At 38.9% G+C, this 72089-nt stretch overlaps 2 protein-coding genes across 2 annotated transcripts; one reads left to right on the top strand and one right to left on the bottom strand.

Moving 5' to 3' along the window:
* Positions 1–16437: 16437 nt before the first annotated feature.
* On the bottom strand, positions 16438–34959 carry TGDS (TDP-glucose 4,6-dehydratase). Its single transcript, XM_079779111.1, has 12 exons — positions 34857–34959; positions 32449–32515; positions 31133–31201; positions 29299–29389; positions 27448–27590; positions 26242–26340; positions 25202–25261; positions 23149–23192; positions 22304–22469; positions 20516–20574; positions 19571–19668; positions 16438–18201 (listed from the first exon to the last, which is right to left on the bottom strand). The coding sequence occupies exons 1-12, from the start codon at positions 34940–34942 to the stop codon at positions 18116–18118; spliced, it is 1068 nt and encodes a 355-aa protein (XP_079635237.1). The 5' UTR covers positions 34943–34959; the 3' UTR covers positions 16438–18115.
* A 3093-nt stretch (positions 34960–38052) lies between these two features.
* GPR180 (G protein-coupled receptor 180) lies at positions 38053–70439 on the top strand. The gene is made up of 9 exons (XM_079779465.1): positions 38053–38264; positions 41141–41299; positions 48019–48219; positions 57992–58172; positions 58315–58364; positions 62074–62231; positions 64206–64397; positions 66730–66807; positions 67862–70439. The coding sequence occupies exons 1-9, from the start codon at positions 38120–38122 to the stop codon at positions 68018–68020; spliced, it is 1323 nt and encodes a 440-aa protein (XP_079635591.1). The 5' UTR covers positions 38053–38119; the 3' UTR covers positions 68021–70439.
* Positions 70440–72089: the final 1650 nt, after the last annotated feature.

The following is a 72089-nucleotide window of genomic DNA, read 5'->3' as shown; positions in this document are numbered from 1 at the left end:
GAAGCTCAGATAGTAGTGGGGAAAAGTTTTCTTCTGCCCCTACATACCAAAGTTGGCTAAACACAGTCAAATCTATTCAACAGTAATTCTCTAGATTACCCAATTTGTCCAGCTGCTTTTTTAAATCACAAATCTAGATAAAATATTTTATTATAATTTGTCTCTTTAACTAACAGAAATCTCTCACACCTTCATCTAAACCCATTTCTTCTTGTGGCATTTTCCTAAAAATTACATAATATTGAGAAACAATAATTTGAAGACAGTAATCAAGTTACCCTTAACTTTCTTTTATCTTAGGAAGTCTATTTCATATCTTTTTTGTTATTTTATAAAATAATTCTCCTCTTCCTTAATCATGTTTTTGTTCCTTGTTAACCCTTTCCTCTTAAGTTGAGTTAATTAAAACTGAACAAAGTGCTCTAACATGGATCTCACTAACAACATATAAAAGAACTGCTACTTTATTTTTATGACTAATGCTCCATTTTAATACATCTCAGAATTATGCTGGCTTTTTACAACAGCACACCTATGTAACATTTTTTAATTTATATTCATCTATGCCTCCTACCTCAAAGGGTTATTAACAGGTCTGATGGGGAAAGTACTCATTAGACTGCCTGGCACACAGACAACACCCCATACATGGCGACTCTGGTTAGTCTTGATACTTTATACTAGAGTCAATGAGGTACAGAGGGGAAAGGGTTGCTCAAAGTGCACTGTAGAACATATTTAGCTAGTGAATAGTCAAATATTTGTGCACCCTGCTTTAAAACAACTCATTATGTGAAAATTGGAACTTATGGAACTGGCATGTGACTCAGAAGTCTGTTATGAAGAACTCCCTTGCCTTTGCTCCAACTGTCCTCTTTGCTTCCCTGGGTGTCTGCTGGCCCTCTCCCAAACATTACCTCCAGCAGCTGGACTACAATCAATCCTTCATGATTTTCAGTTAGATATGTGAACTACATTTAAACAAGGTAATCCACATATGAAAGATGATAGAGCAGGATCCATATATTTCTGGAATCTAAGGCAAATCCAAACAGGAGTTGTTCTAGTATTTTTGACCAAGGCACAACATTAGATAAATCAAAGATATCAATGATACAAATAATATAACATGAAACTAAGCAACTATAAAGCACTATGCATTTAAAAGAGTAGAAGTATGATCCAAGACTAATAAAATGGGCATTAATGTGTATACACATCGATTACACAAGAGGCCCCAATGAGTTATTAAATGCTCATCTAGTTTTATTGTATATAACAATTATAACAGCATCACTGTATCATAAACCTGGCCTAAAATGAAAATAGTATCCAGAATAATTAAGAAGTAAGCCTTCATTTAGCAGCATGCTTGCCAATCACCTTAGAAATTTGTCAGATGAGCCAGATGTCCCAGGTTTCTTTCTAAAATCATGTAGGGTTATTGCATCATCCCCACAGGGTAGTCAGCCCTCAGATTGTCTGAAATGACTCTCATTTCCAACATCTACACCATTCCCCTTCCATTTAAACACATGGGTAGCTGGTTGTTCCTGTTTAGTCTTTCCCCGCTCAAAAAACCTCCCTCTGAAGGCCCAATCAAGACCTACTTCCCCATAGAGCAGCGGTTCTCAACCTGTGGATCGCGACCCTTTGGGGGTCTAACGACCCTTTCACAGGGGTCGCCTAAGACCATCGGAAAACACACATTTCCAATGGTCTTAGGAACCGAGACACGGCTCCTCGGTGTAGCAAAATGTAGCAATGTAGTTCACTGTTGTTATATTAAGACTGTTACCCATGCTACACCATGCTTCAAGACAAAATTTCATTTATTTGTAATTAGAAATAAATATTTCACAATATATAATTACATATTGTTTTTGTGATTAATCACTATGCTTTAATTATGTTCAATTTGTAACAATGAAAATACATCCTGCATATCAGATATTGACATTACGATTCATTAACAGTAGCAAAATTACAGTTATGAAGTAGCAACGAAAATAATTTTATGGTTGGGGGTCACCACAACATGAGGAACTGTATTAGAGGGTCATGGCATTAGGAAGGTAGAGAACCACTGCCATAGAGCCTTTTCAGATTAACCAGCAAAAACTTTTACTTTCCTCCAATTATCTCCACTTTTATGCATACATCTTAACCAAACATTCCAACACATACTGTATTCATGTACAGTGACATTTAGGAGGTGATAGATGCTAGATGGCTGACATATTTAGTCCTTGCAATCCTATAAGAACTGTTACATGTTATGTACTTCATAAGGTAGGTATGAAGATCAAATAATACCTGACACATAGTGGGAGGTCAATTAATTAATGTATAATTGATGAATAAATTAACAATGTGAGAGCACATAGTACTTCATAAATATGAGTTGCCTTCCCCTCTCAGACCAATAGAAGCAAAAGATACACAAGACCAAATGTATAAATCCAACAGGTGACTCTTTCACCTGAAGGCCAGCAGCTCAGCACCCCACTAAACTGTATATCCCATTTTCTAGTGACGCCAATAGATTAAGATTTCTTCCTCCTGTAATTCAGATCTACATCCCTGAACCTTCAACCCTGGAGTCCTGGCTCAGCTAAAGGAGCCATACAATCTATATAATAAAAGCCTAAGTGACTGCTATGGTGGAATGACCAGAAGTTGACTGGTGGCTATGATGCACACTGACCACCAGGGGCAGACGCTCAATGCAGGAGCTGCCCCATGGTGGTCAGTGCATTCCCACAGGGGGAGCGTCGCTCAGCCAGAAGCCGGGCTCACAGCTGGCGAGCGCAGCAGCAGTGATGGGAGCCTCTCCTGCCTCCGCAGCAGTGCTAAGGAGCAGCGAGCAGGCAGGCGGTAAGGAGCAAAGGGTCCTGGACTGCAAGAGGGCGCAGGCGGGGCTGAGGAACATCCCCCGCCAGTGCATGAATTTCTATTATACAACTAGAGGCCCGGTGCACAAAATTCGTGCAGGGGGTGGGGGGGATCCCCTGGGCCCAGCCTGCACCCTCTCTAATCTGGGACATCTCTCTCACAATCCGGGACTGCTGGCTCCTAACCGCTCACATGCCTGCCTGATTGCCCCTAACCGCTTCTGCCTGCCAGCCTGATCGCCCTCTAACTGCTCCCCTGCCGGCCTGATTGACACCTAACTGCTCCCCTGTGGGCCTGATCGTCCCCAACTGCCCTCCCCTGCAGGCCTGGTCACCCCCAACTGCCCTCCCCTGCCAGCCATCTTGTGGTGGCCATCTTGTGACGACGTGAGGGTGGCCATCTTGTGGAGGCCATCTCGTGGCGGCTATCTTGTGATGATGTCACGCGAGGACTTTGTGCCACCTAGGCTTTTATGATATAGGATTAGATGCCTGGGGCCTCTTCCTAACTTAGCCTTGGGGTGGACCCCCACATAGCTAGGAAAGGGGATGCCCCTGCACATTCCACCCCCAACACACACTCTCATTGTGAAAGAAAAAATAATTTCTAGCAGATGTCGAAATTTTATTTCAGACTTGCAGAACAAAAGACAGCAAACAGGAAAAGTGTGTTCCCAAAATGTCTTGGTAAAGGGCTCTTTTAGAAATAGAAAGGAATAGCTAAATAAATGGAGGTCAAACTTTAGTTTCTTCAGAACCTCACTTGGAGGGCTTGTTAAAACAGTGTTGGGAACAAGAGTTTCTGATTCGTTAGGTGTGCGGCGGGGCCCAAAATATGCATTTCTAACTAGTTCCAGGTGAACATGCGGATGCTGGGCCGGCGACCACACTTTGAAAACCCCTGGTCTAGATTCCAAATAAAATTGTTTAGCTGCAAGACCGGTTAATTTTACGGAGCTGTAAAGCTGCCTCGCCTCTATCCACTGGGCCACGCGAGCCACGCTGCCTGCGCCTCTAACCAGAAATACCGAGCCGCCCGGTTCCATTCACCGGCAAGGCCAGATGGGAGCCATTTGATTCAACAGTTGCGTTTTGCCTTTCAAATTGGGATGCTTTGGGGAATGAAATTTGGGATGAAGTTTTCTCGTCCCCGGAGACAGAACCACTCCTTTCTCGCCGGACTCCCTACGCTGCGCCCTAAACAAGGACAGCACCGGAGACCCGAACGGAACCAGGGCAGCGAGGCCCCTGCCCGCAGGCTCCCACCGCGCACGCGCAACAGCGCCTCCCACTGCAGCGGAGGCCTCTGTCCCAGGCTCCCACCGCGCACGCGCAGCAGCGCCTTCCACTAGACTCAGGAATGGCCGCGCCGAGTGGCTGCTCCTCTAGGAGGGACTGGGGACGGACACTTTCATTCCCCTTAGCCTCCAAGTCCCAGTTCTTAGCTGCGCTGGCATCAGTGCGTCAGGTCACTCTTCGGAGAGGATCCTACGAAATTTGAGTCCCTTCGCATTAAAAAGAAAACGGAAGGCGGTCCTGCCGAAACCCGGGATCGAACCAGGGACCTTTAGATCTTCAGTCTAACGCTCTCCCAACTGAGCTATTTCGGCTCCTCTCCCGCTCGCCTTGCAGCGAGATATTACTGAATTCTTCGCGTCTTCCCGCCCCGTCTCTTCTTTGTCTCCGTTAATTGCAGCGTTTCTCCTTTGTCTCGTTAAATTGTCACATCAGAATTCTTTTCTCTCGCTTTTTACAAGCCACGATTAGCTGCCCTGCACCCGTAACGTACTTTCTTCCACAGGACCCGAATCTCTGACTTCCTTTTCAACCGGGATCGTGAACGACGAGCCCGGGTGCGGCTGCCGGCTTCGGCGGTCGGTGGGCCCGGGCGCCCGCCCCGGGGAGAGCGGGGTCGCGGGTGGCGTTGGCCGCCGCGCAGCGGGGAGGCCGCCCCCTAGGGCTCCTCGGAGCTGGGCTGCTCCCCAGAACCCCGCACGGCGGTCCCTTCAGCCAACCCCCGACCCTTCCCTCCATCCCTCCCCTGGGGTCAGGGCGTGGACAAGGTCTGGGAGGCAGGACTGGGTCCTCGAGATGCCCCTTCCACTTGCCGCGGCTTTGTGCGGAGCGGCCTGGCACAAGGCGGGCGCTCGGAAAGCCTGGCGTGCGCACTGGGGCCATTATCCATTGGCCATCCTGCTTCCTGCGCCAGTGGATATGTTTCTGAAACATCCTCTACGTGCCAGGCAGACATTCTGCAATGCCTAAACATCCTATTGTTCCCCCTTCTCCAATTAAATTGTAATTCGCTGAAGGCAGGGATGATTATGGTACCGCACTTTTAGCCGGCTTCTTAGAGCATTGCATTAAAGCGGGCTTCACAGCCAACATTTAGGGGTGGATGGATGCATGCATGCATGCATTCCAATGGTGGGGGGAAGGGGAGGGAATATTTGGATTTGTTTGCAAACGCTAAGGTGGAGAGTCGCTTTCTGAGCTCCTTTCTTGTGTCAAATCCAAATAACAGAAGAGCTTGAGATTTAAAAGAAGGTATTGGCTAAGGTGGGGAAGGAGACCAGAGAACTTGGGGACGGATAGTGATCTGTGAAGGCTTTGGTGGGCTTGGAGTGAAAGAAGGAGAAATTTGAAGCATCTGCCTTGTGCGCCTCATACGTAAAGAAAGAGATAAGAAAAGATGACTTTTACAGGCCTTCTTGTGCGGCAGGAATGTAGCTACCTTTCACATTATCTTCAAAACAGTGCAGGAAAGACTTGAACCTGGGTGACTAGGCAGTTGCCCGGTACGTTTTGAAGGGATTGGGGGTGTGGGTAGGGGGGTAAGAAAAGGTCCATGGTCTGAGGGGAAAGGGAGGAAAAAGGATCGGAGAGGTAAGAAAAGGAAGAACACAACCAATAAACTTCATATTTTACACTTTAATGTGGTAGCATCCTTTGGCCAATAACAAGATAATAGAAAGTAGATTGTAATAGTGATCACTGGTAGAGTAAAGGTGGATTTCAGAATGTAAGTGTTGTGATGTATGTCATGGATTAACTGGTTGGCCACACGACTGGTTTGCCCTGAACAGTCCTTGTTTACATCTGTTGTCTCTGAATCTCGGTAGGTACTCTTGAACATATCCCAGAATGACTGGAAAATAACGATGTGATCACCCAACTTACAAACTGTGAAAAAGAGCCACAGCTTGTTTACATAATGAATTCTACTGTGTCACCGTTAGTGAAAAGATCTTTAACATCAGCGCAATATTTGTTGCTGTTTTATAAAGGAGATTATTCCCGGGCGTGGTGTCATCATTCCCAAATTGTGCAGCCAGGTGCCATGGGGTGCTGCAGTGCTGCATGGGTACATTTTTGAGGGAAGCACAGTGATATTGGACATCTGTGGGACGCTGCACAACCTACTAGGTAGCTCATGGTTTCAGCCGTAGATAACGCTACATTTCTGTCAGTGACATTATCTCTTTGGGAAGCTAGGTGTTCAGCCGTTATGATAAAAAGCAATTGCCTGTGAAAATAAATGTGTAAAGGAAATAAGAGTGGCGGTGTCTAGTCTGCTTCCATGGCTGGAGAAATTGTGCATGAGCTACACAGGGTGCACACATCCCATTGGTAAATAATGATGTTTATAAATAAAATAAAACTTTTCTTTCCATTTATGTGTATAATTTTTTCCAAACAGTTACAAAATTGTTGGACATAAATACTTGAGTTGTTTGAGCCTGAGCACTTAATAAAAGGAACTGTTTGTGCCCTGGCCAATGTGGCTCAGGAGGTTGGAGTGTCTCCCCATACCTGGGTTGCGGGTTCAATCCCCGGTCAAGGCATGTACCGATTGATGTGGATGCTTCTCCCTTCCCCTCTTTCTAAAATCAATAAGCATAAAAAATAAAATAAAATAAATAAGCATAAAAAATAAAATAAAATCAATAAGCATGTCCTGGAGTGAGGATTTAAAATTTTTTTTTAAATAAATATGAAAGGAAGTTTGGTATTTCTTTTGGCGTGGGGCATTAGAAAAGATTATTGAGACACTGAGCATTGGAACAGAGAAAGTTTGAAAACCTCTAGCTTAGTGCCTTAGTGTTGATAGTAAGAATGAAAATCATTACTGAGCTTGGGAGAAAATCTGGCTTTGCTCAGTAAGACTGCAGAGGCAAGAAGAGCCATCAGAACCTCCACGAGACCATGTGCCAAGGGCTCCAGTAAAGTGAAAACCCGCACATACGTCACAGAGAGAGACAGATGAGAAAGAAGTTGGCACTCAGATGAGAAGGACGTTGAAGAAGACTCCATGTTGAAAGCAGTTTTACATAGGCCGCAAATTAGCCCATGGATTTCAGCCAACTCCAGTCTAATTACCTATGATGACTATGAAAACTAATTATGAGAAGACCTGAGACTAAAACCACTAAAGAGAATATGTTGTATATAGTTATAACATCTAATACATTTTTGAGTTGCTGTCAACTGATAATTTGTCCTTAACTTTGCCTCCAGGACCCCACAGCACACAAAAATAGCACTTACTTTGATTTGCCTCTGATTTTAATCAGTATTTCTCAAGTATTTTTTTAAAAATATGGGAATATATAAAAATGCATAGGAGCCAGTTTGAAGGGAATCCCAGTGGCCAAATTTAGGACAACCTGAGCAACAAAATAAATAAGGCAAGTAATAGATTTTACCTATTGAGTAAAACAAATATCCTAGGAGCACAATAACAGAGGGAGAGGGACACTGAGAATTCTGGCTTATGGGTGAATGACTTGCATCTACGGATAAATGTGAAGGGTGTAGTGGCATTGGAAATCATCATTTTCCAAGCATCATAGTAAAGACTGGTTCAGTCAAGAATCATCAATGGATGCAAAGTCTGAGGGGAAAGTTACATGATGAGCAGGATCATTGCATGGTCTCAAAGTGTTTCTCCACATATTGCTTCATAGTTGCATGGGGAAGTAGAACCTATACAGTGGAGAAACTGGACAATGCCTTGATCTGGTCATCAAGATTAACATAACCAATGAAGGACATGCAGATATCATGTGCCTCCTAATGTGATTACCTGGAGAGGACACAACTTTGTCACTTATGTAACGGTCCAGCCAGGGATGCGTAACCTGAATTTAATCTGGAGGCAACACAAACAATCCAAAATAAAGGGCATTTTGGTAAATGACTGGCTTGTATTAAGCTGTTAAATTCATAAAAGCAAAGAGCTGAGAAAAGCAAAGAACTGTTTCAGATCAAAAGAGGCTAAAAAGACATAATCACTAAATGCAATATGTGATCCATTGTGGGAAGGGGTAAATGCCTTAAAGAATATTATTGGGGCAATTGAAGAAATTGGAATATGGACTGTAGATTACATAAAAGTTTCATGTCTGTGTTAAATTTCCTAAAACTGGCAACCATCGTTAGGTAAGAAAATATTCTTGTTTTTAGGAAATACATACTGAAGTATTCAGGAACAGAGAGATATCAAATCTGCCATCTACTCTCAAGTGGTTCAGAAGAATAAAATAGTATGCGTACAAATACACACACAGAAAAAGAAAAGAAGAGAATATGAGAAAGTAAATGGGGGGAAATATTACAAGTTGCTGAATCTGGAAAAAGAAAGATGGAACTTCTTTGTACCATTTTGTAATTTTTATAAAAATTGGAAAGTCACAATTTAAAAACAAAACAAAACACTTAACTGATGTCTTCTGGAGCCAGACAATTTCAGTTTAAATCAAAGTAATGCTAGAGACAGAGAAGAACTTAGGGTTTATTTAGTCTGACCCACAACTTTTTTTTTCCATTTCTTTATTGATTAAGGTGTTACATATGTGTCCTTATTCCCACATTACCCCCTCATCCCCTCCACTCATGTCCTTACCCCCCTGTTGCCTGTGTCCATTCTGACCCACAACTTTTACATACCAGGAAACTGAGGCCCAGAGATGCTATAAACAACTTGATTACGGTTATTGTCTTGCTTAAGATTGGCTTGGGCTGCCATAGCAAACCACCATAAACATTTGGGAGAGAGGAGGACAGTGCTTAACGAACAGAAATTTGTTTTCTCACAGTTCGAGGTCTGGGAAGTCCAAGATCAACGTGCCTGCCAATTAGGTTCCTTGTGAGAGACCTTTTCCTGTCTTGCAGGTGGCTACCTTCTCACTGTGTGCTCACAGGGACCTTTCCCTGATGCATGTGCATGGAGAGAGAGATTAGAACCCTGTCCTTATGAGCTCCTTAACCTTAATCACCTGCTAAAGGCCCTATCTCCAAATACAATCACTTTGGGGGTTAGGGCTTTGACATATGAATTGGGGGGAGGAGGTGTCACAATTCCAACCATAGTAGTTTCACAATTCGTTTAGTGCAGAACTGACTGCTGACCTATAGAACATTCTTTAGCTTGCACCAAATGCTCCTAATATGTGTGGTTTTTTTTTAAAGAAAGACCTTATTTCAATTAAAAATTGGCTTGAGAGTCTAAATCCTCAACTGGAATCTGGTATGGAGGGCTCAGCTTTTATATGGGCATGTCTACACATTTGAAATTCTCTGTGTACAAAAAATAATACCTTTGCTTGATGGATATAAAGTGATTTCTTCAAAGTTATATGTTAATGTTGTAACTTAGGGGGAGAAGTATAGAAAAGTTAATAGATTGCAAAATCATCAGTGTACTGAATTGATCCAAAAGAAGTTCATTTATTTAAAGCCATTAAATCACAAGTCAACAAAGACCTTATTGTTTTTTGTTTTCGTTGAATCACATACATCGATAGAAAGCCTCTAGGTATACTTACCAGGCCAGAAACAATTAAGTAAATTATACTCAAGAACAACCTACCGAGTTTTTCATATGTCCTAATCCAATCCTCCCACATCCATCAAGCAAACGCCTAACTAATCATGTGGACCCCGCACAATGGCCTCAAGGCCCAAACACTTGGATTCCAGAGCTTGAGTTTCAGCAGCTTGCACACTCTTTAAGTACTCGTCAACCTAATTGCTTGTCTCTCTTTTTTAATGAAGTGGGCCAGCCTCCCAACTGCATCCCTGCCCAACTCCCTACCCCACCCCTCTCCAGCAATGAAAGGATAAGGCCTGATTATTCACCCAAAGAAATAAGACAAAATAAATGTAATGCAGGAGCTTCCTAAACCCTCGATAATTTTTTTAAATGCCAGAAACAAGAAATAATTAGTCTCTTTTTTTTTCCTCAGTGAAGATGCACAAGGTAGTGTTAAATGACCGGAGGCTCAGAAAAGGAAGCCAGGACAGAGAGCGCCTGTGCTATTTGGCCCTGAGTCCCCTCCAACCTCCCAGGAACCTCATATTCATGACAGTCACTGCTTTCATCCACTTCTCTAGTCCTGTTCTTTCATCCCTTGCCACACCTTCATGTCCCACCATTGGCCAATTCCTGATCCACGTCATACTTACCCAGGAGTCTTCACAACTGTCAGCTCTTCTCTAGCATTCTTCCCTGTCTTCCTAGCACACCCGGCCAGGGTTTTTCTGGAGGACTTCAGTAAATGGGTGGGATGGGGTGAGAATAAAAGAGTAGAGCTTTGCTGCTTCCTGTGGTCAGGAAATGACTGCCAGCTTTCTTATGTATGAAAATGGCATTATAATTATGTAGGAGAATACTGTGGATTTTAGGCTACCTATGCTGAAGTGTTTGGTGCTGAAGTGTCATGGTGTCTATAGCTTACTTTTAAATGTCTCAAACATAAACACACACACACTTACGAATAAAATTAATACAGCAACATGTTAACAATTGTTCAATCTAGGTGGAGAAATGTACCTTTTAATTTTTCTGTTTTAATTTTTTATGACATTTGAGAAAAGATAAATATGAGCCTTATGTTACAGATCCAAGGAATTTCTGAATTGTAATGCTATTTTTCACTACATAGTGAAAACCCTTGTTTCTTATTGGTGGGTTTTTAGGCATCAGAATGTGAATAGGAATATATTTTGTGAGAATAGAGAGGTTCTTCACCAAATCCACAATCAGCCCAAATAGCCCATTTGTCCATCTGTTGCTAAGTTTGTCCTGTATGTACCAGGACCATATTTTTGGAATCACCAAATCAGGACATGAGGTCTGACAAAGGATTTTTTCCCTTACTTCTGTTCTTACTCACATGAAAGCCTTACAGAGGTATAACATCAAAATATGCATAAATATGATTTTTTGTTTAATATATCATGTAGCACCTTTACTGAAAAATAACACAATTAAATGAAATGATGCTGTTTCAAAGACTGGGACATAATTTTCCAGAAAGTATGTTCAAGGAAGAAAGTATGTTTTATGTGGTCTGTGGTGTGTGAAGTGGTTGTAGTCAACTCCAATGTGATTTACAGAAAAACCTTTCTTTAACTTTACAAGGTCAACTCAATCTATCATGACATATGTTCAGGATAGAAATGTCTTCCTTTGTCTTTTATTCTTAACTTTTAATTTCCTTCTTGAATCAGGCTTTCAGTTTTGACCTTCACAATTACTAAGGAAAATCAGATTGCAGTAATTAGAATATTGCAGAAACACCCTATAAAACTATGGTTTGATTAGTCCATTAACTTAAGCAACCACACTTTTAACTCCTGAGAATTTTAAACTGATTTGATGTTCAGCTATTTTTTTTTTTTATGATAGCTGAAATATTTGCAGAGTAAGTCAGAGGTAGCATACTTCTTTAGAATGTTACGAGGGCAAAAGGAAAGCCTGCAGAGTAGCAGATGAATCTTAGGGAAATGAGTGTTTTCTAAATATTAACACATGGAATCTGCACTTGATATGTAACATCCCAATAAGCTATAATGTACATTTTACTGTGGAGGCTTTTCCTGAGCAAAGAAAAATTGCTTTATATTTTCACCTAAGTTTATTCGATTAAAAAATGTGAAGGGCAGAACTGCAGAACCATTCATCAAAGTTTTTAAATTTGCTAGAAATAGAAAGATGTTTCTCAAGGGCTTATTTGGCCTATTTCATGTAATATTTCTCATCTCTGTGATTTTTATGTAGCATTTTAACCTGAAAATGTGCTTTCCCTCCTCTCTTACCCGTATCACTGTTTCTCACCGTGATCATCACTAAGTGTTTCAAGTCAAGTCAGTATTAAGGGATTAAGCAAAGCACAGAACTGTTATTAGAACAGACTTTTCATTGCAAGATTTTCCAGCAGTTTAAAGCCAAGAGAGGGAAACTGTGAATTAAAATTGCTTTTTTGCTTCTTAAAATTGACCTAATTAAGTCAAAATGATAAAAAGGGGCTTCCTACTTTCTGTTTTTTTTTTTATTGAATTACATTGGTTAATAAAATTATATAGATTTCAGGTGTACAATTCTATAATACATCATCTGTATATTATATTGTGTTCACCACCCCATGTCTCATTCCATCACCATTAAGCCCCCTTTTCCCACTTTACTCTCTCCTGCCTTCCCCCCACCCCCATCTACTTTCCCAATGTAGGATAGAAAGATTACATTGGTAAAAGAGAATATTTTCCACCATTGGGTAAAACTTGTCTAAGAGTGTGTCAATTAAAGCATGGTGAGTTTATAGATCCAGAGACAGAGAAACATCAATCAGAACGTCAAACCTCAGGGAAGGTAGGGGATAGTGGGGGTAAGGGGAAGAGATCAACCAAAGGACTTATATGCATGCATATAAGCCTAATCAATGGACACAGACAACAGGGGGGTGGGGGCATGAATGGGAGGTGGGGGGTAATGGGGGAATAAGGACACATATGTAATACCTTAATCAATAAAGAAATTTTTTTAAAAAGTTAAATAAATAAAGCATGGTGAGTTTAGCTATAAACACAATATTAGAAACACTGACTATTAAAGCTAAGCAAAGATCAAAGAACAACTATTCAAAGAAGTTTCCACAAAAGAAGCACCAAAGTGAGGATTAAAGATCAGTCCTTCTAAACAACAAAACATAAGTGAAATCAGTAGCAAGCATAAGACTTGTGAAACTGGTTTACCTCTTTCTTAAAGTGTGAAGTTCAAGGAAGAAAGTATGTTTTATGTGGTCAGTGGTGTGTGAAGAAGCGTGGGGTTCTGCCTGGGGTGGGGTGGAAAGCAGATGTGTTTGTGTGGAAAGAGGGGGAGAGAGAAACTGAGAGAGACAAAAAGACAGTGACAGATAATCTGCTCCTTTAAAACCCCACAAGTGAATAGAGATGCTGAGTGTCTGGGCCCTGGGATACAGAGATGATTATACTCCCAGGAGCAACAAGTCTAGTGGGGCACACAAACCTATAAACAGATGAATCTCCGAGTAAAATCTAATGGTAATATAGAGGGCAGAATGTCAACAGCTGCAGGTGAGCCCAACTTTGGTGAGTAGGTGACATTTGGGTTGGGTTTTGAAGATTGACAAAGAGGAAGGTGCATTTCTGAATGGACAGATAGCTGTGCAGAGGAATAGGGCCTTCAAATGGCTTGGAAGAGCCCAGCATCCTGAGGAGGCCAGGGTGCTCATGTGTGAGGGCAGCTGAGGATGGAGCTGGAAGGAAGCAGGGAGCCCGGGTATGGTAACCCTTTAGAGTTTGAAGCATTAGGCAAAAGGGAACCAAAATGTATTTTCAATGTCAGGGAGTGGTTTGATTTATAAAAATACAAGTTTGGGTGGGCTAGAAAAGGTCAATGGCAGGGAGAGGAGGGGAGAGAGGGACATATGTAATACTTTCAACAATAAAAGATTAAAAATTAAAAAATAAATACAAGTCTGGGGAAGTATAAAGGAAAGGTCTGACTGGAGAGGGTCTGGAGGCAGGGAACCAGCTGGAGGGTGTCACAGTTAAGTACTAAGGCAGTGGCAGTGAGTGAGAGCTGAAGAGGAGACACCAGAATTCAGAGATAGTTAAGGAGGAATTGTAGGATTTATAATTAAACATGAGCAGGGAAAGAAAGGAGAGTCAAGGATGGCCTCAAAGCTACTGGCTTTGGAAAGGGGGGAAAGTTGCTCTGAGTGTAGAATACAGGAAGAAAATGTAGGTGCTAGGAAAACGAAGTGTGGGCATCATGGTCATCAGGAGGATGAGGATTGAGGATATCCAGAGAGAGCATGTGAGTGAGGAGGTTCAGAAAGGAATGCTGGGAACATCATCACACAGGACAATGATTCTTAACAAGGGAGGCAGCACAGAGGAAAGAAAGGAAGGTCCCCTGACTGTCTCAGGGGCTGGCTCTGCTTGGCTGCTTTTATTAAGCTGGGGACAAGGTGGGTTTTTGTGAAAGGGCATACTTTTTAGGAAAGGCAGGCTTGTGGAATTTTCCTTTTCCATCTGCATTGCCTGGTAACTATGTTTGCGCCTTTGCTGTGGGGACAAGATGGCAGATGGTTCATTACTGCCACCCTAGAAATGTGTTCCTGTCAAACCTTGATCAATTGTGCAGGCAGGCCAGTGGCTTCAACACTCGCAGTTAGAAGGAGATAAAATCAGCTATCTCTGTGTTTCTGAGTAGAGAGTGGAGGGGTGGTGACATTCTTGAGGTCAGCCTATCTGGCATTCCTTCTGGCCATGTGGTCTTAACTTGGCTTTCTGGTCACCTGGTGTTTTCTATTCCCTGCCCCAAATTACTATGCTGTCTCATAATCACTACTCAATTTTTATTATCTAGATGCTCTCCTCTCCTACACTCCAATAAATGGACTCTAGATATTTTGCCTGTGTTGCCAAAAGGAACAGATGTTTTTTGCCTTTATCTTACTAAACTTCAGCTGGCCACCTACTTGTTACTGAATGTCTATCCCTTTGGCTTCTGTGGTATTATTTCCTCCTGTTCTCTGCTGCTCCTCTATTTTAATTTTATTTTTTTTAACCATTCCTTCTTAATCTCTCTGGCTTCTCTGCCTGAAACTTATACCTTGGTGTTTCTCATGGTTTGTTTGTGAATCATGACACTCATCATCATTTGTGTGACCTCCTTGGAAAGATTTTAATCCATTCTCAGGGTTTTAATAGCCATTTAATGCCTAAATACAGTTGTTTGAATGGAAAAAGACTTGCAGTTTATGATTATTATAATAGCTTTAACTCAAAAGAATGTCACAACTATAAACCTACTTTGGCCTACACGGTTTGGATCTGTAGATCTCGAGACCTGCCCACCAATTTGAGCTTCAGAGTCATGTCTGATTGTTTGTTAGATGTCTCCCACAGATCTCTAAAGATCTGCTAAATGTAATAGACCATTCTCCACTCTTAACAGTGCAACACTTAAAAATCTTAAAGTACCACACAAGTCAAGTTCACCTCCCACATATAATCAGTTAAGTTTTTTAACCTCAAGTGTTCTCACATCTGTCCTCCATACTACCCCTTTCTTACAGTGCTGTGCTTTAGGCCTTCTCATTGCTAGCCTGATTTACTGCAATGGCTTCATAACTTGAATCTCTGCAGGAGCTCAATATTGCTTTCCTTAAACTCATCTTCCATACTGCTACCAGAATAAGCTATCAAAAATGTAATTCTGCCTGACGCCTGTGGCTCAGTGGTTGAGCGTCGACCTGTGAACCAGGAGGTCACGGTTTGATTCCTGGTCAAGGCACATGCCCAGGTTGTGGGCTTGATCCCCAGTGGGGGACATGCAGGAGGCAGCCAATCAATGATTCTCATCATTGATGTTTCTATTCCTCTTTCCCTCTCCCTTCCTCTCTCTGAAATCAATATTTTTTTTAAAGAAATGTAGTTCTGCTATCAATAAAAATGGCAAAAGATCTCATAACATGTAAAAACACTCATGATATATTCTAAGCTAAAAAAAGGCAGACTCTAAAACAGTATATCCATTATAACCCCATATTTGGTTTTTAGAAATATACATATATATGTTTATATTTCAATAAATGAAATGAAGACCAGCCACTGGGGTTATCTTCTAGTGGGAGATCATGGGTGATTTTTTTATTATTATTTAGTTTTCCAAGCTTTCTGCAATGAACAGATATTCTTTTTGAAATCAGGAAATCGATAAATCCCACAAATCTAACAATTTCAATTTCTATTTTAAAATGTTGAGTTAGCTCTCTGCTGGCAGAATAAAGTCCAAGAATGTTTTCACGGCAGACAAGGCCCTCCATGAGCTGGCCACCAGTCCTCTCTAGCCTGATTTCCCCATAATGCAATGGTTCTCAAACGTTAGGGTGCATCAGGATCAGTAGGCCCCACTCACAGAGTTTCTGATTCCAATCAAGTTTGAGATGAGGCCCAGGAATTTGCATTTCTAGCAACTGATTCTAATACAGTTGGTCTGGGGACACATATTTTTTAAATTATTGTGATAAAATATACATAACAAAAATTATATCTTAACTATTTTTAAGTGTATAATTCAATGGCATTAGCAATTTACAATGCTGTGCAATTATCACCATTATCACTTTTAGAACTTTTTCATCTTCCCAAATAAACTCTGCACCCATTAAACAATAACTCCCTCTTCCCCTCTCCACCTAGCCCCCAGCCCTTGGTTAACCTTTACTCTACCTTCTATGTCCCTGAATTTGCCTACTCTATATACCTCATATAAGTGGAATCATTTGTCAGCATCTGCTGGTGTCAGTGTTCCAGATTTTGGGTTAATAGGTGTGCAGTGATATCTCACTGTTATGTTAATTTGCATTTCCCTTGTGACATGGAGCATTAATTTTTTAACACTTCGTTACATTAAAAACAAACAAACTGGTTTTTCATGCTATGTTCCTAATGTCTGTCAAGGTCATCTTCTGAGATTAGACAAACAATAAAGTGAGTCTATTAAAATTGAAAACAAAAGTATACACAAAAATATATATAAGAACAAATGATACAGCAAGTGTTTTATTTTGTCATCTGCCCTCAATGACCAACTCCACCACAAACAATTGCTCAGTTGGTCCCATTTGTGCCTGTAACTTCCTAGCCTCCCTGAACTTTCACCTCAACCTCCCTTACACCTGGCTCCTGATCTCCATTTTCTACAGGCTACCTCAAAGAGGCATTTCTTCCCTACACAACCAAGACCTGTGGAGCATCATTTCAGTTAATCTCACTCCCTAGTCCTTCCGCCCGACCCGATTCATACTATTCCCAATTCTGGCTCAATCTAACTATTTTTACATATTTCAGAATTTTGAAGTTACAAGTGTTCAACTTCAGTTTGTGTTTGATTTCTGTTTGGTAAATCCTCTTACTAATTTTGGATATGCTTACTCTTTCCCCAGTCTCCACATTCTCAAGGTCCTCACTCAATTTCTCTCCCCCTCCCTCCCCACCTCTGGGTTAATGACCTTGCTTTCTACTTCACAGAGAAAACAACCATCAATCATGCACCAAAGCCAGAAAGCTGGGCACACTCTTGGACTCTTTTTATCTTTCTCAACACAATGTCCAATCGGTTACATTTTCAAATAATCTTAAAGTCTTCAGGGGAGAAAGGAATTAAAAATACATAATTTAGTATTTAAAAATTCTTCTATAGGAAAATAAAAACATTCATTACTAAAAAAACATGTTCTATATTAAATACATTAAAATATAGATCATTTGATAAATAAAATCATTTTAAACATGATAAAATTTGTGATACAAAGTTACTTATACATAGTTCAATGACTGACTTTGAAAATATAAAAATTATGTCCTTTTAAAAAAGATTTAACTTCATGTTACAAAATTATCAAAAGTTAAAAAGTGCTTCCATTTTGTTCCATTTTTAAAGCAATTGTAGCACAATACCATACCTTTAAAAAAAAGATGAGTTAGGGCCTAAGTCTCATCCTACTTGCCTAAAAATGAGAACTTCAGAGACTTTCTAGGCAGGAAAAGGCTGGGAGGCTGACTGAGTTCAGTGCCAGCAAAGCTGTCATCGGCCGAGCTAATACTGTCCTTGTTCTCAGAACCGGGCAATGCCTCCTTCTGCTCATTCCTATGAAGGAGTCTTTCTATGCCTACTGGTTCCTAATTCAGAAAAGTTTCCAGAAAGAATCTTGGTATTTAAATCCTATGCCAATACTGAAACTCTTCTAAAGATTGAGGAATTTTGCATTTGGATTTTATACAAAAAGTCATGAATCTAATTCCAAATGAAAAAAAAAAAAAAAAGACACTTCATTTGGTCGCTTGATTTCATATCTTGTCGAGGTAGGATAACTTTCTTCTTTTTCCAAAAACTGTCCTGACTACACAAACGGTGGCTGTATTGGGAAGGGTTCTAATGCCTTGTCCGCATTCTTCCAGTTGTCAAAATTTTCTTTGTACCACTCAACTGATAGGGAAAAAAAAAGACAAAAATAAAAATTAAAAAAACTAAGCATCAGTTAACAAAAATATACTGAGTTCTGCTAAGTAAGAAAAGTCTTGCCCAACAGCTTATGAGCAGGCAAGGACTGCCTAATGACAATTTGATTTTGAACTGACATTAATCAGAAGACATTTCATCAACAAAAATTCAGATTTAAAAATCAACTATTTTTTTTTTCTTTTTAACTTCAATAGTGCTTCAATGTTTAATTTGCTGGTGAAAGTGTTTAAGACATTCTGATTTTAAGAAATTCAGGGGGAAATTAGATAAATCATTTGCATTAGTTTTAAAGTTACAGAAAATAGGTGTAGTATTTTATTCATGTAAATGTAGAATACATTACAGGCATAGAGAAATGATGTGAATTTCCTTCTGTTACTAAGTGAAATTATCTTATGTTGCTATACTATCAGTAAAGCTTTTTAATTAAAAAAAGATAAATTATCTTTGAATTTGCTTTTTAAAATTTAACACAAGTATTTTGTATTTTAAGCTCTGAATCAAGAATTTATGTTTGGACATATTTTTTCTCATTAGTACATTTCTAAATAGAACTTTAAGATATATACACAAACTTTACATATACCTATTTTAATAGATATTTCTATACATATTCAATTTGCTTCCTATTTGTTTGTTTCAATATAAAAAGACTCAAGACACTTGCCCTAGCTGGTTTGACTCAGTGGATAGAGCATCAGCCTGAGGACCTAAAGGTCCCAGGTTCGATTCCAGTCAAGGGCACATGCCCAGGTTGTGGGCTCGTTCCCCAGTAGGGGCATGCAGGAGGCAGCCAATCAATGATTCTCTCTCATCATTGATGTTTCTATCTCTCTCTCTCCCTCTCTCTTCCTTTCTGAAATCAATAAAAACATACTTATAAAAATAAAAAGACTCAAGACACTTGAAGACTGTAAGTATCTATATTTCATCAAATCTAAGATGATACTTATCTTAAGATGGACCGTTATTTTACATGCCACTAAGAAAGAAAAACGTTGCAATGATAATTTCAAGATGCTAGTGATTGTAAAAACACATACCTTTCAAGGATATGAAAAAAAGTAAAAAATTGTGTACCTGAGAAACAATGAAATAAGTAGCTGATAAATGCTAAAAAGATATAGGAAGACTGATCAGAAGTTAGTCTATGAAACTCAAGATGCTTAGGAAATATAGTACTATTGCTAGAAATATATTAAATGTAACAATTTGAAAAGTAAAAATGATTCATCACAATATTCTACTGAATTTGTAGTGTTCCAAAAATAAACCACTTTTTCTTTAAATTTTTCTCAACCCTCATCCCTCAAATGACCAATTCATAACTTACTTGTTTTCTTTATTCCTTCTTTCCAAGGCACTTTAGGTCTCCATCCTAAGCCATGTATTTTTTCTGATTTCATTGGATATCTCATGTCATTGATCGGTCTTAGGAAACAAAACAGATTTAAAATGACACTGTGGAAATACATTTACAAATCTAAATACTAAGAGAAATAATGGGTGTCCATGCATCTTCACCATAATTCAAATTTAAAAAAAAATTATCCCTGATGACATGACCATAGAAAATTTATAAAATAAAGTGTATATATATTTTAAATCATCTATAATCCCAGATACCTAACACTGTGGCTTATCTTCTCACTTCAGCACAATCTAAGTATGCATGCAGTGGGTCATACCTAAATGTTTGATGAATAAATAAATGCATATAAACTTACTAGGACTCTTGTGTTCCATATCCTGGGTTGGGTACTTTATATTATAATTGAAGCTTAAAATACTTTCTGAAAAGCAAGGTAAGCCCTAGCTGGTTTGGCTCAGTGGATAGAGCATTGGTCTGTGGACTGAAGGGTCCTGGGTTCGATTCTGATCAAGGGCACATGCCTGGGTTGCAGGTTCAATCCCCAGTAGGGGGCATGCAGGAGGCAGCCAATCAATGATTCTCTCTCATCACTGATGTTTCTATCTCCCTCTCCCTTCCTTTTTGAAATCAATAAAAATATTTTTTTAAAAAAGTAAGATAATATTTTCTCTATTTCACACTCAAGGAAACCTCAGTCTTGGAAAAAGTCAGTAACTTTCTTTAAATCACACAGTTAGTTAATAATAAGGCTACACTTTATTCTTATGACATTTACAATTAGGAAAAAATATTTTGGTAGAAAACTCAAAATGGACAAACTAGTTTCTGGTTAATTCCATATATTTTATAATTTTATGAGTACCTAAGATGCCAAATCTTTCCCCAACGTTTTAACTTGTTACTCACCTATCATTAACATAATCAACCCAGTTTTCCATTTCAGACTCTGAATTGGTCTCTTTGATCTGTCAAAATGGAAAGGGCTTTTAAGTCAAATTATAAAATGAGACCAGAGAATAACAATGGTTTTTCAATAGGATTCAAAAGATAAGGAAAACAACTTCCTCAAAGCAGGAGAGACAACTAAGATGAACAGCATTTTAGTAACTTTCTGTACTTTATAACCCAAACTCTACCTGAAGCTCAGAAAGAACACATATTGTATACTATGGCAGAAAATAAAAATTTTTGGCTTTTGGTTATTACTCATTGTGATTTATAATAAGAAATATATGTTTGGTAGTCGACCCTGTTCCTGTCATGGGGCTCCTGAAACCCTTGGAATTTCCTAAATGATGAGAGATAAAGGTGTATTTTGCTATTTATAATAAACCCCTTTCAATTGCACCAGAGTTCATGCTAGTAACTGGTCTTGGGGAAGCCCCTAAGGGTGGGGGCTGGCTGCCAGGAGAACCAACCAGGTGATTAGAGGGATAGAACTCAGCCCCGCTCCCCACACACCTGGGAGAGGAAGAAGTGCTTGAGGTTGAAATAATCACCAATGGCCAACGTGTTAATCAATCATGCCTAGTTAATGAAGCCTCCATAAGAAAAAAATAAAAAAAGACAAGGTTTGGAGAGTTTCTAGCCTGCTAAACACAGGGAGGTGCTAGGAGAGGGCATGCCCGGAGAGCATGGATACTCCACGCCCCTTCCCTCACACCTTGCCCTATGTGTCTCCTCCGCTGGCTGTTCCTGAGTTACAGCCTGTGTAAAAGACCAGTGATCTAGAAAGTAAATTGCTTCCCGAGTTCTGTGAGCCACTCTAGCAAATCACCTCCAACTTATAGCTGGTTGGTCAGAAGCACAGGTGACAGCCAAGTCTTACAAATGGCATCTGAACTGAGGACAGTCTTGTGGGACTGACTTGTTAATCTGTTGGATCTGATACTATCTCCAGATAGATACCATCAGAATTAAGTTAAACTGTAGAACACCCAGACCGTAATGACAATTGTTTGGTGGAGGAAACCCACACATAAGGAGTACAGAGAATTCTGAGAATAGTGCAGAGGAAAACAACAGTTTTTCAATATATTCAGTCCTCCTTTCTACTGAATTCTGAGATTTATCATTGATGTTTACAAATACATACACTCATAATCATAATTATTTACATATCATTGTTCCTTTATTCTAAGACTTACAGCTTTATATTTCTAAAATTGAGGTATATCTTTTATTGGGTAGGTACATTTAATATATTAGGACTTTTCCCCCCTGAAAAACTGTTACTAAGTGAGTGATATAATTTTAAATGACATATCTTAGTGTATAGATAGCATACATCAGTAATTGTCAACCTTTTACATCTCATGGCACATAAACTAATTACTAAAATCTATTGCACACCAAAAAATGTATTTCTTGCTGATCTGACAAAAAAATAGATATTATTCTTATTCATTCACACCAGATGGCCATTGTTGTGTTGGCTGTTGTCTTTTTTTTTTTTTAACAATCTAATGCTCTGAAAAGAGGTCAGTGCCCCTGACTAAATAGTTAGGTATTATTACATGTTTTAAAAATTCTTGCAGCACACTGGTCAAAAATTGCTGGTATATATAATTATAAATTTTATTTATTATTTATTAACCTTTCAATTGAATAAACTGTAAATTGTTGATTTTGACTAAATTACTCATTGCTATCACTAAATTTTGAAAACACTACTCTTTCACAACATATACGTACCAGTTGTATTAGTTCTTTGGCAAGCTGGAGAACTGACATTTCAAAATTGGTTCCAATGTTATAAATTTCACCTGGTTTCCCCTTTTTGAGGACAGTGAGAAATGCTTCTACTACATCAGTAGCATAAAGAAAATTTCTTGTTTGGAGCCCTGATCCATGAATGCAGCTAAAAAGATTAAATAAAAGGAAATCATAAAATTTTAAAAAGTAAGCTCTCCCAAGCCAGAGTAAGGCAACAAATGGGCACAACTCCAGAAAAGCCAATTCCCAAAGCGATCCTAGAAATCTTTTAGTGAAAACAAAAAAATTCACAACTTTTCTAAATTTTAAACAGTTTTTAAATGATCTTCAAACCTCCTGAGAGTACTCAGTAGGAAAGTGGCAAATATATGTGACCTTCTGAGAAATATTTATTCATCAATTGTATACCATAAATTTATTTTGAAGAACTATCTACAGTTTAATGAATTAAATAAATCCTTTCAAAAAGTAAAATTATATAAAGATAGATGTCAAATTTTATGCGATAACTGGAAGTTCCAGGATAAATCATTTAAGAACTAAATTTTTTTCTCTCTGTCATCATTTATCCCCCTTACCCCCTTTCTACCTCCCCACAACCCTCTTTCCCTCGAGTAATAACCATACTGTTGTGTGTGTATGAGTTGTTTTTTTGTTTTTGTATTTTGCTTATCCCTTCACTTAAGAACTGAAATGATCTTAGTAAATAAATTATAAAGATGAATTACAAATTATAGTTATTTTTTAAAAACTATTGACTAAATGTAGAAGAAATTCCACAACATTTCAGAAAAACATGGGTACAAAGGTAAATAATAACATACCATTTCCTGTTGTGTTGTAGTAAAGAAATAAATTTTGGAATAACCTAAAAGAATATTTAAATATCACTTTAGACTTTGGAAATTTACTCATTAATATGAATCTAAGCTCATTATAAAATTAAAACATTATTATTGTTAAGAAATATACATACATCAGAGTTCAAGAAAAACCTATTACAATTTCGATAAGTAAAAGAACTCTAAGACAGCTTCCTATTTCACAAAAACAAGTTATCTCTTAGAAAAATATGAAAATAAGATAATATTATAAAGTGGAAAATTTCAGAAAGTCTTCATGAACAATTTGCTTTTTCATCACAAAACTCACTACTCTGTTGACTGTGTAAGATACTCTAAAACTTAAGCAAAGTAGATATTAATACCAGCAGATCATGATAAGGGCCCTTTCCTTTGGACAAACGGATTAATGCAACCAGCTGGGAAGTGAAAAACTCACTCTAAATTTAGGATGAGAGGGAGCATAGTTACTTAAAAGTGGGCTTAATGATACAGAACCAATCACACAGGCATTAACTATGTTTGACTAGATTTCTTTTTTAAACATCAACTTGTTGTTCCATTTATTTATGCATTCATTGGTTGACTCTTGTATGTGTCCTGACTGGGGATTGAACCTGAAACCCCTAATGTATCAGGATGATCCTCTAACCAATTGAGCTACCCAGGTAGGGTCGACTACATTTCCTTTTATATATTTTTTTTCTTTACTGATTTCAGAGAGAAAGGAAGAGTGAGAGAGAGATAGAAACATCAATGATGAGAGAGAATTGGCTACCTCCTGCACGTGCCCTACCGGGGATCAAACCCACAACCGGATATGTGCCCTGTCTGAGAATTAAACCTTGATCTCCTGGTTCATAGGTCAACGCTCACCCACTGAGCCACACCAGCAGGGTCTGACTACATTTCTTTATTCACTACTTGTACTACTTTCTGGAAGACATTCAGGCCTGCAATAATAAAGAGGAGTTGCAGAACAGTTAACCAGATGAATTTATTTTTCCCCCTTTTGTTTATTTTTTTATCCAGTCTCTTCGCTCCCTCCAGCCCTTATCTCAGTTCACTCCAATTATTACTCTAAGGGAGGATAGGGATCAAACCTTAGTTGTCCTACCCCCCAGCCATCCTCAGGGGCCACACACTGCACTCTCTAGAAGTGCTCTAGAGAGAATTGAATCAAAGGACAAAGACACTAATGTAGGTCACATTTGGGGATTTCATACAGTAGCAGGAAAAAAACAATGTTCTCCAAAGGCCTCAAGTGCACATTCTCCCTGGGGCACACTTTAAGCACAGAGAGGTTACCTAAAACTTGAATAAAACATTTTAGGATAAAACAGATTTGCCAAAGCTCTACCACACGCAAAGTACTCCCTCTTGCCTTTACTGAGCAAATATCAGTGTACAACACCATCTGTCTCTTTAAATCTCCCTGACTTTGGAGTCCTGCTTTCCAAAATGCACTTTGAAGTCAGTATTTCCAGTTCAGGATTCTTGGGACTAGCATGGCTGATTTCGTATGGTGTCTCTGCCCACTTGGAAATGCTTTTATTCCATGCTGAAGTCCCATCACTGTGGAGTCTCAGATAAATTTCTCTACAAGCTTCCCACATCACTAACTAGTTTTTACATTCATGTATAGCCTGACGTACTGGTCTTACTGCAAACCAGGAGTCTAAACTGCAGCGTGATAGCAGTGCTTGGGAATCCTGCAAAGTGCAAGGCATTTTCATGTGTATCATCTCACTGGATTCCTCAAAATCCTTTCTAATATTATCCTTACTCCTCATTCTAAGGATGATGCTCAAAGGACCCAAGGTCATCCCAGCTGATGAATGCAAGGTCAAGACTTAAGCTCAAGTCTTCCAGAGATCAAGTAAACCAGAGATCTGCATTATACGTAATTTATAGATGCCTATACAGCATCTATAAATTACGTATAATTACAACATAAATGTTGAACAAATAACTGAAGAGAGATTATTATAAGTTACAGTCACTAAAACACTCTGAATTTAGAAATAAAATGTACCTTTTCTGGATATTGATGTGGTCCATAAACATTACTGCTTCTTGTGATGACAACTGGAAACTTAAAGAATATTTGACAGTAAGATAATGGAAAGGTCCAAAATAATTATTATCTAAAGTTAAGCAGTTTTAAAATATGGCACTTTTGGCTAAATAATTCCACACACCTTAAGGACAGAGCGAAGGGATTTTTTTTTTCTAATGTAAGACTCCTGAAAAGACAGGAGAGGATGGGATTCAGATAAAGGCAGGGGTTTCAAGAGGAATTTTTTCTTTATTGGGACACGGGGAGGACAAGTATAGATGAAGGCAGATTTGTAAGTTTGATGGAAGAAAACTAAGGAAATTTCCACCTGATTATTTCAGAGACCACCTCTAGGACTCTAGGTTTGGTTAGATGTTACACTTCAAATTGGCTTTCTCTGTTGTACCAACCCTTACAATAAAAAACCTACCAGGAAAGAGGAAAGGACCAATGCTACTGGAACACAAAAGGCAAGAGAACCTTAAGTCATTCCTGGGCTTGCCTTTCTGACCCAGGCCCTACTTACTCCCAAAGATCAGTGGGAAGCCAAATGTAGGGGATTAGAGCTGATAATTCATACGGGTAAGGCTCCCCACTGACACTGTCAGAGCCACCCGGGGAACTCTGCCTCCTATTCATGAGGAGCCACGAGAGGTGAAGTGTGCAGAGAGGAGCACAGAGGCGGTAATGGAATCTGCCCTCCCTCTGTCTTCCTTCACTGCCAGGATTCCTGGGAACAGGGCTTTTCACTTTAGCTGTAACACTCTACCTATTACTGAAGTAAGAAAAACACATACAAATCATTCCTTTAAAAGATGAACGAAACAAGAAGAAGTAGGTCCTACTTTGTCCACGCGCTATAGAAAATCAGTTTTTTAAAATTCCTTAATATGTAACTTTTCTCAATACATATCTTCTACTCTAGAAACGAAATATTGCTAATGCTAACTTGGCGTTTTAACACCTAAGTCCAAAGAAAAATGATTCAAGAGTTTTAAATTAAAATAAGTTCTTACTTTATATTGTTCCCAGTAAGACTGTACAAAACACTCAGCCTCTGCCTTAGATGATGCATACGGATTTGTTGGTTGTTTGGGTGAAGATTCATCAAATTCCTAATTTTAAAAAGATAAATTTCTTTTAAAAAGTACTATTTATACTTTACAAGTAGAAAAATCAGAAAATACATTACAAACTTGAAATGTCAATCACTACATTAAAGAGACATTAATGAACCCCAACTACGTGCCAAGCGTTTCTCTGCGCACTTTCAGGTGGTAACCTCTTTAAATTTCACAACAACCCAAGGAGGCAAGAGGCAGAACAGCAAGTACAAAGGCCCTGAGACAGAAGCATGTTCAAGGGAACTACAAGGAGCCTCATGAGAGGGGAGAGAAATGGGAAATGAGGTCAGAGAGCTAGAGGGAGGCCAGAATATGTGGAACCTTGAAGGCCAACATTAACTGACTTTGAGCAGAGTGATGTTATGATCTTACATTTAAAAAATTATTCTGGCTACTGTGTCACATCAGCTGTAGGGTGACAAGGTACAAGAAGGAAGAAGTTCAGCTTATAAAAAATGCAAGGAGAAATGAAAATGGTTGCTTCTCAGAGGTGGGATTATGGATTGAAAAGTGGTCAGGGTCTGCTTTTTCTCATTTTAAGTTTGTCCAAACTACATGATTTTTTTTTTTTCACTACACATGTGTTTTGGTAAAAACAAAACAAAACAGAATGAGGTCATTAGTGACTATGAAAAATAGACTGGAAAATGGAGCCATTTTTTTGCATTAAAATTATGACATTTATAAATGATTAAAAAAGGAGAGCAAATTCCAGTTTCTACAATAATTTCACACTTACTCCTTGACATCCCAGGGTGCTTTCCTGAGTGAACAGACAGCATGCTGCAGCCTAATTTACACATGTTCTGGCTGATGCAAGTAACATTCATCATGCAAGACTGGACAAAAAGATGAAATCTGCTGTTCTCTTGTAAAATATTGTCAGTCATATTACATTTAAATCTCCTCCACGAGTATTGTTGTTGCCATTGGAGTGGCATTATTTGATTTGAACAGAGGCACAATGAAATGACAACTGCAGAGTCCAACAAGTAATGTATAATCAGAGGATGAAAAAAGCCCAGAGAAGGTCTTAATATTTAAGTTTTGTTGCAAGGTCCATGGTAAGTAGATGAAATATATATTTTCTAAGCTTACCTTATCAAGACTCCCTCCATATACTTCATCTGTGCTGACGTAAATAAATTTCTCCACTCTGGCTTCATGAGCAGCACTTACCAAGACGTGAGTGCCATAAACATTAACATATGTAAACTCAAAGGCACGTACAAATGAAAGATCTAAAGAAAAGAGAGAAAGCTAGAACAATTCCATCCAAGGGATAAAACAAATACCAAATGTTAGACTCAGGTTTAAGGAAAACTCTATTCACTTCTATTCATTCACTACAAATGCAATAGTTTTAAAAATAACATAAAACACATGGCTATTACAATTTCTTTAAGCCTAAATTACATTGTATGCATACATTCTTAGAGCCCAGAAAACCATCAGTGCTAAATTTGCAGGAAACACTTTTAATTCCATAAGAAAAAAAAATGATACATTTAAATTTAAAAAAATGATACATTTAAATTTAAAATATTTTTAAATTTAAAATTTTTTTTGAAATTTCATGTTGAAGCTAGAGGGCTGGGCTTTTCAGCTCAACATGTTATTGCTGAAAACAACTATTGGACAAATTATTTTATAATACATAAACTAGAGGCCCAGTGCATGAAATTTGTGCACTTGTGGGAAAGGGGGCCCTCAGCCCGGAATACGAGAGGGTGGATTGCGAGAGGGCGCAGGCTAGGCCAAGGGACCCTAAATAGTGCATGATTGGGGCCAGGGAGGGATGTGGGAGGTGGCCAGCAGGGGAGGGACCACAGGAAGGCTCCAGGGTGTGTCTGGCCCATCTCGCTCAGTCCTGATCAGCCGGACCCCAGCAGCAAGCTAACCTACCATTCGGAGTGTCTGACCCCTGGTGGTCAGTGAACATCATAGCAAGCAGTTGAGCAGCCTTGGCCTATCATTAGCATATTACACTTTAACTGGTTGGATGGCTGACCAATCAAGTGACGATCAGACACTTAGCATATTAGGCTTTTATTATATAGGATTCACTTCTAAAGAATCAATTCTCTATAATCTTGGAATGAGGGGAGCTTTCCTAACTATGGCTCACAATACAGAAGCAAAAGAAAAGAAACTGATAAATTTGACTACTTAAAAATTCTTGCATGGTTAAAAAAACAACAACAGAAAAATCTACAAATTAAAAAGACATATGACAAACTGGAAAAACATTTAAACTCATCAGAAATAAAGGGTTAATATATTCAATCTATAAATAAGTTATAAAAAATAACAACCCTATGGTAAAATGGGGAAGAGACATAAATAGATTGGACAATAAATACAAAGGTCCTGAAGCTTAAGATGCTCAACCTGATTACAAGAAAAATCCAAATTAAAAACTCATAGAGCCCTGGCCAGTGTGGCTCAGTTGGTTGAGCACTGTCCTGTACACCGAAAGGTCGCCAGTTCAATTCCTGGTCAGGGCACAGACTCAGGTTTTGGGTTCAATCCCCAGCTGGGGTGTGTGCTAGAGGCAGCTGATTGATGTTTCTATCTCATATCAATGTTTCTTTCTCTCTCTCTAAAAAAAAAATCAATGCAAATATATATATATTTTTAAATACAGTTTAAATGTTCATCTCCCCAGAAGTAATCCCTATGCTGACTTTGGTTAAACTAGTATTTTTAAGATAACATTCAAGGTTACATTTCAATCTACACTAAAAAAAGTGAGCTGAAAAGCAACAATTACCTTGATGACAGAGTGACCCCTGGCTTGTTTTTCTAGTAGAGCATGGTACATGCTTGCTCAAAGACACATACTAAGTACCCACTCGCTCAATCCCATTACTAGACTTTGATTTAGGCTAACCAGCCACTGGAAAAGATAATTTGCCCCTCATAACTGTATTATAAAATAATGCTTACCTACATGTGTTTGTGCAGCAAAATGTAGTACTATATCTATTTTCTCTGTTTCAAAAAGCAGTTTCACAAAGTGAGAATCACATATGTCACCCTATATAAAAGCAAACATGAAAAAACTAAGTTTCATTTAGCATTCTCATTTGTAAAAACCATTTTACTGTATGAACAACAACAACAAAATGATAAGAGAAGAATTCATTCTCCCCTCCCCAATTTAATAGAGAACAGCTTAAAATTAAACTGAGGGGTCAAGTAAGTACAGTAATGAATGATGTATTTTTTTTCCAGCATCCTAGGATATGAAATATTCAATTCAAAAATATTTTTGCAAATAAATGTCTAAAATAATATTTTATTGAGTACCAACTACTACTGAGGACTGTACTAGGTTTTTTCCATAACATTCTTGCCAACCTACGGTCGCTATGTTAACAGGACAAATTTTAAACATATTTTCAAAAGTTCAAGATAACCATTATTGAAATATATTTAAAGTAATTATTACAATTGGAATGACATTTTGAAAAATGTATTTTATCACAACTAAATAAATATAAGAGTACTTCTGATGTGTAGTTAGTTCTAAAAAATATGTATTCTTGCCCTAGCTGGTTTGGCTCAGTAGATAAGAGTGTGGGCCTGTGGACTGAAGGGTCCCGAGTTCAATTCCAGTCAAGAGCACATGCCCAGGTTGCAGGCTCGATCCCCAGTGGGGGACATGCAGGAGGCAGCCGATCAATGATTCTCTCTCATCATTGATGTTTCTATCTCTCTCTCCCCTTCCATTCCTCTCTGAAATCAATCCTATATAGTAAAGGGCTAATATGCAAATCGACTGAACAGCGAAACAACTGGTCGCTATGACATGCACTGACCACCAGGGGGCAGATGCTCAATGCAGGAGTTGCCCCCCTGGTGGTCAGTGAGCTCCCATAGGGAGAGCGCCGCTCAGCCAGAGGCTGGGCTCATGGCTGGGGAGCGCAGCGGTGGTGGCGGGAGCCTCTCCCACCTCTGCGGCAGCACTAAGGATGTCCAACTGACAGCTTAGGCCCAGTTGGACATCCTCCGAGGGCTTCCGGATTGCAAGAGGGCACAGGCCAGGCTGAGGGACCCCTCCCCCCGAGAGTGCACAAATTTCGTGAACCAGGCCTCTGGTAAAAAGATTTTTAAAAATAATAAAATAAAATAAAAAATATGTATTCTCAATAATTCTTTGGTGACTGAAGAAAACACTTTCATACAGAAGAACAGAATAATGAAACGTGGTTAAAAATAGAGTTTCTAGAATCACTAAAAAAACCCCACATAAACCATAGGATAAAGAGTTGCATTTGACATTAAAATTTGCCTTTGCAAATTAATGACCTGGCTCTCTGGTTTATACTTTGGACTCTTTTAAGAGTGGCTAGTAAGAATCAGTCTTCCAGAGCCAATCAATCAACTTTCATGGGAGAAGACTATCCAACGGGCTGTATGGTGGGCTTTTTGGCTACTGGCTGGCCTGTGTAACACCCCACTTTATACCAATCTTCTTAAATCCCAGCAAGGCCTTATTAAGAAAGATAGTGAGGACCTAAAAGTCACAAACCATGTAAGTTAAATCAGCTACTCATAGATGTGCCAAAGTACCAAAAATCACATGCAACTTTATATATGGTGTCAATCTAAAAGTAATATTCTCTATAGCATGTGGTACTTCTGGAAACTAAAAGATCTTTAGTTAGCATGCTTTCTAAGCCCATATTACACAAGTTTGTGAAGAAGGAAGATATAATGTCTGAATAGGTAAAGAGGCAATGTATAATAATTATATAATTACAAGAAACTTTCATACCTGTATAAATTTGTAGTTTTGTTTGTTAGAAATGGTTTCAAGATTCTTCAAACTTGCACAGTAATCCAGCTTATAATAAGTAAGAGGAAAGAAGGGTAGAGAAACAATACAAAAAGTGATAATAGCTTTTCCTATAAAATATCAATTCATTTTAAAGACTATAGATGTTCTGATTATAATACAAGAACATATCTTCTTAAAGTGCTTGCTTTTTGTATTTTTAAAAGTTCCTAGTATCTTAGAAGTAAAAAACAAAAACGTAATTTTGTTATCGTTTCAAAACACACATACACACACAAAAAAATCACTTGTTATAAACCTCTCCTTTTAAAAATTTTCCTGCCCAGATGTGCCACCAGCCCCTGGTGGCTAGAAAAGTTTACTATTCCTTACTGAAAAGGAATTAGTGATTGAAAACAATTACACTTGTGTTACACATATTATAGCTCATTACACTTTTTCTGAGTTAACTGCTGGTAAATTGGTATAGAGATGGGGGAAAAATTACTATGAAAGTAAGGCAGGTAAAAATTTCTGGATTGTTCTTTGACTATGTATTTTTCCTATTACATTTTGTGAAATGAAGGTAACTAACTGCATCTTGTGTTTAAAGTAAAAAATTCAGTAATCATGGTATCTCCTCTGCCCAGCTGGTGTGGCTCAGTGGTTGAGTGTCGACCTATGAAACGGGTGATCAGGGCTCGGTTCCCGGGTGGGGCACATGCCCGGGCTGCAGGCTTAATCCCCAGTGTGGGGCAGGCAGGATGCTGCCAATCAGTGATTCTCTTTCATCATTGACATTTCTCTCTCTCTCTCCCTCTCCCTTCCTCTCTGAAATCAATTTTTTTAAAAATTAGTGATTACCAATCATGGTTTTCAGATTATCTAGGGAGAGTCCGACTATTATATAAATATCCTCAAAATTAAATTAATTACATTTTAATTTAAAAAGTAAATATATAGTTTTCCATGAGATGACAGTTATACAATCAAATTATAAAATCAAATAATCAGAATATTCCAATTCAGAAAAAGATTAATAATCACAAGATTACACTAAATATTGAGTTTAGGGTGAAGATTTTTTGGGGGGTAAAAATACTGCTCTTAAAACCTTTACTTTATAGGCTATCATAATAAATGAAAAAGTTTCAAAGGACTTTATTACTAAGATTAAATATAGCATGAACACATAACTACAGGCCCCTAAGTTACTAAAATGATTAAAAAAATGAAATTATTAGCATGACAAAATTCTAGTACTTTAAAAAATATAAATAAATTTCAGTGCATGAACTCATTTTTATAAAACTCACCTTGTCTAGATTTACAATCATATAGTTTGGATAATCTTCCACTAAAGACACAATCACATGTGATGCACTATAAGAAAAAAGTTTATGTTGTTAGTAGAAAATTTCACCTTTTCCATAAATTCTTTAATGTTACTCTAAGCTATCAAGTATTAGGCAATGAATGAAAGATACCTTTAAATTTTTACAAGAAATATAACTACACTGAATATACACCCACCCACTCTTTTCACTAACCTTGTCAATAGTATCAATATACAAAGCCTTATATTCCCTTTATGCTATGGAGAAGACAATTTACTGGTCCTGGGTGTAAGAAAAAATTAGTTTAAACTAATGATCTGTCCATGCATGCTTTGAGTATGGGAGTAAAGCAGGATGATAAATACAATGGTTGGTGGTCAGTGCAAATGGACTATCATAAGCCTTTTCAGAGACTGTAGGTATAATTATGTAAAAATTAAGTTAGTATGAGCATAGGAGTTGTCTATGCTCAATGTAATCCTACTGCAATTGCTATCTCTTAGTACAAGAATGTGATGATCTGAATCAGGGGGTCCTAGACTAAACCTGGGTTTCCAAGGCTAGCTGAAACCATCTGAGTTAGATATCCACAGTGGCTCCTGGGTTTCAGAGGACCCTGAAGTGGAGCCAGAGGCATATCTCAGTGAGATGATCCTCCAGATTTTATCACATACACCAAACACGGACGGGAACAAGGGCAGCCCCTGACCAAATGTTGCATTCAGTTTGTACTTAACAGCCCTTTCAGAGCATTTTCTAGAAATACCCTTCCTGGACCAGCACTCTCATACCAGCACTGTCCTTTAATGTCCACGCTCCTGTTCTCACTAAGTGAACCCTGCCTGCTGGTACCCTTCTCCAAGTCACTTTCAGATCAGAAGAGAAGATTTAATGTGCTAATGGGCTGGGGAGAAAGAGTCCCACGTTTCTCTTCTTCCACTAGGCATTGGGAGTGTTTCTTGTTTGTACTGATGCACTCATCCGTTCAACAATTACTGAAGACCTTTATAAAATGAGCATTCTTCCGGGTGCTAAGAGAGCAGCAGTTTCTGCCCTCGTTCCGTTTACATTCTAAAGTGGGGATGCAAGCAATAAACACTACATGACAATGAACACAATACAGAATACCATTCCGGGCAGTGGTAAGTGTGTTAGTAGGAATACCATTCCGGGCAGTGGTAAGTGTGTTAGTAGGGAGTGGGTATTTTAGATAGGGGGGTCAGGTAAGGCCTGAGGAGGTGGTGTCTGAGTAAACACCAGAACTGAGTGATGCAAACAGCCTGAGCAAAGGGGAAGCGAGGGCAGAGGCCTCAAGAAAGGAGGAAGGAGCCTCCTGTGTTGCAGGGAAGGCAAGGGGTAAGTGTGGCAGGCACAGAAAAGCTAGGAGATCAGATTGGAAAGGTCGTGCTGGGGCCTGTGAGAGTCTTCTAGATATGGTAGAGAGCCTGGCTTTTATTCTAAATCTGATAGGAATCATTGGAGTAATAGTTATGCACGCTTACTTAATAAACACTGACTTGTGAGAAACAGACTTGGAAGCATTATGACCAATCAGGAGGCTACAGCAGTCGTCTAGGGCCTAGCCAGTGGTCGGCAAACTCATTAGTCAACAGAGCCAAATATCAACAGTACAACGATTGAAATTTCTTTTGGGAGCCAAATTTTTTAAACTTAAACTTCTTCTAACGCCACTTCTTCAAAATAGACTCGCCCAGGCCGTGGTATTTTGTGGAAGAGCCACACTCAAGGGGCCAAAGAGCCGCATGTGGCTCGCGAGCCGCAGTTTGCCGACCACTGGGGCCCTAGGCAAAAGAAGAAAGTAACATGGGCTAGGGTGGAAGGGGAAGGGGGTGAGAAGAGGCCTTGAGGATATATGTGGAAGTAGGGAGAGAGGACTTGTTGACTGTGGGTGTGAGGGAAAGAGGCAGCAAACGTTTAGTACCAACAGAGAATTTTTAAGTCAGTTGAATAAATAGATGTCCTATCACATTACAAAAATTTATTTTTTGGGGCGACTATACGTACAAGACCTGTGTATTGGAGGGGAGGGGGGTCACGGAGGGTTGAAGCAACTGGTAAGAAGCTTATTGCAACTACGGGCGCACACAGAAGAGCGACAGGTGCACCTCGGGCCAGGTAGGAGGGCGGGTAGCACCCAGCACCTCTGCTTTGGAAGGAAGGCAGTTTAAAGAAGTCGCAGTTTCCAAGGAACCAGGTCCTCGCAGGCCAGGAGAGGGAAGAAGGTAGGAAGACACCGGTCATGCATTAAGACTCGCCCCGTCTCAGACACCCAAAGCTGGTCCCACGCTGCCCAGAGCAAGCAGAGGCGCAGGAAAAGGCTGGGATTTCGGGGAAGCCCCTACTCGGCCAGCGACGCCGTTACCTACATGAAACCAGCGCCCCCGGTCACCAGCACCCGCTTCGCAAAGCTGCTGGGAGGACCCAAGGGATCCACCCAACCCGCAGCCGACATCTCCAGGGTCAGCAGTGCCTGGCACCGTAAAGTGCCAGGTCTCTAGACCGTAGGGCAGTTCCACCGCGACCTTTTACGACGCGCCTTGTTCCCGCCCCCCCAACACCCCAAACGTTACCGGCGCGGCTTCCGGAACAGAGCTGATTCCCCGCCCATTGGAGGGCCGGGCGGAGCCCTCGGGTGCGCAAGCTCCGCCTCGCCCCTGCGCAGGGGGGCGCAGCGGTTCTCTGCCGCCGCCTGGCTTGCTAGCATCTAAGGGTGGGGGTGTCTGGGAAAGTGGGGTCTTGAAGGTTTCCGGGCAGTGTGTCACCAGCATGAATTAGGCTTTACTTAGATACACAGGTGGTCGGAGGTATGAAGGATTACCTTCTTTTCATTCTTGTGCAACAGCGATCTCCACAGATTATGTAGCAGTTGGTTAGCTTACAAAGTATAGAGATGAGAGGTTGGAGTAGCAAAATGACCTTTCGCTATTGTTGTTAATATTATTGTTACAGACAGCGCAAGCTGCTTGCAATCAGGGTAAAGATGTTCCCTAGATCCTACCCTAAGATCTTTTCCTACTGTGCCCTAGCCTCTATCCTTGCTTTTCCTTGAATTCGCCTGGCATACTACTTCCCATAGGCCTGGGTGCCCTTTCCCCAGATGTCTGCCTAGTATTGACCAGCCCAGACGGACCACTTTACTCTTTAGTTTTTCTGCATAGCAGTCATCAACATTTATGTTGAATTGGTCATTGTCCCTGCTCCATGAGGGCGGGGCTTTGTTTCCTGATACAATCCCAAAGCCCTGGGACCAAGCCTGGCACAGAACAAACTCAGTAAATATTGTTAAATAGGTGAATAAAAATCTATGGGTTTTGGTTTGTTTTTTTAAACAATGTATTGGCAGATCCTAAAAAGAATGGGAATACCCACTATATGTAGAGGTTCATTTGTTACTACAACATTTTGGTGGGCAAATTCAAATGTACATATCGTATGGTTCCCAAATTCTATGATGTATAATATAGGTAATTGCAGGAAAACACAAGTATGTTCATTGCTATATTGCTCTTAGTAATGAAAAACTAGACACAATGTAAATGTCTACTAATACTGTTGCACTTTTAAAATCCGATGGGCTGATATACAATCTTTTAAAATAATGTACCAACATGGAATGAGGGCCAAACTCATTGTGGATACTTATGGTTTTATATGACCAGACTCCCCCACCTTTATCATCGCCCCAACTTGACCCCCTCCTTGCAGGCCCCAGAAAGGGCATCTGACTCACCCTACACCCATTGAAACCTCTTCCTGGGATCTGGAATTGACTAAGGTTCTTGGATAGTCTGGTTAAACTCTAAGGACCTACAAATTTTGGACTTGCTCTTGGCCATATTCATTCAAATGAACTGAGGAATCAAAAAGCCTGTCTTTAGTGAGAGGGAAAAACAAAGTTGATAACAAAGAGAAGAAAGACAAGAGACAGAAAAAGAGGTCTCACAGCATTCAAGGTCCATATTCTGGTTTTATTTTCAGGACCAGTTTGATTCATCTTCTTGATTTGCAAATACCACATATATTTACAAATGTATGTCTGAAAGAATCCACCTTAAACTATTAATAAGGATTATCTTTGGGTATTAGGTATAGGCAAGAAAAGGAGAAAATTAGAGCTTACATTTTTATTTCATATAATTTTGACTGTCTTTTTCTAAACTGCATGGGTGTCTTTCAAATTAAAATATAATGTAATTTTTTAAAAAATCTCATAATACCTCCAGTTTATTCCTGGTCTGCCAGAAAATGCTGGTGATATGATAGGAAGTGTTCCCCCAAGGTTTCTTTTCCTAAAAGGTGAGGTCCGTTGTGAGAACTTGCTTATAGGTAATAAAGTTGGTTGTTGAATGAAAATAATTTATATACATTTATTCATGAAATAATTTTACTATAAACATTTATACCTTACAGTAAGTGCCTGGGCAGGGAAGTAGGGGATTCCTGTTCTAGGGGCATCTAACACAGAGTTGACACTTTGAGAAAGGCTTCAAAATGAGCCCTGGGGAAGAAGAGTAAAGTAGAAAAAGGAAGGTGATGTGGAAATTGAATAGTAATCCAGCCAGAGGGATCAGCAAATGCTCTAGGTCTGGAAGTGAGAACTTAAGCGTGTTCAGCGAACTGACCATGGCATGGTAAGGATGGAGATAAAAGAGACCAGAGATGGGCATTTGAGAAACTCGAAAACCATATTCTAAAGAGTGGGTTGTGTACCAAGAGCAATTGAGAACTGTTGAAGGAAAGTAATTGCATTTCCCCAAACTTTCTGTGGCTCTAGAGATGGGCTGTGTGTAGCCAATTGGAGAAAATTAAGACTGGTGCAGCAGGTCAGTTGCCATAGGGCCTATGGCAACTGACCTGCTGCACCAGTCTTAATACCGCATAGGCCAAGTAAAAAGATATTATGATGGCCTGGAGAGGATAGGGGCTGCTGCTTCCTACCATCACCACCCGGAAGACACACTAATAAACATCTGTTGAATTGAGTTGACTGGATGTAGGCATGTAAGGGGTGGAGGGTCGCTGTAATTCCCAGCTGTCTGGCCTGCTGGATGATGATGTAATTCAGGAAGACAGAAAACTTTGGAAGGAAAAACAAAGCCGATTGGACTGTAAAGTTAAATATCTTTGAGACATTAAAGTGGAAACGTCCAATAGGCTGCACTGGCACCCAGGGCTTTGTGGGAGTGTCCCTCCCTTCCCCAGAAACGGTGCTGCCTGGGTTTGCTGTCCCCCAGGCCTCTGCAAAAGATATTAATGTTATCTAAATAAAATTCTCTCTCCAGCCCCAGCCCGCAACCCCACGCATGCGCAGTGGACAACCCGGCCTATAATTTTTCCGTAACCTGAAGCAACATCCTCCTAACTCTCCATAAAAAAAGGCGGGAACTAGCCAACAGGCTGGGAAGTGATGGGGCGCACTCATCTGCACGTCCCGCCCACGTCAGCCTCTGATTGGTGGATGTCCCTGGCTCGTGGTGGAGGCGCCCTCTTCATTGGTTGTTCGTCTCCTGGGCTGGTCGGCGGCGCCTGTCCGGCTCTTTCCTCCCCCCCGCCTTCCCCAGCTGCCGACGTGGGACTGGGAGCCGCTGGTGGTTAGCGGCCGCGGGTGGGTGCCGGGCAGCGGGCCGGGATGGGGGTGCTGCGGCTGCTGGCCGTGGCCCTCGCCTGCTGCTGGTGGCCGCCCGGCAGCCAGGGTAAGACGCTGCGGGGCAGCTTCAGCAGCGCCGCGGCCCGAGACGCTCAGGGCCAGCGCATCGGCCACTTCGAGTTCCATGGTAGGTGCGGGGGCGGGGAGCGGGATGAAGGCAGCGGGCATCCCGCGGGCCGCGCCCCCGGCGGGCGCGGGGATCCCGGTCCCGAGTGGCCAGGCCGGGACCTTCACCCAGCTCACCTGGACTCTCAGTGTCGCCCACAGCCCTCCTCGTACCGCAGTTCAGCGGACTCGGGGGAGGCGTTTAATGCGACCCCTACTGTTACTGCTCCCTACACCCCGGTTAGCACCCTCTCCCCGCCTGGGGATTGTATTCTGCACTTCAAAGAGCGTTTCTCCCACCCTCCCACACAAACGTAGTAAGATGGCACGCCTGCTGCATTATTCGAGATCCTTCCCTCAAAGAAGCATCAGTTGCTCACTTCTGGCTCAACCTGATGATAGACACTTAAGGCAATGTAATTGCGTGTGAGTTTAAGCCCCAGAACGTAGATGTCTTGGGTTTGTTATTAAGATCAATTCGATAAAAACTACTTACCACAAAGAGGTTTTGGAAACCAAATAAAACACCTGGTAATCTAGTTGTCACTATTGCTAGAACAGTTTAGTTACTCTGCTACTAAAGGAGTAGCTTAACTATGAATCACTAGGCCTAGAATTATGTTGACAGAAAATGCATGTAAGTGTGTCCTGGGAGCTTCATAATTTGTATCCTCTCTGGCCCTTCTGAAATGGGAACTGCATTCGATTCTTATCCTCTGGTCTCCTTCAAAAACCAGTAAGTCAACAATGAATGAATTTACGATTTATCCTAATTTTTACCATATTCATTTGTACCCACAAGATTTTTCTTGGTACACACTCTTGTTGGTACTCTTAATTTGACTACTACTATATTTTAAATAATTATTTTCCTTGATGGGGCTAGGATCCTTGGTTTACATAGTCTTTAGAGCTAAAAATAAGAATATTATCCTAGAGATGATTCTCAAGAGAAGATAATAGAAATGAGAAGCTATTTTGTGTGGGAGAGCAATTTAAAGTATTGGAAAGTTACAGAATTGGTGGTTAAAGGGAGGGAAGTTTTGTTTTGTTTTTGTTTTTTTACCCAAAGTTTTCAAAATAGCTGAGAAGAGATGCAACCCAGTTTTCCAAAATCCAATGTGGAATAGATCTTGGGTGAATAAAATAGAAACTCTAAAAACAGAGTTTTATTTTATTTATTTATTTTTGTTGTTAATCCTCACCTGAGGATATTTTTCCATTGATTTTTAGGAAAAGTGGAAGAGAGAGGGAAAAACAGAGAAACATCGATGTGAGAGAAGCACATTGATTGGTTGCCTCCTGCATGAGCCCTGACCAGGGCCCCTTCAGGGGAGGAGGCTGCAACCAAGGTATGTGCTCTTGGCCAGAATCGAACCCGGGACTCTTTCCTCCACAGGCTTACGCTCTATCCACTGAGCCAAACCTGCTAAGGCCAGAATTTTATTTAGATAACATTTTAAGTTTCTTAATCAACTTTGAGTTTGACAATGATAGCAATATCACTACAATAAATGGCACAATCTGGACAGTGCTGGAAGGTGTAGAATGTATGGAAGCTATGACATCGGTTGTTACCCATGTCTAGAAGCAAGACTTAGACAGTCAGGATGATTACCTGGTAAACAGGAGAAACATATGTAGTAAGTCCAGATTTCTCAAGAAAGCTTGCGGAATAGAGTGATCCAAGTATTTTAACACTCTCCCTCTCTCCCCCTGCCCCCCTTTGTGTATATATGTGTGTGTGTGTGTGTGTGTGTAATTGCAATTTTCATTTAATGCAAGGTTAATAAAATAATACCACAACTATACTGAAATAATTAACTCTGACTCAGAATGCAATTTAAGGTGTTAATAGGACCTTAAAGTCATTCTTAACTTTTTATAATTTATAATGTAATCAATTTATATAGGAGACTTACACATTCTTTGACACATACTATACATTTAAATTTACTTAAAATGTCTAGTCAAAATGATAATTATAACAAAAGTAAAAACAATAAGATAATTTTAAAATGAAAAAATCAGTCTCCTGCTTTACTTCTCACTTAGAGTCCATTTCCATAGGAGCATCTATTTTTTTTACATTTATTTTTGGACCTTAAATGTAGCTGATGTGTGCAACCAGACTCATTCTATAGTAGTCTTACAACATATTCTGAAAGTTCTATTGTAAAAGTCACATGTCAAATTTTGTCAGGTATAAAATGTCTACCCCAAAACTTATTTACTTAAACTTTCTTGCTATTAGCTATGCTTACTTTTTTACATTAAAAGTATAATTCAATTGCCTGTCCAGCACAGCTCAGTGGTTGAGCATTGACCTATGAACCAGGAGGTCAGGGTTCGATTCCCCGTCAGGGCACATGCCCAGGTTGAGGGTGTGATCCCCAAAAGTGGGTGTGCAGGAGGCAGCCGATCAGTGATTCTCTCTCATCATTGATGTTTCTATATCTCTTCCTCACTGGGGGGAAAAAAAAAATTAAAAAGTATAATTCAATATTACACAGCCATGTTATATTGAAAAACAAAAGAAACTTAGGAAATTTCTATAGATAATTTATGAACAGATGTTAAAGATGTGGAGTGGTTGTAAAATGAGGCGCAAACTATTACAGTGAAGATCCACATACAGCAAATGTTTATTCAATGAAATGTCATCAGTTAGCTGAAGTATAAGGAAAGGCCACACATTGATTTGGATAATTAATGTGCATAATCTCTTGACTTGCATCTGAATGGGATGTTCATTCTAATGTTATCTACCTAGTTAAGTGAGATTTAAGAAAAACTGTGTTCTTTAAATTCCCACTTTGATAAGTAGAAGTGAGTTGTCCTACTATCTTGCTTTTGTACAAGACCAAACTAGTTGATAACTTTTGTTCCAATGTCCAGGTGATCATGCTCTTCTGTGTGTCAGAGTCAACAATATAGCAGTAGCTGTTGGAAAAGAAGCTAAACTCCACCTATTCCAAGCCCAGGAATGGCTAAAGCTGCAGGAAAACAGTAATGGTTATAGTTGTAGTGAAAAATTATCCAAAGCTCAGTTGACAAGTGAGTATATCCTTTTTTTATTTGATTATTGGGTATGTTGTTTTCCTCCTTAATGTTAAATGTAGTGTTTGCATACCAGGATGTTTCATGACACAGCACACATTACACTGTGGTGATACTTCGGTAAGTTTCAAACTGAAGTTTAAGGAAACTGACCTTTTCCTTGATTAAAAGATAGAATGCCTTTTTTCCCCTTTATCATTCAACATTTTTGAAAATATATCCAAATAACTTATAAGGACATATTTTTTTCCTTCATTCAGACTTCTTACAGGTCACATTATTCATACTAATGTTGAAGATATATTTTCATCCAGTAGCAGCACAGAGTGAATTATAACATTTGTTGAATATTTATTATATGCCAGCACTGAGCTAAGCACTAAACAGGTATTATCTCAGTTAATTGTATTAATTTGGCCCAAGTGATGCTGTTTTGCAACATGTTATTGGAACATAGGACCTCGTCATGTGGTGACACAGTATGTCATTTTAGGATGTACCAGTACCACATCATTTGTAAACCTTTAGGTTTGCCTCTAGAGAGGTACTGCTTTTATTCTAGTTATCTGTATCCTTGAGCTCTTCCATTCTCATCAACACTATCTCATGCATTAGGGTGCTAGCCATCCAGAGTGCGTACAAACTTTTTAATATAGAAATGACAAGCATGTCCCATTCTACCCATTTCATTAGGAATATGAAGCATCCATGAGAAAAAATGGAAATTATCTCTCTTCCCTTTTCTCCCCTATGTTTTCTCTATCCTGTTTTCCATATTGATGGATCTCTGAATCTTCTTTTAGTCTAGTCAAGTAAAACACTGCCATTTCTAAACACCCAATCTTCCTAGCCTTAGCAGCTCTCTGGTTCCCTCACAAGGCAGCGAGCCAGAATAGGGATAAGAGTAGAAGTCTCCAGTCCATGACACCCATTGTGGGGATCTTTTATTTAGATTTGTCAGATGACATTGACAGTATGCTGAAGAAGTCTGAATGACTTAAGGAGAGACAGGTATATAAAGTTAGATACCTCAACCCTGAATTTCAGAACTTACCTGAGAAATTCGTGCAAATGCTCATTATCAGTTGTCTGTATGTGTGTGTGTGTGTGTGTGTGTGTGTGTGTGTGTGTGTGTGTGTGTGTGTATATATATATATATATATATATATATATATATATATACCAGTTTGCTCGCCTGAATGTTCCACATATGTATAAATAGTCCTTGCCCATCCAAACCGGGTCCTCTTCCAGTATTCCTGGTTGTAGGAACTGGGACCACCATCCATCTCGGACACAAGCTGGAAACCAAGGAGTTTTCCAGTACTCCCCTCTCTGAATATCTCTTAAATTCATCTAATTTTCTTCATCTCCACCTCTACCATATTATTCCAGGTTGTCATAATCTCTTGCTATGCTGTTACAGTAGCCTCCTGCCTGGTCACTGCAGCCATGCTGATGCTTCTCTGTCTGACCATTGCTTACCTGCCCCTCCGTCATAGTCTGGCCATTGCTTACTGGCCCCGCCCCACCAGCTTCATTTCACAGTAATGCCCCTTCCTGCCTCATTTTATTTGTAGTGCTTGTTTAATTTTAGTGTTATTCTGGACTTTTGTACAGGCTTTCCTCTTGTTATTCCCTCCCTTCTTTGGCTCCTCCCTCCTCTAAGTTAACACTTGAGTTTTTATAGCCTCTTGTTTTCCCTACAGCACTTACTATAGTTACCATTTTTTATTTTATTTATTTGTTATAAAAGCAAATCAGTAAGAGTACAAGTGCTCTTTTCGTCTATTCATTCACTCATTCATTCATTCATTCATTCATTCACTGAGCACTTCTATTGTTTCATGTATTATGCTAGGCACTAGTGATAAATCATGGACCAAAATACTGACACCCTTGAATCCATAAGGCTAGGGGGTGACAGAAAAGAATCACATCACTGTAAATGTGATACTGCAACTGTGATAAGTATTATGGATGTTAGTTATATGGTACTGTGAGAATGAGAATTCAGGATTCTCTAGTGCTGAGTTAATAAGCGTTTACTAAATATTTGTAGGGTGAATTATCATAGAGCTTAGTGCTTGAGGGTTTTTTTGGTTGGTAGGTGGTTTACTTTGTATTGGATACCTCAAAGTCTTTTTCTTTCTCCAGTAAAAACCAGGTAGTTAAAAGCTTTGAGCTGTAGGAAGGAGTTGTTTCTTTATATCATATGGCCAGTATTATACAAAATACTATATACACTTGCAAAAGCATAATTTTTGTATCAGTCATAATATGCCTTCAGTCACAGAACTTAGGTATACAGGAAGACAGTATGGTACAATGGAAAGACTGCTAAACTGAGAATCACTGCTAGTGACTTGCACTTTTACTTTGAGCCACACTTATCTGTTCAACAAGGAAGCTGGACTAGTTTTTTCTAAGGTTTCCGAAACTCCTAAAATGCTGTGATTCTAATTATAATTCTTTAGGATGGAGTTACATATACATAGGGCTGTAACTTATAAAACCTCTTGCTGTTGTTTCTTTTTTTATTTTCCCTTTCAATATCCCACTCTCTTGAGTACAAGAGTATTCTTTGGAATTACTGGAACAGAAGATCTCAAGAAACAGGAATTTTTGAAGAAGAATGTTGTTTTATTAAATTTTGGGTCCTAAAGTAAATTAAGTACTAGTGAGACATAAATCACTTTCTACTTATTTCATCAGTTCTTTTTCCAGTAACAAAAGCCAAGTCTTAAGAAAATGTATAATCTCTAACTTATATATATATATTAGTTGTTATTGTTTAGGAGCATTGGTGCACTGAAACAAAAAGTATATCCTTAAATTCATATCAGTGTAATAGTACTGCATTTTTAAATAATTTATCGTAGAAATAATTCTTATTTTTTGGACATTAATGAGATTTTAAGAATTAATAGTCTTTCACTTACTTTGTAATGAGTTCATTAACTATTCCTAATGCCTGTGTAAAACCTTATTGCTGCTATGAACAATGAAAAGACTAGCAGATTTGAAAAATCCCCTATTGTCAAATGTGGCTTGTCAGTTGAGTATACATACATTTGCCCAAATGAATGTTTGAGAAATTAGTTTTCAGTCTTCCTTTGTTCTCTTTTAGTAATGTCATAAAACATAAGCTTTAAAAATGATAAAATATTTTGTAGGTCTTAAAGCAAGCAAACAAGACATTTAAAAGCACTGAAAATATGTTTATGTAAAAAAATTTAGCAAGGAGATTAAGAATAATTTACTGTCAGGTTAGAAGAGCTAAATATAATTTTGCATATAAAACATTCAATAATGTCTTTGTACATCATGTGCATATATTTTCTTTTGTACATTTGTCATGTTTATAATTCCTTTAAAAGTTTTAGTATATTATTCTGTGTATTTCTGTTAACAGTATTAATTTCCTTTTATAATATTCATGCACTCGGGGGGGGGGGGGGTTGGGGGGGAGTGGGGTCCCTCAGCCTGGCCTGTGCCCTCTCTCAGTCCGAGCTGCCAGGGAGGCAGGCGGGAGAGGCTCCCGCCACTGCCGCTGCAAGCTGTGAGCCCAGCTTCTGGCCGAGTGGTGCTCCCCCTGTGGGAGCGCACTGACCACCAGGGGGCAGCTCCTGCATTGAGCATCTGCCCCCTGGTGGTCACTGCACATCATAGCGACCAGTCATTCCTCCATTCGGTCAATTTGCGTATTAGCCTTTTATTATAATTAGCCATATAACATTATTCTCTGCAATTCAAGTTTTGTTAATATTTGAGGTACTGATTACATCAGCATAGAACGTGTGCTGTGCAGCAGTCTTTTGTCTCAAAAACAATGAATATACAGTTTTGTCAAAAGGCTTGTTTCCCAGGCTTGCTGAAAAAGGCAGCAAGACAAAAAATTGAGGCTGTAACACTTTCTGAAGCACACTCTTATTTAATATGATGTAAGTCTGCATAATTTAAAATGAAACATTAAAAAGTGTATTGGTGAAAATATAATGGCTAATTTTTATATTGTTTTATCTAAGAGGAAATTACATAAGGGTAAGCTACTCAAGTTGTTTTGAACGTAAATTAACCTAAAGGTAGTGTGTGAGACACTACTCTCCTTTATATAAAGTGATAAATAGAACAGCAACATTGCAGAGCTTTTATATAATGAGGCCCAAATTATGTAATTGCAAGCTGTATATTTCTAAAACCTTATTTCTGAGCCATGTATGTATGTATGTATGTATGTATTTATTTTTTTAAATGTGTTTTTGTTGATTTCAGAGAGGAAAGAAGAGGGAGAGAGAGATAGAAACATCAATGATGAGAGAGAATCATTGATCAGCTGCCTCCTACATGCCCCACACTGGAGATGTACCCTCACCAGAATTGAGCTGTGACCTCTTTGTTCATAGATCAATGCTCAACCACTGAGCCACATGGGCTGGCGAGCCATGTATTGATTATATATTGAATTCTTACTAAAGGTCTTTAAATATTTAACAGAAATCAGAGTCTTTGTTACATTTTCCAGCAGCTGTACAGTCAAAAAACAACAGTATAAATGTCAGCTAAATTTAGATAGTCAGAAAAACAATGCTGTAATATTGTTGATAAAATCATCTTGTCCATTTTAACTGCTATTACTAAAATTCCCAGTTATAAAGTCCAAGTCCTCAAAATTTGAATCCTGACTAGATGCATCAGTATTTCACTTATAAAGACAATCTTATATAAATAACGTTTTTCCAATTTTTTATTAGGAACATTTTCAGTCATACAGAAAAGTTGAAAGTAAGTACAACCACCACTTGTACATCCTTTGCTTAGATTCAGTAATTGTTAATACTTTGTTACATTTGCTTTGTAGTTGGCATGCTGTGCAGGAAGTCTAGAGTTAGGAATCAGGCCTATGATAATTCTAAATTTTAAGAATACTTGACTTTGTACAGAATCAGACTCTACATAACATTTTCATATACTGTCTCATTTGCTCCTCTCAAGAATCTGTGCTAGCTAGGGCAGGTATCTTAATTGTACTACCGAAAAACAAATTTAGAGAGGTTAAGTAATTTATTTGCTGAGTCATATGTTGTTAAGTAGTAGGGCTAAGACTTGCTCTTATACATAGTGTGTGAGACACTCCTTTAACTTGGTGATGGTGTTAGTAAGTGCGTCTTAGGTCAGAATCATAGATTTGAATTGATAAGGGATCTTAAACATCATTTAGTGTTTCTCAAAGGGAGTTCTATTGGTATTTTGGGGGGAACAGGTCTTTTTTGTGAGACTTTACTTTGGATTGCATGAGGCTTAGCATAGCCCCCTCCAAGTATCTTCTCAACTATTATGACAATAAAACTGTCCCTACACATTTTCAGATTCCCTGGAAGGGAACTGGATTACCCTGGATTGAGAAATAAAATATTATTTTTTTTAGTGTAACCATCCTGTTTTAAAGAAAGGAAAAGGAGATTAACCTTTATTCAGCAACAATCATATGACAGATACCATGCCAAGTGACATATAATTTGGTCCTTACATCAGCTCTTTGCTCTAAGTATTACCTTCGTTTTACAGCTGAAGAAAGTGAGTCATTGCTTTTGTAATTTGCCCAAGGTCACATGGAAGGTAAGTATTGGAGCCAGGATCAAGTACAGCTTTGTGTGATGCCAACATTCATGAGTCCCCTCTCTCCCGCCACTATATAGACCTGACCCAGTGTAATAACTCAGAATCACTGCTAATGACTTATAATTCTTATAATTTCTTCTTCTTCTTTTTCTCCTCCTCCTCCTCCTCCTCCTCCTCCTCCTCCTCCTCCTTCTTTTTGCTTTTAGTGCCTTTTTTAAGAGTTGACAATTAGAAAAAGATTTTGGAAAATCTTTGGAAGGTATTTGTCAGTCATAGTTATTATATATGATTTTCTAAGTTGAATGTTTCCTTTTAAATTTAACTCAAATCAGTAGTTTTCCAAAATGTCATTGTGGTGGTTATACAGCATTTTGAATGTATTTAATGCCACAGAATTGAACACTTAAAAATCGTTCAAATGGTAACTTGTTTATTGTATATTTTACCACAATGCAATATACAGATCATGTATCATAGTATATAATCTTACTAATCAATGTTAAGATCATGTGCACGTGAAACCTATATAATCTTATTAACCCATGTCACCCCAATAAATTTAATTTAAAAATTTTAATGTCACTAACCTACTTGAACATTTTGAAACATTTAAAATTAAAAATCAGAGTTTCAGCAAAACCATTCTACTCATTTGTGGTGTTATATAGTACTATCATAGTGATTCCTTTGGTTAAGATACATTATTTTTCTCTGCTTCATGATATACAGACCATATGCCAATACTACAACAAGGTTTGAATTTCTAAGGCTATAAAAATTAAACAAGAGGTCTGGCTGGTGTGGCTCAGTGGTTGAGCTTCAACCTATGAACTGGGAGATTGTGGTTCAATTCCAGGTCAGGGCAAATGCCCAGGTTTGGGGCTTGATCCCCAGTAGGGGGCATGCAGGAGGCAGTCGATCAGTGATTCTCTCTCATCATTGATGTTTCTATCTCTTTCTCCTTCTCCCTTCCTCTTTGAAATCAAATCAATAAAAATATAAAACAAAAAAACCTTTTCAAAAAAAAGAAAATTTTAACTTCAAATACATGTGAGAGTTTTGCTTTGAAAGTTCTATCTTCTTTCTCTTTAAAGTGACCATGAATCAGACTGAACATAATCTGACAGTATCCCAGATTCCGTATCCACAAACATGGCACGTATTTTATGCAGACAAGTATACGTGCAAAGATGACAATGAGAATTCTCAAGAGGAAGATATACCATTTGAAATGATGTTACTAAACCCAGATGCTGAAGGGAATCCACTTGATCACTTTAGTGCTGGAGAATCTGGTAAGAATATACATTTAAATATATATCCTAAATACAGAAAAAGATCTAGCAGTATGTACAAAATTTTTTATGTTTTTAGATATTAAAAATTAAAAACTTATGTGTCTAATAGTAGAGAAATTATTAAATGAATCTTCTTATAGCATTTCAATAGCTATGCTATTAAGATAAAAAAGCAAAACACTAAATTTTATATTGTATGACTTGAAGTATGTTAGGAAATGTAGAAAAGAAGTACAGAATATTAACAGATTATTACCATACTAGAGGCCCAGTGCATGATTTAATCATGCACCTGGTGCACCAGCGGGCTGGCTGTCCGCCGGTGCACCAGGCCTTCCGAAAGCCTCCGGCGCGGCGGAGGCTTTCGAAAGGCCTTGTGCCGGAGCAGACAGCCAGCCAGCTCCCCCGCTTTGGCTTTTGATCGCGGGGGAGCTGGCCGGCTGTCCGCCGGTGCACCAGGCCTTCCGAAAGCCTCCGGCGCAGCCATGACACAGACGCTGAGCTCGCGGCGCCACTGGCGCCGCGAGCTCAGCGTCCTGCTGGCCCAATCAGCTACCCCGGCCACCCTGAGTCCCACCCCCTGCGCCTCCTGCTGGCCCAATTGTGGGCATAGCGGAGTGATGGTAATTTACATATTACCATTTTATTATGTAGGATGTTAAGTGGTAGAAATTTAGAATTTTATTTTATCCTATATATTCTAAATCTTTTAAAGGTGATAACCTAGCATTATTTTATTTATGTTGCAATTATTTTATTATTTTTTAATAAATCTTTATTGTTCATATTATTACAGTTGTTTCTCTTTTTTTCCCCCCATAGCTCCCCTCCACCCGGTTCCAACCCCACCCCATGCTCTTATCCCCCCCCACCACCACCACTGTCCTCATCTATAGGTGTATGATTTTTGTCCAGTCTCTTCCTGCACCCCCCACACCCCTTTCCCCCGAGGATTGTCAGTCCACTCCCTTTCTATGCCCCTGATTCTATTATATTCACCAGTTTATTCTGTTTATCAGATTTTTTATTCACTTGATTTTTAGATTCACTTGTTGATAGATATGTATTTCTTGTTCATAATTTTTATCTTTATCTTTTTCTTCTTCCACTTCTTAAAGAATACCTTTCAGCCCTGGCCGGTTTGGCTCAGTGGATAGAGCATTGGCCTGCAGACTCAAGGGTCCCAGGTTCTATTCCAGTCAAGGGCATGTACCTTGGTTGCGGGCACATACCCAGTAGGGGGTGTGCAGGAGGCAGCTGATTGATGTTTCTCTCTCATCGATGTTTCTAACTATCCCTCTCCCTTTCTCTCTGTAAAAAAAATCAATAAAATATATTAAATTAAAAAAAAGAATACCTTTCAGCATTTCATATAATACTGGTTTGGTGGTGATGAACTCCTTTAGCTGTTTCTTATCCGTGAAGGTCTTTATCTGACCTTCAATTCTGAATGATAGCTTTGCTGGGTAGAGTGATCTTGGTTGTAGGTTCTTGCTATTCATCACTTTGAATATTTCTTGCCACTCCCATCTGGCCTGCATAGTTTCTGTTGAGAAATCAGCTGACAGTCATATGGGTACTCCCTTGTAGGTAACTAACTGTTTTTCTCTTGCTGCTTTTAATATTCTCTTTTTGTTTTTTGCTCTTGGCATTTTAATTATGATCTATCTTAGTGTGGTCCTGTTTGGATTCCTTTTGTTTGTGGTTCTCTGCGCTTCCTGTACTTGTAAGTCTATGTCTTTCACCAGCTGGGGGAAGTTTTCTCTCATTATTTCTTCAAATAGGTTTTCAATATCTTGCTCTCTCTCTTCTTCTGGCACCCCCATAATTCGGTTGTTGGTATGCTTGAAGTTGTCCCAGAGGCTCCTTACACTATCATCATATTTTTGGTTTGCTTTTCCGGTGGGTGTTTTTTGCTTCTTTGTATTTCAAATCTTTGACTTGATTCTTGGGATCCTCTAGTCTGCTGTTGGATCTCTGTATATTATTCTTTATTTCAGTCAGTGTATGCTTAATTTCTAGTTGGTCCTTTTTCATATCCTCGAGGGTCTCACTAAATTTATCAGCGGTTTCTAGAAAATTCTTGAAAAACCTTATAACCGTGGTTTTGAACTCTATATCCTCCATTTCTTTCATTTGTGACCTGTTTCTTTGTCTCCGTATTTTGGCTGCTTCCCTGTGTTGATAGAGTGGCTTTGTGTGCTAGGTGTCCTGTAGGACCCAGTGGCTCAGCCTCCCTAATTACCTGAGGTGGACACTCTTGGTGAATCCCTTTGTGGGCTGTGTGCACAGTCTTGTTGCAGTTAAGCCTTGATAGTTGTTGGTATCACTGGGAGGAATTGACCTCCAGGCCAATTGGTTGTGAGGATCAGCTGTGTCTACGAAGGGAGAACTTCTGTGCTGGAGACACCCTTATGAGGCAAGACTTGCTTCAGTGGAGCTTTGGTGCTCACTGAGTCTGCCCCCTGAGTGTGTCCCTTATGGATCTGAGGAGTTGTAATCTGGATGGTCCCACTCTGACCACTGGGTACACTGGGTCTTGGATCTCCAAGGAGGTGCTAATTCAGCCTCTGCCTGAGGCCACCCAGCAGGAGCTATGGAGAGATCTGCAGATTTCTCTTCTTTGTTTGGGTTTTGGAGGTGCCCAGATGAGGCCCAGCTGTGAAGCAATGCAAGCTGCTGTGGGGCCTTGGGCCTTCTTTTGGATGTTCTTGGTCTCTCTGACTCAGCTGCAGTTTGTTAGGTAATTTTAGATTTCAAAGGACCAGGCCATTCATATGCAAAAGCCTCTGTGCACAGCTTGAGTGGGGCGGGGTCTCAGGGTGGAGCAAACAGCAGTGGCTTCCCATCAGCCCTGCCCTAAGAGGCCCCTGGGTCTCAGTGTCCCTCGGTAATCACTGCAAGAACTTCTGAGAGAAAGCCGCCCTCGAGTTCTGCCCGCTTCCAGACAGTCCAGTTTCTACCTGAATGAGTCTGGGTCCCCAGAGTTTCGACCAGAACTGGAGTTCAGAGCAGTTGGGAGCTTGTGTCTCCCTCCCAATTGAAAAAGACAGCCGCGTACTCAGTTGCCAGCCCTTTCCGCGCACGCACCTCCATACCTCTGCACTTTACTTCCGCAGCTCCTCTGAGTCTCAGTGTGCTTTTCTCTTTCCTTCTAGTTGTAGAATTTCCACTCAGCCAGCCTTCCTGTGGTTCTGGATGATGTCCGTTTTGTCTTTTAGTTGTAGTTTTGAAGTGGTTGTGTGAGGCAGCAAGTTCAGGTGTTTACCTATGCCGCCATCTTGGTTTCTCAGCATTATTTTTATAAACAGAAAAATATTAATAAGTTAAGTAACTGAAATTGAAAACTTAATGACTACTTTGTATGACTATCCTTTTAATAGGTTGTTTGAGCAAATTTAAGGATTGTATTTATTGGAGCTTTCAACTATTTTAAGAATGATCAAAGTTTATAATGCTTTCCAAAATTAGGTGTACTCCTATTCAATTTTTTGTCAAAATTTTAGGTTGATTATATGATACTACTGAAGTGAGATACTTAGCCCAAACAGAAATGAATGATTTCTTGTGATTCATGATAGACATGCCAGAAAGTATCCTAATAGATTTGTAAATTAACATGTCAGAATGAAAACTAAGACCTGTAGGCCATCTGTCAAAGAAAATAAGATTCATGAGTTCATTAGCCATTGGAAGTGTCAATCTGCTTAGAGAAAAATTTAATCCCATTACATCTCATTGGCCATCAAAGTGGATGGGTGGAGGTAGAACAGGAGTTGAGGCTACATTATATAAAATGATTGTTTAGTTCAAAATATAAATTGCCACAGAAAAGCAACTCAAGGAGCATGTGTTAAGGACAAGAAGTTACAAGTAAATGTATGAAGAGATCAACTTTTTAAAAAATATCTTTTGGTCTGAAAAATATATATCTATACAGTGACAAAATGAAATGCTAAATGTTTTAAAATAGTTAATTCTGAAAGTTTTTTGTGTAAAGGAAATTACATAAGGGTAAGCTACTCAAGTTATTTTGAACGCAAATTAACCTAAAGGTTAAACTTTACTTAATGGTAGTTTGGATCATTGTATAGTGTTATTGGAAGTTACGTCAGTCCTACTAATGGTAGTTTGGATCATTGTGTTGCCAGTAGAAATAAGAAAAGCTTTTTTAGAGATCCACCCATGGGCGGTTGAGATGGTATTGTAAGATTTATTGGGGTTGAAATGGAAAGCACCCCCAGGTTCCTGGGGTGTCATCTCCATCCAACCCACTGTGGAATATGACTAGCCTTGTCTCCCTCAGAACAAAGGCCAGTGTCCAAAAATTTTGCCATGCTGCAGCTTACTCCAGTTTAGCCTCTGACCCTATCCAGCTAGCTTAGTCTGTTCCTGGATGCACTTGGGCTGGTGCTGTGGCAGGCCGATGCTTGGAGTTCCACAACTTCTGGCTGCTGGGGCCGCATGACTGCTATGGAGAGAGAACACGCGAGAGAAACCATGGGGTAAGAGTGTGTGTGTGTGTGTGTGTGTGTGTGTGTGTGTGTGTGTGAGAGAGAGAGAGAGAGAGATTGTCTTTGATAGATGTTAGACTGAAAGTGAAGGGACTTCTCTCCCTGTGCCATCTTGGCTTCTACTGCACATGTGCCCAATAGAGGAATTTCTCCTGCTATTTTATCTCTTCCTCAGTAATCTAAGGACTAAAAGATCCTTCCTGCCTGTTAGGTCCTGAGGATAGAGGAAGCAGTGGTCCCCTGGAGAGTGTATGAAGCTGTAGCTCCCTAATGAAGCAGGTTTATTGTCTGATTCAGCTCTCTAGTTTATTTGACTTGATGTCTGATTCCCTTTGCTTTCTTCCTTTATTAATATCTAGCTACCTACACTAACAGTTGTAGAGTACTATTAGAAGTTAAGTCAATGCTACCATTTCTTTTATCTTTCTAAAAGATGTTGGCATTTATTTTTCAGTAGAGGCCCGGTGCACTAATTTGTGCACCAGTGGGGTCTCTCGGCCTGACCTGCAGGATCAGGCCGAAACCAGCTCTCTGACATCCCCCAAATGGTCCTGGATTGTGAGAGGGTGAAGGCCAGGCTGAGGGTCCCCACCAGTGCACGATCAGGGACATGGGAGGTTGGCCAGCCAGAGAGGGACTGAAGGAGGGCTCTAGGGCATGACCAGCAGTCGGACATCCCCTAAGGGGTCCCGAATTGGGAAGGGTGCAGGCCAGGCTGAGGGACCCCTATACCCCTGTGCACAAATTTCGTGCACCGGGTCTCTAGTCTATATATATAAAAGCCCAGCTACTGAAATGGCAGAGTGACCTGTGGCTATGTACGGCAGCCAACCAGCCTGATCTGGGGCCAAATCGGCCCACCCCCCACCCCCGGCTGGCCTGGCCAGCAAACTGCCCACGGCCCCTCCCCTCAGCTGGCCCTGCCGGATGGGCCCCCATTGGGTGGGTCGGCTGGACACCAAACATGCACAAATTCATGCACTGGGCCTCCAGTTAGGATATATCTTGAGACACTTGAGGGCAGGATGGACCCTGTGCCTCAGAGAGAGCAAGCATCATGGGTAGGCAAGAGTGTCCCAGGTGCTGCCTGTGACCCAGTGACTCTCTTCCCTTCTCTTACCCTCTTGTCTCCCATCTCCTATCATTTTAGTTGGAGCTGAAGTTTTTGTGTTGTTGTTATTTTTAATATGTTTTTATTGATTTCAGAGAGGCTGGGAGAGGGAGAGAGAGAAACATCAATGATGGGAGAGAATCATTAATAGGCTATCTCCTGCATGCCCCCTACTGGGGATCGAGCCCACAACCTGGGCATGTGCCCTGACTGGGAATCGAACTATGACTTCCTGGTTCATGGGTCGATGTTCAACCACTGTGCCACACCAGCTGGGCCGGAGCTGAAGTTTTTAAAGCTGTCCTGTTAAGTTTTCTTACTACTGAATGTTGCCAATGCTTCTTCCTATTAAGCTTGCCTTAAAATCTATACATTTCCTAATAACATAAGAGTTTGTCACTTGTTGCATGCTTGTGTAAGAGCATTTTTCTTCTTTTGTGTATAAGTAAAATTTAATACCTAGCACCCATCTGTTTTAAATTTAGATTTTAATTTCAAAGTGAACGTAGATTGCTTTCTTGTGAAGGATGGTGGCAGAACAAAAGTTAAAATTGATAGGTGAAGAGAAAAAAAGATTTTTTTTAAAAAAAGGTGATTTATTTAAAAGAACACTGAGGGCAGAATTCATGTTTTATCTTTAAAGTGTCTGTGGACAGGGTCATGGTAAAAATAATTTATGCAAAATTCAATGAACTAAGTATAGGACAAATGACCTAGTTCAAGGTATCCTATCTAATAAAAGAGAAACATGCAAATTGACCGTATCTATGCCATGTCCACAGCCAATCAGAGTGAATATGCAAATTAACCCAAACAAATATGGCGATTAATTTGCATATGCAGGCGCTGAGCGGCCTGGGTCCTGGAAACATCCTCTGGACCCAGGCTGCTCCTAGTCTGTAGGCCCGCGCTTAGGTCCTGAGCGGCAGGGGTCCCAGAACGCCCCCTGGCCACTCGGAGCCTATGGGTGCAGGTGCCAAGCGTCCTGGCAGGCGGGAACATCCCCGCGTTGCTATAGCGATGCGGGGATGTTCCCGCCCCGCCCCCAGCTGCTTGCAAAGGCTCGCGTACAAAGCGGCAGTTTGGGTCCATGCCCCCAGCCAGGCGCCCACGACGGGGGGCTGGCTGCTGGCCTCTGGGGTGTGCCAAGACCCTGGTGGCCACCACTGCGTGCTGCCCAGGGTCCCTGCATGCCCCCAGCCTGGGGCCCATGGTGGGGCTGGCTGCTGGCCTCGGGGGCGTTTGGAGATGGGGATGTTGCCGCCCCGCCCCCAGCAGCTTTCTGAGCTCCGGCACCAAGTGGCGGTTCGTGTCCACGCCCCCAGCCCAGCGCCCTCCACAGGGGGATGGCTGCTGGCCTCTGGGGTGTGCGGAGACCCCAGCGGCCACCACCGGGTGGCAGGGACACACCCCTAGCCCAGTGTACATAACCCAGGGACTGCATGAGCTGTAGAGGAAACATCTTTTTAAAAATATATATATATATATTATTGATTTTTTTTTACAGAGAAGAGGGGAGAGGGATAGACAGTCGGAAATATCAATGAGAGAGAAACATCGATTAGCTGCCTCCTGCACACTCCCCACTGGGAATGTGCCTCCAACCAAGGAACATGCCCTTAACAGGAATCAAACCAGGGACCCTTCAGTCTGCAGGCCCACGGTCTATCCACTGAGCCAAACCAGTTTGAGAGTAAATACCTTTTCTGACAGCTCATTGGCTAAGCTCCCTATAGGCCGCCACTTGCAGTGTTCTTGGTAATTTGGGTTATAAGAATCCAAGAAGGTGATCTAGGGTTTTTCTACCACACTCCTGGAGGAAAAAAATGAAGGTCCCTTGAGGGATCCCAGATTGGAGAGGCTGCAGGCTGGGCTGAGGGACAAACCCCCCCCCCTCTACCCTCCCCCCCCCCATGCACGAATTTCGTGCACCGGGCCTCTAGTTTAATATATTACCTCAATGAAGTAATTTGTTGGTTATAATGTTAGCTTTTTCAAAAGATACACTTAATCTTGAATAATCCTAAAACACTTTTTTGCTGGTGACATGTCTTATTTTAAAAATTTCCTCCCTCTCCTATATTATTCTGATTACTCAGTAAATCATCTGAGGATTTTCTTTTCATACTGGATTTGTAACCTAATGAAGTCTAAAACTTTACCTTGTAATGGATATTCTGTACAGAATTATAAGTAAATAAAACTTTAAATAGAATTCCATGTTTAATTCTTTATACTAAGAAGGAAAGATAAAAAAACCCAGGATTTAAAACACAAGCTAGCAAAAAGAATTTTACTGAGTTATAATCAGCATATTTTCCATCTTGTTCCACTACTATTACAATCCCAGGTTTATTGTCCCATTATTTCTAAAGCTGAATACTTTTTCTGTGTAGGGAATTTTATAATCAAATATGCCTTTTCTGTTACTTGATTTTCTCTTCCTGAAGACTAAATATAAACATGACTTTTCACCTGGACCAGAGAGTGGACTGTCGCCATTTGTATACACAGAGCAGGGGAGACACCCAGTGGTTGAAATACTTCTTATCTCTCTCTTTTTTTTTTCTCCTAACCCTGCCAAAAACATGATTGAGATTGAACTGTTTATTGACTATTTTTCCTATTAGTATCTGGATTGCTTTTCTAAAGTTATTTGTCATATAGTGGAAATATCCCCTCCTCTGCCTTTTGGCTGGAGTTTGCCACAAATGAGAATTGGAGTAGGTTCGGTATTCACAATTGGAATGGAAGTGATTGCAATTTAGACTGTTCATCCACAGGTTTAATAGAGACAGGTCTGTCCATATCCACTGTCACTAGACTCCCATGTTATTTACATAGGATATAAAAGCCCTAATATTGAAGACTAACTTTAGATGTAACCAAGTAAATGTAATTCATTAAACTCAAAGCTAGCCTTCTGGTTTATTATAAAAATTTTCTGAAATTTCTGAAAATTTAAGACAGTCAAACTATTCCAGGTAATTCAGGGAAGGAGTGGGAGGGATTTATCATGAGGATGCAGGAAGTCTGAACTGAAAGCTGCTAGTAGGAAGGAGCTAGAGGCCGCTTAATGACTGGCACTATTTTTAATATGAAATCTGCACATTTACTTTGTTTTTGTCCTTACCCACCAGCTCCCTTTGATCATTCAAAATTTCAGTGTACTCAGAATTTTTATTTTATCATGGTCTGGGTTGACTCCTTTGGCCTATCCCAATATTAGCCCTTTTTAGCTTCAATTTCTGTCACCTAATCCTTTCCGTGTTTTGTGGTTTGATTTCCCAAGAGAATATGATTAGCCTAATTTATTTTTGAGAACCAAGTTATGCTGTTTTTTGGCCAATGGCTAGTCTTTGGACTGGTGGCCATTTAGTCAGGTGGTATAGTTTAAGTTAACTGTGAAGTGGAGTCACATGGTACCACAGGGTTTCCTCGTTGACCAGAGGTGAAGACAGTTAACTTCAGAAGGGGGCTCTGGTCAGGACAGGTATTTTGAAGCTTTGTCCAAATGGAAATTTAAGGTAATGATACATTCCAGAGCTGTGGCTCTGGCACTTAGCTGCAATCAGAATCACCTGAAGGGTTTATTAAAGCACAGATTGCTGGGCCCTGCACCCAGAGTTTTTGATTCAGTAGATCTGGGGTGAGGCTCAGGAATTTTCATTTTTAACAAGTTCCCTAGTAATGCTGCTGATACCGGCCCCTGGATCTCACTTTGAGACCTGTTGTCAGGGTATATTTTACTATTGTTGATTAACTAAACCTGTTTCTAAGTGTCTTACAAAAGAAATCCACTTTGAGGTTAAAAAGTATATCTAACAATGCTGAAATCATTGTTTTAATTTACTATTTTTGAACAAAACTTTTATCTTATGGGTAGTCTTTGGGCTTAGGCCTTGACCACTATGCTTTTTAATAGATTAACTAGTTTAATCTGTCTTCCTATAGTTAGAACTGTCCAAAAGTATAAAATTTTTAAATTTCAGTGATCTCCTTTTCCCTCACTTTTACAAAAGTGAATGCTATGACTTCAGTTAAAAAACAAGTTCTAGAAATATATTGATAGAAATATTTGAAAGCAACCCAATATTATAACTGGCTTGTTTTACTGAAGCAAACTCCTTTCTTCTCTTCACAGGGTTACATGAGTTCTTTTTCCTCCTAGTCCTAGTGTACTTTGTGATTGCTTGCATTTATGCTCAATCATTGTGGCAGGCTATTAATAAAGGAGGACCCATGCACATGATTTTAAAGGTTCTGACAACTGCATTGCTGTTACAAGCTGGTTCAGCTTTAGCTAATTACATTCATTTCTCCAGGTAACTTACAACCACTAAAACTGTGTTCATCATTACGTCTAATTAATCCTAATTAGTCCACCAAAATTATGCTTGATTTGATTATAAACAATTTTTTTCACACTTGTAATTTATACTGATACTCTCCTCTTCAATTCCTCAGTTACTCCAAAGATGGAATAGGGTTACCTTTTATGGGAAGTTTGGCAGAATGTGAGTATCTTTCTGAGCCTTTTATTTATTTATTTTTTTAATGTAAACTTGCTATCTACTTCTTGTTTTTCTTTTTTGTAAATTATTTCTGTCCTAATACAATTTTTTCTCTTCAAGGTTAGTTTTAATTTAACGTGACTGAACACAGGGCTACCGCTTTAGTTCCCATAAACCCTATTTAGTTTCTTCTTAATAATAGACAATGTGTGTAGCTGTTCATTGGTTTTAGAGCATATTCATATGTGTTCTTACATTTTGTCCTCAATAAAACCTTAGTAAGGTGTAGGTTTGCAGATAAAGAATCAGGGCTCAGTGGCATGAAGCATATTTCCAAATGTCAGTCAGCTGTTGAGTGGCAGAGCCAAGACTCAGACACAAGTTTTCTGACCGGAACTGAAGCTTTTTTCCTATTTTTAACCTTTTTTTATTTTTTTCCCTCTTTTCTGACCCAGAGCCATAGAGTATAACTGAGCTGACCTTGTAGCTTTGCCATGGATGGGCTTCTATGTGTTTTGCCTCTTTAGGCCTCAATTTCCTCATCTAAAATGCATAAGCTAAATTATTTAAGCTCTGTCCAGCTTTAAAATATTCTATGTTTCTATTAAACATTCAGAGTCATCTAAGAAAAAAGAGTGTGAGAAACTTTGGAGGTAAAAAGGGCTCTAGATGATGTTAAAAAAGGAGAAGCAACTCTTGTTCATGTCTAAGAGGGGAGCAGTACACATTCTCTTCACAAGGAAAATGAAAGGTTCTAGAAGTTTTTTAGAACCTTAAAATAGCAAGTGTCTACACTATGTATCTTCACTGTGGGTTAAGAAGCAAAAGTCTTTTTTTAAACAATACTTTTATTGATTTCAGAGGGGGAGGAAGAGGGAGAGAGAAATAGAATCATCAATGAGAGAGAATCATTGATCAGCTGCCTCCTGCAGGCCCTACACTGGGGATCAAGTCCACAACCCAGGCATGTGCCCTGACTGGGAATTGAACCTTGACCTCCTGGTTCATAAATTGACGCTTAGCCCTAGCCAGTTTGGCTCAGTGGATAGAGCATCAGTCTTCGGACTGAAGGGTCCCGAGTTCAATTACTGTCAAGGGCACATGCCCAGGTTGAGGGCTTGATCCCCAGTTGGGAGTGTGCAGGAGGCAGCCAATCAATTATTCTCTCTCATCATTGATGTTTCAATCTCTCTCCCTCTCCCTTCCTCTCTGAAATCAATGAAAATATATTTAAAAATAAATAAATCAATCAACACTTAACTGCTGAGTCATGTTGGCTGGGCAAAGCAAAAGTCTTTTATTTTTATTTTTAATAAAACTGCAGTAAATCAATATTATTCATTTTGGTAGTTTTGACAACAGGTTTGGTTAGTTACATGGTTAAAATTTTAAGATTTTTAATCAAATCCCACAGAATAGAATTTTTGTGTAATCTGTGTATTTTACCTGCAATTAATTATTTTTTAACAACAAATAAACATTGTTCTACCTATCCTCAAAGTTATAGTATTATATCAATACTAGAAGCCCAGAGCACAAAATCACGCCCACCCATGCCAGTCTTTGGTCATTACGGCATTAGGGCCACTAGGTTTTTGTTTTTTTTTAATATATTTTATTGATTTTTTACAGAGAGGAAGGGAGAGGGATAGAGAGCCAGAAACATTGATGAGAGAGAAACATCGATCAGCTGCCTCCTGCACACTCCCCACTGGGGATGTGCCCGCAACCAAGGTATATGCCCTTGACCGGAACCGAACCTGGGACCCTTGAGTCCGCAGGCTGACGCTCCATCCACTGAGCCAAACCAGTTAGGGCGGGCCACTGGGTTTTTATAATATGGATGGCCAGTGCACGTTATGGGAGCCCCTGCGTTGAGCATCTACCCCCTGGTGGTCAGTGCACGTCATAGCTACCTGTCGGAGGGACAGACACTTAGCCTTTTATATGTATAGACTAGAGGCCTGATGCACAAAATTCATGCAAGAGTAGGCCTTCCCTCCCCTGGCTGCCGGCACCAGCTCCCCTCTGGCACCCGGGACCAGGGGTTCCCTCCGGCCACCGGGACCCGGGCTTCCCTCGCAGCCCCGGCTTCATCCAGAAGGATATTTGGCTAATTAGCATATTATGCTTTCATTATTATAAATGTGTATAACTTAGTATGTAAAGAAATGAACCAGAAAAGTCAGGTGTTTTTCCCCCCAGGTATTTGTTTTTGCAGATTAGCAACTTATGTAGGAATATTTCTTTGGCTATGACTTTTTTAAGTAACTGAATATGTACTTGTGAAATGCTTAATAAAAATAATTAGCATTACAGTCATTTAAAATTTATGAAAGAAAACTGCTTGATCTGAAAGGCTATGATATTTTATCTCATTCAAATGTAGTGACATTTATTATCAGAATTCATTATTACAAATATATAAGCATAAATGTAGAGTATCCAGTTTTAATTTGGATGGCAGAGCAGGAGGAAAATATGTCAAAATATATCTGAAAAAATATACTAATAGGTTTTTGGCTTGTAACTTTTAAATATAAGTATTAGACTATAACTAGTTTTATCTGTTTCTCCAAGAGTTTCTTTATATAAAAGAAGTTAAAAGTTGTAGACCTCAAAGTTATGGATGGCAATTTGAAAAAAGTTTTGTTTTGTTAAATTGTGATCACATGTTCATTCTAAAATCCAGAGTAAAGTACACTATGAAAAGTGACAATCTCTTTAAAATCAGTAAATACTCTCTTCTAAAATTAATAGCCTTGAAGTATTTATAGGTTATCTTTTTCTTGTGGCGTTGAACAGGGTGCATGCAGGTGCTTTTGTTGCATCCTCTTTAAAGTAGCAGGCTTTCCCTGCAGTGTAGATGATGGCCACCTGGTGGCACATCACACTAATGCGTGGAGTATTTTATTTGTCTCGGGACTCTGACACTGAAGCCAACATAATTGGATGTTACTGCAGCTATGTGTTTTATTATCATGCTATTTCTTATGAATAGTTTTAGAAAATATTCTTCAAATTGTAGTTCAGCCATCAAAAAAAAAAAATTAGCAACTGAGAAATGAAGGCACCAGTATTCTTTACATGGCAGAAATTATATTTAAAATGTGTTCCTTTTAATAAGCAGTGAGATATAAACAGGATTATGTACTTAAAGAAGCTAAGAAAAATGGGAAACAGAGATTTAAAGTTTTATCTCTTTTTTTTAAATATATTTTTATTGATTTCAGAGAGGAAGGGAGAGGAAAAGAGAGCCAGAAACATCAATGATGAGAGAGAATCATTGATTGGCTGCCTCCTGCACACCCCCAACTGGGGATTAAGCCCGCAACCCAGGCATGTGCCCTTGACCAGAATTGAACCTGGGACCCTTCAGTCCGAAGGCCAACACTCCATCCACTGAGCCAAACCGGCTAGGGCTAAAGCTTATCTTAATAAAATGGGTTATTGGCATGCATGTCCATGTACTAAAACAGGAGTATTGCACTTGTTTTAACTATTCTCATAAATGTTTACAAACTTAATGGCAAAATTTTACTTTTTTAAGAATTGTTACACATGAATACATCTTATTATTGAATTTTATCTGTTCTCTTTGAAAATGCCCATCTTTTTGTAGTTTAAAAAGTAATTATATTCTCAACTCAAAAGGGACCACATTCTTTGTCTTAAGAAAACTTGGTTGTCTTTGGTTTTCATTTCCCATTAGTTTTTGACATCACTTCCCAAATTCACATGTTATTCCTACTTCTGAGTCTATGCATGGGCTGGACAATAGTCAGAATGAAGAAGTCTCAAAGCAGACCTTTGCAATGGGATTCTACTCCTGCATCCACTGGCATTGCTGTGTTCATTGTCATAACACAGGTGAGTATTGGCATTCAGTGTTTCTGCTTTTCAATATTCAGAAATGCAAATTTAGACATATATCATATCAAAATTGAAACTTGGGATCCATAAGTAATTTGCGTCCTTTTAAAGTGTGAATTTAAAGAGTGATAGATCAAATAACCTGTTAGTCTTCTTAGTACTGAATTTAATTGTAATTTACCTGAATTTGTGCTTCCTATTGCTTATTCAAGTACAATATGTTTAATACTAGGTTAGATTCTTATTTCCTACTTAATAGTTTTCTTTTCATATTTTCTAGCACATAGTAAGTACTCAACATTGAAGGAGTGAATCAGTGAATTTGAGATTCATTCACTGGCAAGGATCTTTAGGTTCAGTTTTTCTACTTTATATGTGAAATAATTCAAGCGAATATCTGAGATCAATGAAAAAGCAAAATGTAGTATAAAAAAAGAATGGGATCTTGTTTTTAAAAACAATTACAACAACAAATTCGGGGTTTTAGAAAGGTCCTCTGTGCCTTTTTCCTCTCTATAGAGATCCAGGGGTCCTCAAACTTTTTTTAAAAATATATATATATATTTTTAATATATTTTATTGATTTTTTACAGAGAGGAAGGAAGAGGGATAGAGAGCTATTTGAAACATCGATGAGAGAGAAACATTTATATACGGTATATTTAAGATATACAACTTGATGTTTTGGTATATATATATATTGTGAGATGATTATAAACATATTCATTACCTCACATAGATAGCAGGAAATGGTAATTCTATAATAGCACTTTTTGTTGTAAAAGTAAAGTTTAGAAGTGGAGGATGGGAGGATAAGGGGTGAGTGGGTTGTAATATATGGTGACAGATGATTTGACTTTGGGTGGTTGGCATACAGATCTTATAACAGAAATCCACACCTGAAACCTGTTGGATCCTATTAACCAATGTCACCCCAATAAATGTAATAATAATAAAATGTAATAATAATAAAAAAAGAAATGTGAGTAAGAAATCAGATGGGTACAATTGGGTGGAGTGGAGGAGTAACATTTTTAGTAATATAGAGCAAATATTTAGTCCAAGAAGGAAATTCATGTGTGCCAGATAACAAAGGAGATCACCTATCAAGAACGGTAGCAAGATTTGAGAATGAGAAAAAGAAGAGGTTGCTGGTTAATAAAGACTAAGAATTAGAATTAATACTTGAGTTTTGATATGAATTCTTTGGAAGCCATGGAAGATACACTGAGATCTGGGTTGGCAAGTGAAGGAAGCACAGGCTTACTGGTTATTATAGTAATTTATTTAAGTGATTGATGTTTGGTAAAGATGGAAGGAATATGAACACAGATTTCTACTGAATAGCAATAAACAGAACAACTTGATAAGGAACTTACTGAGCTTTTTACTTTTACAGTAACAATATGGGAGAAAAAGAAGTAAGGATAAGTAACTGTGCTCTTGGTGCTTATAATGAATATTAAAAATATATTCTCCTTTAACCACCAAGGTTACCATAGAAAATGAGTAAAATCTGAATCAGCAATTCTAACTTGTTTATTTCTGGATTACAAAAAATACTGAGATATTTGAAAGTTATCCTGAGAATGCAGGACTATCTTGAAAGCAGGACAGTTTGATTTTGAATACGGTGTTGAAGAAAAAGGTGAATTTGGAAAAAAGTTTATATTTATTCTCTTAATCATTTCAACTTATTTTTATCCTTACAGATATCTTACTTGAGTCATGATAGAAATAGCATTTTTTATCTTTAGTATGTGGTCTCATTTGGTAATCCATTTTCTCTAGCTTAGGGTATCAGCAAGGAAAAGACTGCCTGTGCTTTATTAACTGACAACTTTATAGTCTGATAAATCTTAGAACCTCTTAGGAATGTAGGTGTGTTTAAATGGATGTTTAAAATAGTTGAAAAGTACTTTATTGTAAGCAGATATGATTTTTTTCTCAAAATGTATTTTTTTCCCCCAGAGTATTTTGCTACTTTGGGAACAGTTTGGAGAGACCAGTCCTCACAGCTATTATTCACACCACAACTTAGCAGGGATCCTGCTAATCATTTTAAGAATTTGCCTGGCATTGTCATTAGGCTGTGGACTCTACCAGATCATCACAGTGGAGAGGAGTACCCTGAAAAGAGAGTTCTACATCACTTTCGCCAAAGTATGGGGTTTGGTTAGAAAATGGCTTCTAATTATCAGCTTTGTTCTGCTTTCTTTTTCTTTTTCTTTTTTAAAATATATTTTATTGATTTTTTACAGAGAGGAAGGGAGAGGGAGAGTTAGAAACACTGATGAGAGAGAAACATCGATCAGCTGCATCCTGCACACCTTCTACTGGGGATGTGCCCACAACCCAGGTACATGCCCTTGATCGGAATCGAACCTGGGACCTTTCAGTCTGCAGGCCGACGCTCTATCCACTGAGCCAAACTGGTTAGGACTGTTCTGCTTTCTTTAGGAAATATATAGGCAACTACATGCCAACACTCCTTAAACTTTTATTATGTGCCAGGCACAACTGTAAGCCCTTTATGTGTTTCAACTCATTTAATCTTCACAACCTATGACATGTGGATGATACTATCCTTATTTTATAGAACCCGTAGAACAGTGGTTTCCATGTACTTTTTGGCAGGTCATTTTTGTCTGGTTCATGATTTCTTGACCAATAGGGAGTTGGCATTTTTCTATAGTATCAGAATTTTAAAAAAAAATTTTTTAATTAGAATACAGTTTACATTTCTCAAAAAACAGTTACTAATTGACTATTACTAGATACTGTTACTCAGAATTGTGCAGTGATTTAAAACAAAGTGTGAGGAGCTATCCATTGGCATAAGCAGATGGAACAGGAAGCTGAGTCCATATTATGTTTTAGCCATTTCACTGCCTCCACATGAGATGTTCACTTTATTCCCCCCACTGCCCTTCATATGATAGTGAGATCTAAAAGCAAATTTAATTTTTTTCTATGCCCATCTAATAAAGGGGAAGACCAGGAGAGAGGTTGGGCAGTGACTCTGCAAGCCTTCCTCTGTAGAAGGTTATGTTTTCCTGTCAGATTGAAAGAATCCATATTCCTTCATCTTGGCAACTTTAATAGCACTCTGATGAGTTGTTCCCCAGCCACCCTGCTCCTCTGAGGAGTCAGAGGCCGCGGGGGAAGAAGGGCCAGACTCCTTTATTCCTGGTGCACAGTTTAAAGCGGCTGCAGCCCAGAAACACCTTCAGGCTCTGAGCACCAAACAGGCAAGGAAAGGCCATTTCACTTCCAAATTTTTACAGGAAAAGCAGTGCTTATTGTTTGAAAAGTGGTTATGTATTTAAGACGTTTAAAAACTAAATTTCTTCTTTGTTTTATGTTTAAAACAATATCAAACTCTTTCATTGAACCTAAACATTTATTTTTATATATTATAATTTAACCTTTTGAATGGGTTCAAACATTCAAAAGTATTTAAAGAGTAGCAAAACATGTTTCTTAGCTGTCTTCCATCCACTGAATTATCACCTCATATAATCACTGCTGTTTTAATTTATCCTCCCAGAGAATTTTTAATATATAATTGTATGTTTTTCCCTCCATTTTACATAAATGGTAGCATAGTAATCACGTTGTTCTACATCTGTTTTTCCTTATTTTCTATATACTAAGCATCTCAAAAACTATTATTTATTAACTTATTATTTTATTTCAAATTTAATTTTGGAAAAGAGAATATGTTGCCAAGGTTTTGGGAAAAATAGAAAAGAGATCTTTGAAAAGTATAATGTTAAAAAGCTTCCCAGTCTTACTTGCCCAGTTCCACTCTCTTTTGTACTAACACCCTCAAACAGGTAACTACCATCAGTCGCTTTTTTGTGTATTCTTTCACAATTTCTTTGTGTCTGTGTGTGTGTGTGTGTGTGTGTGTGTGTGTGTATATATATATATATATATATACACAAATGTGACTGTACAGCCTGGCCGGTGTGGCTCAGTTGTTGAACATCGACCTATAAACCTGGAGGTCACAGTTTGATTTCTGGTCAAGGTACATGCCTGGGTTGAAGGCTCGATCCCTCAGTGTGGGATGTGCAGGAGGCAGCCGATCAATGATTCTCTCTCATCATTGATGTTTCTATCTCTCTCTCCTTCTCCCTTACTCTGAAATCAATAGAAATATATTTTTAAAAATGTGAATATACTTATTGTTTTACAGAAATATTATACATTTGTACATTGGTTTTTCTCAATTACTAATTTGTTACTTAATGTATTCATAGTGTATCTAAATGTCAAATGTAGATTTTAAGATTTTAAATACTCTAGAAAATTTGATTAGAAACAAAGTAGCAACAGCAAATTTATTTCTACCTTTTTATTGCAAATTCTCTAAAGTCTGGTTGATATCAATCAAGACCTCTTAAATATGCCTACTGTGTTTTATCTGGTACATTCTGAAAATAAATACATAGCTGCACTTGCTTGACTTACTTTTCATTTGTTTCAGGGCTGTGTCTTGTGGTTTTTATGCCACCCAGTTCTTGCATGCATATCTTTCATGTTTAATGACTACCAAAGAGATAAGGTAAGTAGTATATATGAGCAAAATAGTTTTTGGTAATTTTTATTGGGCCTGTTTATGCTTTCAGAGGCTTCTTGAGCTCTTCAAAATAAAACTTTGAAACAAAATACTGAACTGGTGAGGGTATAATTTAGAAGATTAAAATATAAAAGACAAATTTTTAAATTTAGTTTATAAACAAAATGATGGAAAATAGCTTTGTTATGCATATTATAACCTATTTCATAGTGCCGTGCGTAAATTAGAGGATTCATAACACATCTTTGTTAAGAAAAATGACAAACTTTTTTGCCGTGTAATAGTAAAAATCAAGGTAGATTTATAAAAATCAGTCTAGTTGCTTTAACAGACTGTGGACTGGAGTGCCACGTTCAGGTATGCCACATTTTGATTGTGTTGATACCTACCTTGTTAGGTGAACAGCTCCATCATTTCAAAGTGGAGTTCTGCCAGAGCCCTTCACAAGCAGTGCAGTATATGCTTGAACTCACAAATGTGTCTTGAGCCTAAGGTATTTACAAAGAGTAAGTAGATAGGAAGGGAGTCTACAAAAATAGAGAAGCAACTTGAGGATTTTTGAAAGGACTCTGGGGCATGTTTTATTCCCATTACTAGATTAGCCAGGAGCCTGGTTTTTCTCATTACTCTCCGTAGTGCATGCACCATAAGGAGAGAATGGCATAGCATATTATTCTTTTCTGTCTTATTTTAGTGTCTATAAAATGTTTAAGGAATTTAACCTTTGAACAGTTACAGGTCTGAACATTAGTCATATTTTCCTATTGAAAATGAATTTGATAAAATGTACCCATGGAGAGATGAAGGATAGTGTGTGTACATATTACAGGGTGGGGCAAAATAGGTTTATAGTTGTGAGTACACAAAGCATAGGTTTTATTATATTATTTATTAATGATTGTGTTATTTTCCATATGAACAACTGTAAACCTACTTTTGCAATATCCTATATGTATATATAAAGTACATACAGGTTTGTGATAAATTGAATTCTCTGTTTTTGCATGCAGTAAAAGCATTCTCTTTCTGTTCTTTTCAGGTTATTACAATAGGTGTTATCCTTTGCCAGTCTGTTTCCATGGTTATTCTCTACAGACTCTTTCTGTCCCACAGTCTGTACTGGGAAGTTTCTTCACTCTCCTCAGTAACACTACCACTGACCATATCCTCTGGACACAAAAGTCGGCCTCACTTCTGATACTTGATTTTCTTAAAGGAAAAGTGAATTGATTAAACAGAGTGCAATAAGGATCCAAATACACTGACTTTTTTTTCATACTTTTGGTATGAAAATTTGAACATAGAAAGCAGAGCATGTTATTTATACAACTGCATTTAAGCAGTACCAAAACTGAAAAAGGAAATAAATGAAATGTTTTAAAAAATGCTTAAACTTTGAAGAGTATTGTTATAAGGTGATTTATGTGATTTCCATGTGGAAATAAAGATGGAAAAGAATTATATGATATTTTGGTAAGAGATTCACCACTTTATAATGCCTCATTTTATGTCAATAGTTAACTCAGGTTTAATAGTCTTATAAAAAGTAATCAGTTAAATGATTACTTGCTTATACATATCTGAACTAAGTCCACTTATGAAATCAGTGTAGTATACTGATTAAAAACTTCTTTTTTATGCTTTAAAGGAAATGCATTTCATGTTGGAGTTTAAAGGAATTGAAAGTAAAATTCAGAAAATAAATATAAAGTATATTCATAGTTAAATGAATAAGCTTTTGTTTATTTGTGGGTGGGGGTTTTCTCCATTTCCTTCTATCATTTTGCTCTAATTACAGTTTTAGTTTGATTAGCAAAGAGTTTTGGACAGTTTATGAAAATAAAATTAGATACATTACATGTGTTTTAACGATAAAGGTTTTTAAAACCTGAGCTTTTAGATAAAGGGACAAGTAGTTTTACATGTTAAAAAAGAAAGAAGGAAAAAATACTGTGTGATATCCTACTAATTTTAATCCTGATATAATTCATTTCTCTTACATTGAATCCCCAATTATAATTAAGCCATATACACAGATTAAATTAACAGAAGCATTTCATATAAATGTTGGTTTCAGTCATCAACTACCTATGAATTCCTGCCCAAGGATACTTAATCAGGATTAAATTTTCTATGAATAATTGAAAAACAAAATACTCACTGGATTTGTTATAATCCATATTGGCAATGGAATCTAAGTAGTTGCCATCTTGAATCCTTAGTAATAAAGCAATATTTTTGTGTGTGTCTATGATGCCTCTGTATTGAATATGATAGCTAAAAAGTACTCTATCAAGTGCCTGTTTAAAGAATTGTTAAATGGTTGTTAAAACCTGCTATATAAAATGAGTATGCCCATTAATGGTCACTGATTGGAAATTATTCCATTTCTGTCAAGCTGTTCAGGTCTGTTCATTTTTACCTCTGGCTTATTTTTAAAGATTATTTTAATCTACTTTCAAAGGTATTACATGTTTAAGCAAGAACTGGTACACTTGCCATGGCCAGGTGGCTCAGTTGGTTGGAGTGTAGTCCAATATTGCCAAAAAGGTTTTGGTTTTGATCTCCAGTTGATGTTTCTCTCCCCCTGCACCGCCCCCCCCACCACCACTTCCTCTCTCTCTAAAACATAAACAAACAAACATATCCTCCAGTGAGGATAAAAAACAAATGGTGCACTGATCTGGTAATTAAACTTTTTAGTTAAATAGTTAAAATAATGTAGCGCAACTTAAAAATATCCGTGGCTTGCTCTAGCTGGTTTGGCTCAGTGGATAGAGCATCGGACTACGGACTGAAGGGTCCCGGGTTCAATTCCAGTCAAGGGTATGTACCTCGGTTGTAGGCTTAATCCCTGGCCCTGGTCAGGGTGCATGCAGGAGGCAATCAATTAATGTGTCTCTCTTACATCAATGTTTCTATCTCTTCTACTCCCTTCCACTCTCTAAAAAATCAATGGAAAAATATCCTCACGTGAGGATTAACAACAAAAAAAGAAATCCATGGCTTTATTTTTTTTTTTCCCTTACACCTAGTTTCATTGGAAATGAATAGTATTGTTTCTTTTTAAAGGCAAAAATATATGCGTTTGTGACTGGCAAAGTGGCAAAGTTCAGCCTGCTCATGAAGTCATCTCTAATAGTTCTTTCTAAATTATTTAATAATGAGATCTACAGGTTGAGACTGGAAGGTCTGGGGGATATTTTAGGTTTACATGATCTGCTGAGTGGTCATGACCATTTATTTTACCACATCTCACTAATAACACCATTATTGTCTGTTGTGTTCAACTGAAGTGCAAGTTAATTAAGCTGGGAAAAAATAGTGAAGCCTTTCATAAAGTTTGTGAACTTGCAATAATGGCAAGGGAATAATCTTATTTTACCTTACACAAAGAACATAGACACTGTAATCAGTATATATATATACAAATATATTACTACGCTTGCGTTTATGAAACTTCAAGGGTATTTTTCACTTTATTTTTTAATTTATGGTTGAATTTGCTGATAATTTATTTTGTTATTCAAGAACTATTGTTAAATGAAGTAAAGTAATTGTTAATTAATGTATAAAAGTTGTTAATAAAGTTTAGTAATCAGAGCCCAAATTTATTATTTCATAAGTCATGACATAGCATTCCCCTTTTCCTGAATGTTTACATGGAGTTATGTCACTACAGATTACAGAAAGATGAGTGTATACTGCAAACTATTTAAAGATCAAAACTTTTCTATTTTCTTTCTCTGTTAATAATGATTTTTTAAGATTTATTTTTATTTTATTTTTTAAAGACGAATGGTCTGTCCAGAGCCCTTTCTTTAAAAAAAAAAGAAAAAAAGGTTTTGTTTTTTTTCCTTTAGAAAGGTATAAAAGATGTTTATTTGTATTGATATGTATAATAATGTTAATTCCTACTTAATTAAGTGGGCACCTCAGCACACTTCAATATTTGAACCTTGGCTTTCAGCAAGAAAGCATTGCTAACAACTGGGAGAGATAATCCAGGCAGAAGAGCTTGCTTTAGGGAAGTTTTTCATGACCTCAAGTAAAGTAAGCCAAGTCTGATGAAAATAGAAGATATGCAAGTCTAAAGCGAACTTGAACATAATGAGAGTAGGATTTACACATTAGCATGAACATTGCGCCCTTCAATATGTTTCCCTTAGAAGGCTGTGCATATTCTCTGGAAATTCTTAGAAAACCCGAAATTATTATTATTTTTTAAAATCTTTATTGTTGAAAGTATTACATAGGTCTTCCCTTTCCCCCCATTAACCTCTTCAAGCCCTCTCCATCCCTCCACCCAAGGCCCTCACCACCCCATTGACTGTGTCCACAGGTTATGCATATATGCATACAAGTTCATTGGTTGATCTCTTCCCACCCACCCTCCCCTACCTTCCCTCTGAGGTTCAACAGTCTGTTCATGCTTCTAAGTCTCTGGAAAACCCAAAATGATTTGTGAAACATTCTCTGGATAACTTAGTGTTAACAGATCTTTGAGATTTTTTTTGTTTGTTTGGGGAAATTGCGATAGTCAATTTGAGACCAAATCTGGAGAGGTAATAATATTTTTGTTTCAACCCGAGTTCATGAATTGAGACTAAATGAATGAGACTGGTTTTTCTGTGAGTTAAGAAAACTAGTGTAGAGCTTTGGCCGGAACTCTTGCAGTAGTTCCCGAAGTAATTTTGCTGCTTCCACACTTGGACATCCTCCCGTGCACAACTGGAAGGGCTTCATGTACCTTGTGCTCTAGAAAGTCATCGAAGTAGACTACCAGGAGGCTTGGTGTCATGGAAAAAGTGGTCCTGCTCACCAAAGCCCATTCTCCGCAAAGCAAAGCTGGATGATAGAATTCTTGGTGCTAACCTTATGCCTTTTTTTAAAACTTTTAAATTAGTTTACAGTAGAGTTAAAAAAAAAATGTAAATCAGGTCAAACTACTATTTTCCTGTTAAAAACTTTGCTTCCCATTGCACTTACAAAAAAGTGATCCATGCTCATTACCATATTTTACACAGCCCCACATGATCTGGTCCCTTCCTCTACCTCTGATGTATTGTACCACACTCCCTCTCACCAGGCCCCAGCCTCATTATTAAAAGTAACCTCATTTATATCACTGCCTCAGAACCTTTGCACTTACCCTTTTTTCCTGCCTGAAATATTCTCTTCCAAATATTGGCATGGTTGCATGGCTAAATCGTTCTCATTCTTTAGGTTCTCAGCTCAAATATCTTTAGAGACCTCTGACCTTCGGC

This window comes from Cnephaeus nilssonii (assembly GCF_951640355.1).
Source record: "Cnephaeus nilssonii genome assembly, chromosome: 8".
NCBI lineage: Eukaryota > Metazoa > Chordata > Mammalia > Chiroptera > Vespertilionidae > Cnephaeus > Cnephaeus nilssonii.
This window is presented reverse-complemented; position numbering and strand designations above follow the sequence as displayed.

Bases quoted from the DNA above. Each gene is read 5' to 3' on its own strand.
- TGDS (XM_079779111.1), bottom strand. From the start codon at position 34,942: ATGTCGGCTGCGGGTTGGGTGGATCCCTTGGGTCCTCCCAGCAGCTTT. The intron at 23,193-25,201 runs GTACATTTTATT...ATATTCTTTTAG, and splicing joins CACATCAATATCCAGAAAAG to GTTATTCCAAAATTTATTTC. The intron at 20,575-22,303 runs GTACGTATATGT...CCATTTTGACAG, and splicing joins CCAAAGAACTAATACAACTG to ATCAAAGAGACCAATTCAGA.
- GPR180 (XM_079779465.1), top strand. From the start codon at position 38,120: ATGGGGGTGCTGCGGCTGCTGGCCGTGGCCCTCGCCTGCTGCTGGTGG. The intron at 38,265-41,140 runs GTAGGTGCGGGG...TCCAATGTCCAG, and splicing joins CGGCCACTTCGAGTTCCATG to GTGATCATGCTCTTCTGTGT. The intron at 41,300-48,018 runs GTGAGTATATCC...TTCTCTTTAAAG, and splicing joins ATCCAAAGCTCAGTTGACAA to TGACCATGAATCAGACTGAA.